The sequence below is a fragment of the Archocentrus centrarchus genome, chromosome 15, assembly GCF_007364275.1.
Source record: "Archocentrus centrarchus isolate MPI-CPG fArcCen1 chromosome 15, fArcCen1, whole genome shotgun sequence".
Lineage (NCBI taxonomy): Eukaryota > Metazoa > Chordata > Actinopteri > Cichliformes > Cichlidae > Archocentrus > Archocentrus centrarchus.
The window spans coordinates 612,432-681,908 of record NC_044360.1 but is presented as its reverse complement, the minus strand read 5'-3'; the positions used below and the strand labels follow the sequence as shown (position 1 = coordinate 681,908).

Here is a 69,477-nt window from a genome sequence, read left to right as displayed (position 1 = left end):
TATGGAGTTCCACAGGGTTCTGTGCTAGGACCAATTTTATTTACATTATACATGCTTTCCTTAGGCAGTATTATTAGAAAGCATTGCATCAATTTTCATTGTTATGCAGATGATACTCAGCTTTACCTATCAATGAAGCCAGATGACACACATCAATTAGTTAAACTGCAGGAATGTCTTAAAGACATTAAGGCCTGGATGACCTCTAATTTCCTGCTTCTAAATTCAGATAAAACTGAAATTCTTGTTTTCGGCCCCACAAATCTTAGAAACATGGTGTCTAACCAGATACTTACTCTGGATGGCATTACTTTGGCCTCCAGTAACACTGTGAGAAATCTTGGAGTCATTTTTGACCAGGATATGTCCTTCAATGCACATATTAAACAAATATGTAGGACCGCTTTTTGGCATTTGCGCAATATTTCTAAAATTAGAAACATCCTTTCTCAGAGTGATGCTGAAAAGCTCATTCATGCATTTATTACTTCTAGGGTGGACTATTGTAATTCATTATTATCAGGCTGTCCTAAAAGCTCCCTGAAAAAAACTTTTTACTCCACTGCATGCAACCTGAAAATAACTCGTATTGATGGGCGATCAATATGACAACACAGAGTTCCAGAACTGGCTGTCCCATAGATTCAAATCATATCTTGATCAGCTTTGTTGATTTTTTTCTTTAACATCGACAACATGAACATTTTAGGCTGATGATTAAATCTCTGCACACTGTTTCCTCTAAAACCTCTTATAACGTGTGTGTGTGTGTGTGTGTGTGTGTGTGTGTGTGTGTGTGTGTGTGTGTGTGTGTGTGTGTGTGTGTGTCTTCAGTCCCAGCAGCAGCAGAGCGGCAGTAAGCGTCCCAGTAACAGCACGCCTCCTCCTACTCAGCTCAACAAGATCAAATACTCTGGAGGTCCTCAGCTGGTGAAGAAGGAGCGCCGACAGAGCTCATCCCGCTTTAGCCTGACCAAAAACAGAGAGCTGCAGAAGCTGCCTGCCCTCAAAGGTGACACAAACACATCCTGAACCAGAATTGAACCCAATGCTAAACCTGGTCATGTGACTCAACCCTGCTGCCCCCCAACTGCTGCAGGAGGTTTAATTCAAGCATTTCTCAAAGATTCGAATAGACTGGTGATTGGCTGAGTCTGTCTTTTTTTCTACTTCAGTGGTCCAGTGAATTTGTAAAGCACCTACATGGTAACAGATACATATTGTCCATTGCTGGTTGTGGTTGGTTGGGCCTTCATCACTCTGAGATCACTGATGATGTCACTGCCGTTGTTCTCTTTTTGTTTGTGACCCCTCCCCACTCAGACTCACCCCCGATGGAGCGCGAGGAGCTGTTTGTCCAGAAGCTGCGTCAGTGCTGCGTGCTCTTCGACTTTGTCAGTGACCCGCTCAGCGACCTCAAATACAAGGAGGTGAAGAGGGCGGGGCTTAACGAGATGGTGGAGTACATCACGCACAACAGCGAAGTGGTGACTGAGTCCATTTACCCCGAGGCCGTCATCATGGTGAGGACCTCGCACTCAGATGTTTATCTCAAACCACAGAAGTAGTTCTGCTTGTCACACTCCCAATTAAAATGTTACATTTTTATTTTACTGCATTCAGTTTTCAGTCAACGTGTTCCGGACTCTACCTCCATCCTCCAACCCGACTGGAGCTGAGTTTGACCCCGAGGAGGACGAGCCAACATTGGAGGCGGCTTGGCCTCACCTGCAGGTACTTCCTGTCTGGTAAACATGAAACTGCATCACAGGATCCAGTGGTGTTTCTGAGCTAATGACAAAACAGTAAAACCATCAGCAGACAGAAATATAAGTAGAGCCAAGCATCACATGGGCCCCACAGAAAAAGAGAAAATAGCCAAACAGACAAAAGTCCACAGATGTCCATATAAGGGGTTATAATAGTTTTGGATTTTACATTATAGCTCAGTTTTAGTTAGTTTCAGTATTAGTTTTAGTATTTTTGTACTTAATCAGGTACAAGATTTTAGGTGCAAAAGTGAAACTTGGCAAAAGATACCCTTTAACCCTTTAACAGTCCTGGATTCTTTTGGCAAATTCTTTTGGGCCCGGATCCGGCCCTAGAATTGTTAAAGGTTTAAAGAAATATATTCAACAACCAACTGTTCACAGACAGCAGCACTACATGCTAAATGTGTGTAATATTAGGGACACACATGAACATCAACAGGGAGAAACAAAGAAAAATATGAACTCCAAAACTCAATAAACTCTACAATAAACTCCACAATAAAGTTCAGCATCAGTGCAGCAGATTAACAGCACCTACATGTGGTGTGTGACAAAAACTCTTTGAAGGAGTCAAAGGTCAAATCCAGCTGCATCCTGATGTTCTCACCACATGAAGCTGCTTCAGTTTTGGAGCCAGCTTGGTTAGATGCTCTAATTAGCCTTCAGGGTCTTTGTGGCCTCTGTACAACCTACGGAAACGTGTGACCTCATGTCCGCATGTATGCTTGTGTAGCTGGATTGTGTGTGTTAGTTACCTTGTAGTCGTGTGCTGGTGTTTTATATGCGGTGCTGGCTGGGACTTTTTTTTGGTCCTCGCAGGAGCTCACAGCTCTTCCTTTTGGTGCTCTTTTTTGTATCCTTTATATTTCTTATTTGTTAGTTTTTGTGCATTTGTTATGTTTTTTCTCCAATCTCATTGTACATCCTGTATAATGACAATAAAGGCGTTCTATTCTATTCCGATAGTTTCAGCAGTCTCCCTTCAGGAATTTGCTGACATTTGTGAGTCCTTATATTGATGCTTTGATTATTATTCCTGATTGTTATTATCTAACTGATAAAGTAGCCAGAAATGCACGAGGACTGAACAGGTTAATCACAACGTTAATCACACGTTTCTGCAGAGGTGACCATCAGGTGACCTTGTAGGATCAGAGCGGTTTCCTTCTCAGCTGGACGTTGATGTTGGTGTTTTTTCCTGAGAAGTGTTCCTCACATTTTTCATCATCCACAACAAAACACTCGCTTCTATCTGAGCTGTCGTAGTCAAAGAAACTCCATATGGGACTCTGCTGCTGTCTCTGCAGACCGCTGACACTAGATTATGGACCAGTGCGGCGAGCATGGCGTTCCCAGCTTAAACTCGGAGAGTGGAAAAAATGATTTCATATCAATCCACAAGGCTTTTTAAAAAAAAAAGACAAACAACAAAAATTAAAGTCAGTTTATCATAATTTCAGTTAGTCTCAGTTTTTCAATTTCAGTTTTCGTTATTTTTTTCGTTTTCATTAACCATAATAACCCTGGTCCGTATGAGCTCGGTGAAAGTCATCCCGCTTCCTTTCTGAACAGCACTCTGATTTCTAAAGGGGCATCCACACAGGAAGCAGCAACATGGCAGCCTGACCATAAAAAAAGAGCAGTGACATCAGCAGTGGCCGAAAAACCCACTTCAAAACTAAGGACCTGCATCTGAACCGAAGACCAATGAGAGTGCATGATATATACCAGTTTACATACGAGCAGGTGGAAGGTGCGGTAGCAGCCAGCCATCAGCAGTGAGTGAATTACTTCCTGTGAGGACGCCCCTTTAATGTTCAGGGTGGCTCTCGGGTCTGCTTCTGATTGGATGAGTTCTCGAGAGTTTTGGTAGAGTCAGAAAAAAATTACAGGCAGTTTGTTGCACTTAGAAAAGAAGCAAAAGATTTAATATGTTTTCTGTATTGATATAAAAGGTCTGAAAGGTAGATTATGATGTGTTCAGTCTAAATGTGACGTGAACTTTTGCCTCGTGTTACTGCGTGAATTTTCACCTCTACCAGCCAACAGGACACAGAGGAGTGCACCATGAGCTTTGATTGTTTCACTCATTTCTTCTTTTTTCCCGTCAGCCTTCTTGGATGGTCTGTTAGTCCAATGAAGCCACAGCAGCCATATTATTGGTCTGATAATTGCATTAAAAATGCTCCAACAGCACAAACACGGTCCAGAGGTCCAGTTCAGGGACTCCAGTTAGCTGAGGGGAAGCCTAGCAGACAGCTAGCAGCTACAGCCGCCTGTGTCACATCCACCTGTCAGTCAGACAGGCCACACCCCTAATAATGCAAAGTTTAAGCCAGTTTAAACAGCTGTAATGAAGGGGAAATTATCAAAGCAGCTTCTGTCCGGCTGTAAACATGTTTGTCTGCTGGATGTCCTGATTCTGCATCAGAGCTGCAGGTATAATTTGAGTTTCAGCTGTTAGAACCTGACCCTTTGTATCTCCAGAACCCAACGTGTGTGTGTGTGTGTGTGTGTGTGTGTGTGTGTGTGTGTGTGTGTGTGTGTGTGTGTGTGTGTGTGTGTGTGTGTGTGTGTGTGTGTGTGTTTTTGTGTGTTCACAGCTCGTGTATGAGTTCTTCCTTCGCTTCCTGGAGTCTCCAGACTTCCAGCCAAACATCGCTAAAAAATACATCGACCAAAAGTTTGTACTGTCGGTAAGAAGTCAGCTGTTAGTGTTGATGACAGAGTTCAGGTGTGACAGGTGTGACCTGTGGACCTCTGACTCTTTCATTTGTGCTGAAGCTGCTGGAGCTGTTTGACAGTGAGGATCCCCGAGAGAGAGACTTCCTGAAGACCATCCTCCATCGGATCTATGGCAAGTTCCTCGGCCTCCGTGCCTACATCCGCCGCCAGATCAACAACATCTTCTACAGGTTAGATCACCAAAAACCACAGACTCAAAGAACCACAGCCGTGTTTAGCAGCGAGTGTAGGACCAGACCACCAACCCTGATTATTAACATGGTTTGTGCTGCTTTTTTATGTTTTAACACAGTTTTGAGCCAAAGGAAAATCAATAACTGTATTCCTGGTTTGATAATTGGGGCATCGTTTAGTTTGTGTGTCTGAATGTCTGACACATACACAGTCGTGGCAGGAACATTTCTGTTGGCCAGCTGGAGGACCCAGCTCCCGATGGGATTCGCCACCAGCCTCACACCATCTGTGTGATGGGGCCTCAATCAGAAGGACTTGGGCTCCCGGTCATCACCGGGCAAAGTGATTTTCTGTACGCATCATTTCCCACGGCCACCTGTCGAACGGGGATTCAGCACTGGGCTCTCTGGGTTTGCTGCTACTAGAGGAATCCTTGTTACTTTCTTTTCCTCCACTTAGTAGTATGCTTAAATTCAATCAGCTGAAGGCTTTTCAGGGAGCTTTTAGGACAGCCTGATAATAATGAATTACAATAATCCAGCCTAGAAGTAATAAATGCATGAATGAGCTTTTCAGCATCACTGAGAAAGGATGTTTCTAATTTTCGAAATATTTTGCGCAAATGCAATAAAGCGGTCCTACATATTTGTTTAATATGTGCATTGAAGGACATATCCTGGTCAAAAATGACTCCAAGATTTCTCACAGTGTTACTGGAGGCCAAAGTAATGCCATCCAGAGTAAGTATCTGGTTAGACACCATGTTTCTAAGATTTGTGGGGCCGAGAACAAGAACTTCAGTTTTATCTGAATTTAGAAGCAGGAAATTAGAAGTCATCCAGGCCTTAATGTCTTTAAGACATTCCTGCAGTTTAATTAATTGATGTGTGTCATCTGGCTTCATTGATAGGTAAAGCTGAGTATCATCTGCATAACAATGAAAATTGATGCAGTGCTTTCTAATAATACTGCCTAAGGAAAGCATGTATAATGTAAATAAAATTGGTCCTAGCACAGAACCCTGTGGAACTCCATAATTAACCTTAGTGTGTGAAGAAGACTCCCCATTTACATGAACAAATTGGAGTCTATGAGATAAATATGATTCAAACCACTGCAGTGCAGTACCTTTAATACCTATAGCAAGCTCTAATCTCTGTAATAAAATGTTATGGTCAACAGTATCAAAAGCTGCACTGAGGTCCAACAGGACAAGAACAGAGATGAGTCCACTGTCAGAGGCTCTAAGAAGATCATTTGTAACCTTCACTAATGCTGTTTCTGTACTGTGATGAATTCTGAAACCTGACTGAAACTCTTCAAATAAACCGTTCCTCTGCAGATGATCAGTTAGCTGTTTTACAACTACTCTTTCAAGGATCTTTGAGAGAAAAGGAAGGTTGGAGATTGGCCTATAATTAGCTAGGACAGCTGGGTCAAGTAATGGCTTTTTAAGTAGAGGTTTAATTACAGCCACCTTGAAGGTCTGTGGTACATAGCCAACTAATAAAGACTGATTGATCATTTTTAAGATTGAAGCATCAATAATTGGAAAGACTTCTTTGAACAGTCTAGTAGGAATGGGATCTAACAAACATGTTGCTGGTTTGGAGGAAGTAACTATTGAAGTTAACTCTGAAAGATCAACTGGAGCCAAAGAGTCTAAACAAATACCAGCAGTGCTGAAAGCAGCCGAACATGAAGAATAATCTTTGAGATGGTTATGAATAATTTTTTCTCTGATTTCTAAAATGTTATTTGTAAAGAAATCCATGAAGTCACTACTAGTTAAAGTGAAAGGAATACTCGGCTCTACAGAGCTCTGACTCTTTGTCAGCCTGGCTACAGTGCTGAAAAGAAACCTGGGGTTGTTCTTATTTTCTTCAATTAATGATACCATACCATACCATCTTTATTTATAAAGCACTTTAAAACAACCACAGCTGACACAAAGTGCTGTACATTAAAACACAAATAAATAACAATTTAATAACTCTTTCAGGTTAAAAAAAAAAAAAAAAACAGTTTAAAACTAGATCCCGCTGGAGTTAAAAGCCAAGGAAAAAAGATGGGTTTTAAGACGAACTTTAAAAGTGGACAGTGAAGGGGCCGCTCTAACCTGCAAAGGCAAGTCATTCCATAACTTAGGACCAACAACAGAGAAAGCCCTGTCCCCTCTGAGCTTCCTTCTTGGTCTTGGTACCTCCAAGAGCAGCTGGTCTGCTGACCTGAGAGACCGGCAAGGTATGTAGGGGTGAAGAAGCTCAGAGAGGTAAGGCGGGGCAAGATTGTGCAAAGATTTAAAAACAAACATAAGAATCTTAAAATGAATCCTAAAATGTACAGGCAACCAGTGAAGTGAGGCCAGGACAGAGGTCATGTGCTCTCTCTTTTGAGTTCCCATCAAAAGTCGTGCAGCAGCATTTTGAACCAGCTGCAGACGTGAGAGTAGCGACTGACTGACTCCAAAATAAAGTGAATTACAGTAATCCAGTCGAGATAAAATAAAGCATGGATCACTGTTTCAAAATGCTGCCTAGATAGAAATGCTTTTACTGATACCAATTGCTTCAAATGATAAAAACTGGACTTAACCACAGCTCTGATTTGGCTGTCCAATTTAAAATCACTGTCCACCTTAAAACCAAGATCAGTAATAATGGGTTTAAAATATACCTCCAAGGGTCCCAGGTCAACAGAGGAGGACTCACAGGAGCCACTGGGTCCAAACACCATTACCTCTGTTTTCTTTTCATTAAAATTTAAAAAGTTCAAGGCCAACCAAGCTTTAATATCACCTAGACATGCCAGGAGATGTTTTATGGAATGGATATCCTTCTTCTTCAAGGGCAAATAAATTTGACAATCGTCAGCATAACAATGAAATGAGATTCCATGTTTTCTGAGGATAGAACCCAGAGGCAGTAAATACAGTGAGAAAAGCAGTGGGCCCAGAATTGAGCCCTGCGGTACACCACATGGCAGAGAAGCAGCAGATGATTCAGCATCAAGAATGCTCACAGAAAAAGTTCTCTCTGCCAGGTAAGAACTGAACCATTTAAGAACAGTGCCACCAATGCCTACTAAGTGGTGTAAACGAGATATTAAAATGCTGTGATCTACTGTATCAAAGGCAGCAGTTAGGTCAAGTAAAACCAGAACAACATGGTTCCCAGAATCACATGCAAGAAGGATGTCGTTAAAAACCCTTAATAAAGCAGATTCTGTGCTATGAAGGGTTTTAAAACCTGACTGAAAAACCTCCAGGGTGCTATTCTCATCTAAAAACTGTTTCAGCTGACAGTACACAATTTTTTCTAAAACCTTAGAAAGAAAAGGCAGCTTGGAAATAGGCCGATAATTAGCCAGCACAGCAGGATCAAGACCAGGTTTCTTAAGCAGTGGCTGGACTACTGCATGTTTAAAAATAGCAGGGACCACACCTGAGGACAGACTGCTATTTATAATGGTAAGAACAGGCTGCCCTATACTAGATAAAATTTCTTTAAAAAATCGTGGAGGGACAGGATCATGGGGGGAACCTGATGGCTTAATATGGCCGACCACATCCTCTAAAAGTGAGAGAGTCACAGACTCAAACTGAGTGAAAACAGCAGAGCAAGGGACTGAAACAGAGGGGTCAGAACCAGGAGCTGTGAATAGTAAGATGTCCTAGCTTTACGGAGGGCTTTTTTATAGATCAACAAACTCTTTTTCCAGGCTAAATGAGCATCTTCTAATTTAGTGAGACGCCATTCCCTCTCCAGCTTTCGGGTTATCTGCTTTAAGCTGTGCGTTTGTGAATTATACCACGGAGTCAGGCACTTCTGATTTGAAGCTTTCCTTTTCAGAGGAGCCACAGTATCCAAAGTTATACGCAGTGAGGATGTAAAACTATTGACGAGATAATCGACCTCACTGGGAGCAGAGTTTAGGTAGCTGCTCTGCACTGTGTTGGCACTGAAGAGCATAACAATGAAGGAATTAGATCCTTAAACTTAGTTACAGCACTTTCAGAAAGACTTCTACTGTAATAAAACTTATTCCCCACTGCTGTGTAATCCATTAAAGTAAATGTAAATGTTACTAAGAAATGATCAGACAGGAGGGGGCTTTCAGGGAATACTGTTAAGTCTTCAGTTTCTATGCCATATGTCAGGACAAGATCCAGAGTATGATTAAAGTGGTGGGTGGGCTCCTTTACATTTTGAGAGAAGCCAATTGAATCTAACAATAGATTAAATGCAGTGTTGAGGCTGTCATTCTCAGCATCTACATGGATGTTGAAATCACCCACTATAATGATTTTATCTGAACTGAGCACTAAATCAGATAAAAAGTCTGAGAAATCAGACAGAAACTCTGAGTAAGGACCAGGTGGACGATAGATAATAACAAATAAAACAGGTTTTTGATTTTCCCAATTAGGATGGACAAGACTAAGAGTCAGGCTTTCAAAAGAATGAAAACTTTGTCTGGGTCTGTGATTAATTAATAAGCTGGAATTGAAGATTGCAGCTAATCCTCCTCCTCGACCTGTGCTTCGAGCATTCTGACAGTTACTGTGACTCGGGGGTGTTGATTCATTTAAACTAACATATTCATCCTGCTGTAACCAGGTTTCTGTAAGGCAGAATAAATCAATACGTTGATCAATTATTAAATCATTTACTAATAGGGACTTGGAAGAGAGAGACCTAATGTTTAATAATCCACATTTAATTGTTTTATTTTTTGGTGCAGTTGATGAAGCTGTATTATTTATTGTTTTTGAATTTTTATGCTTAAATAGCTTTTTGCTGATTTTAGCTTTGGTTTTTGGTGGTCTGGGAGCAGCACCGACTCTATGGGGATGGGGTTTTGGGGGGATGGCAGGAGGAGAGAAGCTGCAGAGAGGCGTGTAAGACTGCAACTCTGCTTCCTGGTCTCAACCCTGGGTAGTCAGGTTTTAGGAGGGTTAATAAGTTTGGCCAGATTTCTAGAAATGAGAGCTGCTCCATCCAAAGTGGGATGGATGCCGTCTCTCCTAACAAGACCAAGTTTTCCCCAGAAAGTTTTCAGTGGGTTGTCTCGTCTGATCTGAGGTCATAAGGTTCCTGTGGTCCTGAAGGACCTGATGGAGTCTGATCACTCAGGACACTGTGCCCTGTCTGCAGGTTCATCTATGAGACAGAACATCACAACGGCATCGCTGAGCTGCTGGAGATCCTGGGCAGGTAACACCCTCTCTCACACACACACACACTGTAACCTCTGACCTCGGTGACCCCCTCCTTTCTGTGTGTCTCAGCATCATCAATGGCTTCGCACTGCCTCTCAAAGAAGAACACAAGATGTTCCTGATCCGGGTTCTGCTGCCACTGCATAAAGTCAAGTCTCTGAGCGTGTACCACCCACAGGTCAGAGGTCACCCTGTCCGTCAGTTTGTCTGTAGTGTCTGTGTGTCTGTGCTGACTGTGGGCCTGTCTGTCTGTCTGTCCTCAGCTGGCCTACTGTGTGGTCCAGTTCCTGGAGAAGGACAGCAGTCTGACCGAGCCTGTGAGTACCACGCTGCAGAGCCTGTTTCCATGACAACGCTGGGTTTCCGCAGTAACACGCACTCATTAACAGAAACACGTACCGGATCCTCCCCGAGCTCCGAGTCAGAGGTGAAGCAGGTGGAGCAGATTTATCCTAGCTGAGACACGGAAGAGTGAACTGATAAAACAGTCATTAAAAACAAAAAGTAACAACAGGAGAGCAAAATATGATTAAAAATGTGCATATAATAAAGAACGAGACATTCAGTAATCACAATGATGAGAAGCACAAGTTAAAACTAATAAATTAATTTTAGAGCAGCAACGTTGATGAAACCTATGAATGAAACAAGCACAACTTCACTGAAATATCATTTTGTGCAGAAAGCAGACGATTGAATCTTAGTTTTAACCTCAGATCTGATTTTGTTTGGAGAGGACAGAAGCAGCTCCAGCTGCGCTCTGATCCACGTGAGCTGAGGGCTCGAGCATCATCACAGAGGTTTTGATGTCACAGTTGCTTAACCCTCTAACACCGGGTGACCGCCGCTGAAGCACCCGTTACCCGCCCTTACTTGCTGTGAACAGCTGGTCAACACGGAGCGTATCACCGATGAGACGTCAGATCAAAGTACTTTGAATTACCGTAATTACGCGACCGTTTGTCCTATCGGCAGAGGTGGGAAGTAAAAGTACAAAGACTTCGTTACTGTACTTAAGTAGATTTTTAAGTATTAATGTTTCTGACTACTTTTTACTTTTACTCCCTACATTTTTACACAAATATCTGTACTTTCTACTTCTTACATTTTCAAACAGACTCGTTACTTTAGGTTTAACGTCTGAGGGAAGTTTTTATTTCCGGTCACTGCGCCTTCAAACATCCAACGATCTGAGCCTAAACAGAGGGTCAGGGTTAGGGTTAACCCTGACCCTAACCCCATAACACATACGAGACAATCATACTGGAGTATCCTCCTTTTCCTATCATAAAAATTCAAACGGTTTCTGACAGCTGAGAAATTGTGCTTCACACCCAGCATAGGGTTATTACAATAATTTTTGCTGACGTACGGGAACGGCAGCACTTTTGAAGCACGTTCTGTCGCTGGAGACAGGTTCAGTATTAAAGGGTTAAAAACCAGCGTTAAAGCCACCTTAATGACCGGAGCACGGCTGATAGAGGGTCTGATTTCTTCTTTATAATTCAAACTCAGGTTATTGCTCCTGTGAGCAGGTGGTCAGCGGCATCCAGCCGTCTCCTCACCTTTACAGCAGGTGTGTGGTTCTGGACAGTGGGGTTTCTGTCCTGAGATTAAAAATGTATTCATCAGTGAATAAATCAGAGCTCGTCATCTGAACCTGAATCATCTTGTTTGTTTGGAGGCCACAGTTTCGATTGTTGTAACCAAACATTTGCTATTTGGACCACAGGAGTAGTAACGCGATAACCTTTGACCCCTGCAGGTGATCATGGGTTTGCTGAAGTTCTGGCCAAAGACTCACAGTCCGAAGGAGGTGATGTTCCTGAACGAGCTGGAGGAGATTCTGGACGTCATTGAGCCATCCGAGTTCGTCAAAGTCCAGGAGCCGCTCTTCAGACAGCTCGCCAAGTGTGTCTCCAGCCCGCACTTCCAGGTACCAGAACCAGGACCGGGACAAGAACCAGAACTTCTGTTACCTGTTTTCCATGCGCTGGTTCCATGTCTGGGCCTTCTGACAGGGTTTCCTACTTAAAGTCAGCATAGTTTCTGTGGGAAGGAAATCATGATGGACAGAAGCTGTAGACACCATCAGCCAATCACTGGTGGACTTCTTTCTGTAGCCCCGCCCACAGACATTGAGAGTGATTTCAGCTTTAGGTCCAGTGATGCTGTGTTGGTTCCAGTCTTATTTTGGTCGGCGTGGTGGTTAGCGCTGTCACGTCACACCAGGAAGTCTGGCCTGAACACCAGCTGGTTCTTCCTGTGGATTCCTCCCACAGTCCACAGTCATGCATGTTTGGTTAGTCAGCGATGCTACACTGACGTGAGTGAGATAACATGTAGAGTAAAGCTCTGTGTATATGGTGCTTGCAGTTTAAAGCACTGTGAGTGGTCAGGAGGACTAGAAAAGCTTTCACTTCCTGCTGGGTCTGGATTGGGCCTCGGGGCACTCTGAGAACAGTCAGAGCCAATGAACGCTCAGAATGGTCTCAGTGCTGCTGCTGATTTCTCAGCTGACATTAAAGCTTCCTGTCCCACAGCCTGATGAAGGATCAGAGTGAGATTGATGTGACTGACTGAACAGGTGTGAACAGGTGTTCTCAGCAGCAGGTTAGAATCACGTTTATACATTTCCTGCATCGCCGCACATTCAGTGACCATGAGACACTTTGAGCTGCTGCTGTGCAGCTTCTCAGTCATTCAAGCCATGGTAGGCAGCTGGACTCTAGTCTCATCCAAGAGGCTTCTTCAGTGCTGGAATAACTGTGGGGGGGTCACAGGTAGTAACGCCTGCATGGAGAGTCTATCACTCTGAGAACATGCTGGAAGTAAACAAGGTGCTTCCAGCTGATTTAAACTGACTCTGAGCATCACCTGCTGCTGACCAGGTGAGGTGCTCAGCATCAGTTACCATGGTGGTTTAGCCAGGTTTTTCTTGTGTCCTATTAAAGTAAAAACATGACATCACAGCAGGACAGTTACTCTGATAGGTCAGATGATCCTGACCTGAGCTCAGAGATACTGCAGCTTAGTTTCACCCACAATCACGTGGTAATATGTATATGTGTGTTTCTGTGTGTGTGTGTGTGTGTGCGCGTGTGTGTAGGTGGCAGAGAGAGCGCTGTATTATTGGAACAATGAATACATCATGAGCCTGATCAGCGACAATGCTGCCAAGATCCTCCCCATCATGTTCCCCGCCCTCTACAAGAACTCCAAGAGCCACTGGAACAAGTAACACACACACACACACACACAGATCGACTCTGCCTACATCAGTGGTCTCAAACTCACGGCCCACAGTTTGGCCCTTTAAGTTACTTTTTTGACACTTCGCTTTCCCCTCCAATTAAGAGGAGTTAGCGAAATGTCAAACTTAAAGGGCCGGAAGCGGCCCGTGGGCCGGGAGTTTGAGACCGCTGACCTACATCCTCCCAAGCCAATCAGCTGTGTCCTCACAAAGACAGGGGCAGCGAGTGTGTGTGGTGTAACGGGTCTGCCAGTGGGTGCAGATCAGTGGGTGGAAAGTCCGATACTAATCAATACAGGAGCGAGCGAGAGAGAGAGCGAGCCAATGAAAGCTCAGATTTAGGGGTCAGTGTGAAGACGTGAGCGCAGGAAGCTGCTCTCAGCTCGTTTCCCTGATGAGATGATGGTTTCCTGTCCTGATGTCCCGCAGGGTCAAAGTGACACCGCACCATGTGTGTGTGTGTGAAGTATTCACCATCCTCATCGTTTTCTCACGCGGGCATAAAAATTCCACCATGAAATCTGTGAATGCAGAGTCTGTACATTAACGATGGAGGGAAAATAAAACCTGACCGACCATCTGTGGGTGGGTTTTATTTTCCTCTTTTTATTGGACTAGATTTCAGCGTATTCACTCTTTAAGTGCAATAAATGCAGCGTGTTTACAGAGTCGGTGGGTGTTCAATAATCCTGATTTCAGTATTGACCAAAATAATCGAGCAGGCCGAGATCCGATCCAGATTCTGGATTTGCAGGACACTTGAATTAAACATGGAAACTCCATTCAACGCATGTCTTTAGCCATATCTCAGCTGAGCAATCGGGATATGATCCGGATACGTCGGTATCAGTGGCGGATGCTGGTCTTTCAATGAGGGGAAGCTCAATTTCGGCCTACATCATAAAATGTGTCAGTTTATTTATACAGCAGCACCCGCTGGACAGAAACTGTGATAGAAGTCAGAAAGAGTGACAGAAGTCAGTCTCCAAACACAAGCAGCTACAAAAAACCACCAGAAATAGAAGCTCGATTTGTCGCTAGTCGTTTTTAACAAAGAAAATGACGCTAAGAGGATTAGGAAAGTCTCCGGTTCAACTCAGAACAGAATGAAAATTTAAAATGCTCCCACGGATGTTTACACCAAAAGATCGCTGATTCGCTCATTTCGCTGTCAATCAAAAAGGGATTCAGCCTCAGACAGATCATCCAATCATCATGCAGAAGCTGAGCGTCCGGGCCGGCCAAGGCCAGCCCACTGCCCCATAGACCCCCAGAGACGCTGAGCGTCCGATGGGCGGGACAAAGCCCAGCATTTATCCAATGACTCGTCTCGTTTCGCTGCACTCTTTGCTTCGCTATTGAACTCTGTAGACGCTCAGCGTCCACACTGTTTAAAGCACTGTGAAGCTGCGGGAACGAGTGAGAGGAAAGCCGCGTCGTTAGCAGTGATAAGAAGCTGATTCTGAACAAAAGCTGAGCGCGTTGTAGCGCATATTTAGTCAGTGACATGTACACACAACAGTATATGTTTGATCACTTATTTTTTGACATTTTAGGGGAAGCTGAGCTTCCCTTCCAGTCTTAGAGCAATCTGGTCGGTATATGACACAACTCTTGACTCTCCATCCATCGGATCACTCGGACCGTTATCAGTCTGTCACGTATGTTGACGTTATCAGAGAGGAAGCTTTTAGAGAACATGAATGTCACCGTAAAGTTATCGTACTTCAGCTTTTTAAACGTTGCAAAATGATGGAGAGTGGCACGTTTGTGACACCAACAGCGTTCAAATCAGCTAAAACTTCTGCCGGGGGCGGGGCTTGTTTTGTTCCTGGTTGTTCTCATGGTGAGTTTTTCGGGTCGTGGAGGCTGGGAGTCTCTGAGGTTTAAGGGGACAGTGTTTGCAGTCTTGACCTTACTGTGCTGAAGCTGTGCTGCAGTCTGATCCTCCTCCTCCTCCTCCTCCTCAGGACGATCCACGGTCTGATCTACAACGCCCTGAAGCTCTTCATGGAGATGAACCAGAAGCTGTTTGATGATTGCACGCAGCAGTACAAGGCTGAGAAACAGAAGTACGTCTTTGTGCTTCACCTTCACCCTGTAACACCCTCCCTGCTCCTCTTCCTCACTGTGTGTGTGTGTGTGTGTCCTGCAGGGAGAAGTACAAGCTGAAGGAGAGAGAGGAGATCTGGCACAAGATCGAGGAGCTGGCTCGACAGAATCCTCAGGTAGAGCACTCACTTCCTGCTTCAGTGAAACTGGAGTCCAGGGAATGACGGTTCGATCGATCGGCAGATTAATCAGCACTGCTTGACTCTGTGTCCGTGTCTCCAGGTCACCGGGGCTCCTCCCTCTTTCTTCATTAATGCTGTGTGTCTTTGTTTACTTTCAGAGCAGTAAGCTCCACCCCCTGCGCCCAGGACTCCACCCACAGGAAGAGGTCAGCTCCCAATCAGTGGCTAGTGTGTGTGTGTATGTGTGTGAGAATCCACAAGGCTCATGGCGCCCTGTAACATTTTTTGTGTGTGTGTGTGTGTGTGTAGTACATGGTGTACAGCAACAGCAGTGTCGCCGTGTACTCGATGGAAACAGAGACTCCGACAGCCGAAGACATCCAGCTGCTGAAGAAGACCGTGGAGAGCGAGGCCTCACAGGTAACACACACACACACACACACACACACACACACACACACACAGACACACACACACACACACACACACAGACACAGACTACCTTGACTGAGTTTCTGAAGGGTCCTCAGAGACTGAGCGAGTGCGTTCATGTCGGCACAGCAGAAATCTTTTAAATATCGTTCGTGAGATTTCGCTGCGTTCGAGGCGTTTGTCTGATTTCCTGTTTCAGACGGTTTGATGTGACGACGACACGGCGAACAGTTTGAGATTAAAGTCATAAATCTCTGAGAAACTGACATTAGATTGTTATTGATAATAATGATTACATTAAATATTTGATAATTAAAAATAAATTTGAAACTTTAACTTCAGAAAATTAAATCTTGTAATTTTCACTCATGAATCTGTAAAAACAAATAAATGTGAGATTTTTCCCTCAGACTGAATCTCTGAGTTTCTTACTTTTAAAAGAAAAACATTTAAATTCCTGAGAATATTTTTATTGGTAAAGACAGAAACACTTTCTTCCTTTCAGAGAAAATTAAAATGCACTTTAATTTCAGAGTTTTAACCTGTGGAAACTGTTTATACCTGTAACTAGTTTGATGTCATTTCGAAGACTTTTCTTAATTCTTTCGGATAAACTGATGCCGTTGTTTCTGTTCAGGGTCTGAAGGATCTGAAGAAGGATAAGGTCCTGATGAGGAGGAAGTCGGAGCTGCCGCAGGACGTCTACACCATCAAAGCTCTGGAGGCCCACAAGCGGGCTGAGGAGTACCTTACAGCCAATCAGGAGGCTCTCTGACCGGGAAGACGGCCCCTCCTGAGCCTGACTCCGCCCCCCTCGCATCCGTCTCCCTGGGGAGGAAGTTAACGCTGTCCTGGAGAACCTGGTCCCAGGTCAGACGAGGACGGAGCTGATGCTGTGTTCACCAAAAATTTTTTAAAAGAACCTCAGCTCTGCCCCCTGGTGGCCGATCACACGTAGGACACTGTAGAAGCTCCGTCTGTCCACGTGCTGTTTAAAGTGTGTCAGCGGTCCTCCGTGATTGGACATCAGCTTCATGTTGCACTAACACCCTCACACCTCCACCTGCGCTTTAACTCCTGCTGCTGCTTGTTCTGAACCCACCACGAACTCACGTCAGACACCTGAATGCATCTCCAGCAGCTTGTCCCTCTGCAGGAAGCGGCGCCACGTGACCTGCAGCTGCCTTCTCTGCGTCTGCTTCACGCGCCACACGGTTACGGAGACGGTTCGTCTCTCCGGCGGTCTCAGCATTTCATCCGTCTGAAACCTGCAACTCCCAAAATCTCTCCTCAGAAATAAAAACAAAACTTCAGTCAATAAACTCAGCATTTCAGAATAAAGGGATCAGCTGTATCGGCTTCACATTTCAAAATAAAAGCATTAACCCTGATAGAGGCAGAGCGTTTCTGTGGAAGCAGACGCAGAGTGGGCGGGGCTTGGTGGTCCCAGTGGAAGTGGCTGCAGCCTATCACCTCTGTCCTGTTGCAGCGCTGATGCGTTCACTGACTCACTTAGTTCTCCAACAGCAGCTTCACTCCGCAGCCCCACCCCCACAGGCTGGCAGCTGATTGGCTAGTCTGTACGTGCGGCGGACTCACGCAGACTGATGATGATGATGATGATGATAATGTGGAAGACGCAGTGAATGTAGACGTCCAATCAGAAAACCCCGCCCCCCACTTTATTTTTTATGGCTTCGTCTGCATGGAAGCCTTGACCGTTAACCAATGAGAGGAGCCGTGTGTACGAGGAAGCGTTTCGTCTGCTGGAAAACAGAACTGAATGTGTGAGGTGGCAGCAGCTCGCTGGGTCAAAGGTCAAAGGCTGAGAAGCTTCTGATGTCACCGGGTTGATTACTAATCAGTTACTGATTCAGAGAAACTTGTTGGTGCCGTTAAAGCACCACAGAAGAAGACAGAAGGTCACACAGAACAGTTAACATGAGGAAGGTCATGGCCTCATCCAAAAACTAGTTTTCATTTAGATTTTATTTTTTCTATTTTGCCTGTTCTTCTGTTTGAATTTCGCTTTTTGACTTCATTTTTTCATCCTTTGTTCTCCAAATGTTAAAAATTCCTCTGTTTTCATTTTGATGTTCAGAATAAAAACAGATTTCCTCATGTATGGCGAAGGATTTCAAAGGATGTGATTGGCTCGTACGCTTGGATGCCATGGAAACTGCAGTTTCCTGTTTGGCGTCGCTGGTGTGAAATCAGTTGTACTAATTTAGCTTCTCAGGTGATTTCTGAGTGTTTTTCAGTTTATCTGTATCAGGGGTCCTCACATCCAGGCCTCGAGGGCCGAAGTCCTGCAGGTTTTAGATGTGTCCCTGATCCAACACACCTGAATCAAATGGCTGAATTACCTCCTCAGTAGGGGCAGCACGGTGGCGCAGTGGTTAGCACTGCTGCCTCACAGATAGAATACCATCTGGAAGGCCTGGGTTCGATTCCACCTTGGTCCAGGCCTCTCCCTCTCTCTGTGTGGAGTTTGCATGTTCTCCCCGTGCTTGCGTGGGTTTCCTCTGGGTACTCTGGTTTCCTCCCACACCCCCCCCCCGACCCTGAACAGGATAAGCAGAAGCGAATGGATGGATGGACCTCCTCAGTATGCAGTCAAGTTCTCCAGAGTCCTGCTAATGACTTCTATATTTGACTCAGGTGTGTTGGAGCAGAGACATATCTAAAACCTGCAGGACACCGGCCCTCGAGGCTTGGATGCGAGGATCCCTGCTCTAAATCATCGAAGCTTCTCATTGGCCAGATATTTTCCACACTGTGGTGACCTTGCCACCCGTGTGTTTGTTTCTTTAATGGATTGACCTATCGGGAACAAAAGAAAAACGTGGGTGGGTGCTTCTGTCTGTGGTCACTGCCTTTCTAGACTATCCTGCATACTTGTGGCCACGCCCCTCCCGCGGCCTCCGCCCTTTTTATCCGTTTGTTCTCATTAGCTGGCTTCCGTATGTCGTCGCTTGTGCCCTTCTTGCTGCCATGTGGGTGTGTCCTTCACAGATTCAGCTGTCAATCGTAATCAGTGATCATTCCAGTGGCAGCATAGCCCCGCCCCCATCAATCATTCGCTGCTCGACTGAATGTTCACTGGAGCACCGGATCCTTCTGGAAATTTCTTGGAATTTTAGCAGAGAGTTTTTCCAGCGCCGAGTCTAACTGGGTTCTAACATCTCGATGTGGGACGTCTTCAGAAAACTAAAAATAGGTTTGTTTGTTTTGTTTTTTGTTAGTTCCAAGCAAACAAAAGAAAATCTGTTGTTTCCTGTTTGGTCCCTGCAGTTTGACCTCAGGGGCTTTGGAAAGAAAGAAATTTCCATAAAGTTTGGTCCAGTTTGTTAGCAGATGTTTAAAGAACTGGTTAACCGTTAACGCCGGCCGATGGCCCCTGAAGCACCCGTTACAGCTGCTTAACACTGAGCTTATCACTGCTGAGGCGGCTGATCGAGGGAACTTTTAAATACCGTAAATACGCAACCTTTGTCCGATCAGAAAAAATTCCGTTTCTGAAAGCTGAGAAACTGCGCTTCACACCTGACATAGGGTTATTGTGGTGATTGTTGCCAGAAGGCTGAACGGCAGCACTTCTGAAGTACGCTGTGTCACCAACGACACGCTCACCGTTACAGGGTTGCATTTTCTGGACTCAGTTTCACCTCTGAAATATCAGGATAATAATTGCTGCATATTTCATCATGAGGTTTTCGCCCCACATCGAGGATCTCCTGGTTTGCTTAAATTCCAGAAAATTTTCATTAACTTTGGTTCAGTTGGTTCTTCCGTATGGCTCCATAAACACTTGTGTGGGTTGTTAAACACTTCATGTTTACTGACTGCTTGAAACAAAGCTCAGACTCGAGCTTAAATTGTAAGAAATTTCCATGAGCTTTGGTTGAGAGGCTGCTCAAACCAAACCAAAGCTCAGAGAGAGTTCTTCTAATTTTGGCAGACATGGTTCAGTGCGGTTGGGGCCAAAGATGTTCGAGTGTGTCTACGTTCCGTCCTCAGATCAGTTTTTTACCTCCGGCAGTGACTGACAGGTGGAGGTGGGTCATGTGATGGCGCTCCGTAAACTTGAGCCGTGACAGTGAGATGCTGCTTCCTGTCATCGTGTACAGATGTTTAATGAGGTCGAGCATTACATGGTATGAAAGTCTGATTTTGTACAGATGTTCATGTATGTACAGCAGAAATAAACTGAAATACAGTCGTGCTGCGTGCTGTGTGCTTCTCTCACACACACACAGAGGTGGAAACCAACATTTTACACTGAAAGTGCCTTATGATGCTTCCTGTTTCAGCTTCAGGTATTTGCAGAGGCACCCTGATGAAATTTCCTTCGCTGATCGGGTCTGACCGCCTGTCCGTCCGCTCGGTGACGGTGAAGCCGGGACGCTCTTTTCTCATTGCAGGCACTTGTTTTACTGGTCATCCCTGAACTAAACTCAGTCTGACTCCCTATTTAAACATTTAAAAGAACTGAACTTAACCTGGACATCTCAGTGGGGCGGAGCCTGTTTGGGGTTTACCTCTGATTTGACCTGTAATCAATTGTAATAACTGCCCACAGGCATCCCCACTGAGAGTGTTTGATCGGCTCTGATCAAACAGAATAAAACCAGCTGAGGACCTCATGGCAGAAACATGGATGCTGCTTTCACAATACCACACGTGTGTGTGTGAAACTGAGCGTGTCTGGGCCTTTGTTGCACTGATACGTTAATTTTTAATCCTCTGCTTCATCAGCTCCACAGAAACAGGAATCATTTCATAAAGAAAAAACTTCTTAACCAGTAAAAGTCTGAAGTTATATTTACACCATGGTGCTTTTATTGTGAAAGGTCAAGACAGGAAGAAGGTGTTTTTGCACAGGATCAAGTAGGCGCGAGTTATTGATCGAGCAGGGATCAGCGACTGAGAAAGTGAGGATGTGATCGGGAATGTAATGATCAGCAGATCCAATCAATAACTGATGACATCATACATTCATATGATTTTAAAGTTTTATAAAATAATTTTATTGATTATTCACTGATTAACAGAAACACCAGAACAACCATTTACAAACACTGATAGTTAATTGATTACTGATTAATTACCATATTGATCCTCCGATCATCTGAAATTTTTACCTGCTTTAATAAATTAAATACTTCTGTCTTTATTTTTGGGCCCTGAAATGGTCATAATGCAGGTCAGCGTGGCTCAGGTGAGTCAGAAACGGGAAACCTGAAGATACTCGGGTGAGTCTAATGTCACCTGGCAGCCATGCTGCATTCAGGGTCCATTAATGCTGTAGGAATTGTCGCAGTGCCTACAAGGTCCCTTGGTGAGTCTATGTGTTGCGTTGAATGACAGTTATAATTTAGAGATGATCTGAGTTTTTGTGGTGCATTCAGGGCCCAGGCAGGTTGGTGCAGCGGGGCAGGCGCAGGGCAGCGGCACTCTGCCGGCTCTGCAGCGTGTCCCGCACCATGTCCTTCCATTGGTCGTCAGAAATCTCCCGTGCCCACGGCGGCACGCCTAGTGATGGCAATGCCACTGCCGCCATCGTCCTCTTCACCAGCTCTACGTGATCTGCAGGAGACAGGAAGTGATGTCAGTGTTTATTCTGAGTGAGTGAAGGTGAACAGGTGACGCAGGTGGGCCTCTCACCTGCATCCATGGGGATGGAGGCACGGCTCCTCTGAGCCGCTGCCCCTTCGGGATCCTCCTCCTCATCGCTGTCAGGAGGGGGAGCTTCAGGGAGGTGGAGCCCCATCACCTGCAGAGAGATGCGCAGGTGAGTCGAGTACCAAAAAAGGCCTGACTCCTCGATCGCCAGGCAGACCTCACCTCTATCCGCTGCTGCACCTGCTGCAGCTGCTCGGCGTGGGAGGCCGCCTCCCCCCGCTCTTCCTCGTCATCCTCTGGCTGCACGCCGTCCGGTTCCTGGTTAAGAGGTTGGTAATAGTACCCTCCTCCACCCCCATCTTCCTCCTCGCCGTCCATCTCCATCTCCCCGTCCCCCTCCTCCTCTTCGTCCTCCTCCCCCCCGCCCCACACTGTGCCTGGCGGCGGCATCAGTGTCCCATCAGCCGGGCGCTCGTCCTCTCCCAGCTCATCCTCGGAGCTCGGTAAGACGCGCTCTGGTCCCATCGCAGAGCTGCACACTTCCATCCACAGACACACCTGGAGGCCAGGTAACACCAGATCACATGACTGTCCACATCTCGCTGTGACATCATGAAGCTGCTTTCAGCGGCCATGCAAATGATTAATAATCATGTGACCTGAACAGGAAATGTTTACAACTCCTAACCAATGAGATGAGTTCTCAGCCAATCAAACGCCTCCTTCCGTGAGAAAGCTCAGAACCTACACACTGAAAACCACTGTCCTGACACCTGATGTCACTCAGTAATCTGAGTACTTCTGCTTCATGCTGTAGCAGCTAATGTATGTAATAAGTCATGGTGGTACTTCAGTCAGGTAATCAGAGTACCTGAAGTAATCTCATTACCCTGCTAGCAGCTGGAGGCTAACCGGAGCTGCGGGGTTTGTAACGGGCTATGAGGACAGACACCCCGCGACGGGTCGCCTCTGTCCAGCTCTCTGACGCACACGCGCACCTGATGAAGATGATGACAGAAACACCTGGAGCTAACAGCTAACTCAGCTAACTGAGGCTCTGACACAGTTTGTCGTTAAACGTCCGTTTGTTTGGCTGTTTGTTTGTGTTGTCAGAGTCATAAAGACACCGTCACCACGTAAAGCCCCCTCAACTCACCTGCCCGTCTTACCTGTCTGTCGTTCCGTCCGTCTGCTCGGAACCGCTGGAGCTAACTGTTAGCTGCTGCGCACGTACACTTCCGGGTACGTCAGAACGCAACAGCACTGACGTATTCTTTATCTTTCTTTTTTTTTTTGGTTAATAATCTTTGAGTTTAAGGTTAACGTCCTGTAAACAACAAACACCTGCAGACAGATTTCAGCACGCGTAGCGACCCTCAGAGCAGCGTCACACACACGCGCGCGCGCACAGTTTTGTGTGTGATCTCAGGGACGTGTTTACAGACGGATCATTTCTGTATGATTTTTAATTAACGTGGTTATCGTGGAAACTCAGAGATCCAGAGTCTTTAACAGTTTGTGTTTGGCTGCTGTTCCTGATCCAGGAAAACGTCACCACATACCGGGATTCACCATGGCAACGGGTAAATCCAGAGCACAGCCTCCATTTTAACCCGGAGGATCCGTGTGGCGCGTGACGGGAGGAAAGAGTCATTTTCATCAGCTCGTCCCTCCGTCATCATCACAGACTGAATAAAGGTTGATATCAAACGTATCATTTCTTTTCTAATGCCTGCTGTCATCATTTACCCAACTTTAATCTTCTCCAGATGAAGCTGAATCCTAATCTTAATCTAATGATGGGCTCTAAGCCGGCAGGACAGAAAGAAGATCAAATGTGGAGAAATCAGTTCTCTGACGGAGCTGTGTGTCAGTGACAGCCGCAGATCTGACCTCAGGTCAGTTTCCTATTTATTTCTTTGAAATGGAGAATTTCATTATTGCTGCTTTAATGCCTCTAATCTGATCTGAGATCAGCCTCACTGATAGATGACGGCTCTCTCACAGCAGAGACGTTGCACTGAGTCACTGTTAAAGGTCAGAGGTCAGGTTCATGTTCTCAGAAATGTCTCAGCTTTATTGGTTTGACATGTTTCAGGTCCTTTGAAATAATCACGGCGGGAAAATGAAGCCATTACGAACGGATCCGGATGGGATGAGCTGGGAAGTGAGCGGAGCCTGAACCGGATCTGATCCCGATCCGTCCGGCTCCTCCTGCTGTGCAGGCGGACTCGGATTTCTGATCCGTTACAGAGCCGGTGATCCCATCGGGCGGATCCGGCGATTTTCAGTGGAAAATAAGTCGAGATTCATACTCTGAATTTCTGACATCATAACTTTGAAAATGTTGATGCATTTAAGTCACTTTGAAACATTTAGTTCAGTTTGAGGGTCTTAGAATGATCCCAGCCTCATCTTCACTCAAACATTCATCAGCTCCAAGATCCCATCAGTGAACCGCTGATCCCTGATCAGTGTGTTCTTCATACACATCAGTGTGACGTAAGCAGTGATGCTGCAGTAAAGGTTCAGAGGAACTGACGGACAGTCTGCAGCTGGGCTCATTATAGATGTGTGATGTCATCTGTCAGAGGCTCCTGTTAAAATCACGGTGACGTCTGACTTCAGTGCTTATAAAAACGTCTGCAGATCAATTCACTGCTCCGACAGCCACTTTATGAAGGAGGAAATGAGTCGGAGTGTCAGACAGGTGGTTCAGGTGCAGCGGGAGGGGAGGGGTCACAGAGTCTGTTACCATGGTAACTGACTCAGAGTTGAAAGTAACTCTGAGTCTGGATCAGGACCCTGAGAGGGAGCGACTTTCTGATGAAGGCGGCGTTGAACCTTCTGTCCAGGACGGAGAAGAGTCCGTCAGCATCACCGAACCCCTCCTCAGGGACGACCAGATTATCCATCAGAGTATTGATAAGTGATCGGACAGATTCTCAGGCAGCTCCTGAATGTGTTTTTCTGGTTTCTGCACATTTTAAATCCTGAAGCAAACTTCCTGTTTGCGCACATCTGTCTGATTTGATCTGAAAACTGCAACACTGTGTGTCATCCAGCAGGTGGTGTGTTTTCCTCCAGTTCCTTCGTGTCCTATTAAACGGCTCGTGAGCTGCAGGGATGTTAGACGCAGTCACTGAGTCCTCCAGCTGTTTCCCCTCCCGTCTGTATTTAGAGGCTTGAAACCGAGATGCCGAGGTCAAAGGTCAGGATGGAATTCTCAGGAAGTGATGTCAAACTCAGAACAGCTGATCTAAAACTGCAGGAAAGCTGACACACACACACACACACACACACACACACAGACACACAGGTTGTTGAACAGCGGATATTATCTCTTATTTTTCATGAACAAAGCGTTCTTCGACTCAGCAGTCAAAGGTCACGTGAGGACTGCAGGCTGCGTCACTTCTCCTGTAATAAAGGAGGCGCAGGTTTTTGATGATGTCCTGGGACTAAATATGATTCTGGCACCCTGAGCCGAGGAAAATTTTTATTGAGTTTTCCTCGGCTGCAAAGTTTTATTCAGCCCCACGTTTTAGTCCTGGCTTCATGCTTTAGCCCTCAGTGGGTGACGGTGAATTTGGTTTTCCTCCACAGGGGGGCGTTCTTTTGTTTTGCTGTACTCTTCGTGCCAAAGCTGCAGGTCGTCCTCTTTAGACATGAATGCATCAAAACTAAGGAGACAGTCGTGGATTTGAGGACGAACACACGGCCATCTCTCCTGAGTTGCCGAGTCGGTGCAGCAGTACAGATGCCTCAGTACTGTAAGGGATATTAAGCTGACCTTTGACCTTCAGGTGGATGCTATCTGTAGAAAAGCTTGACTTTCGAGAACACTTACTTCCTGTTTGATTGAAGCTGGGACGGGTCACTGAACCTGAGAACAAAGGTGGTGGTTAGCACTACTGCCTCACAGCAAGAAGGTCCTGAGTTTGAATCTGCATGTTCTCCTCATGGGTTCTCCAGGTTCTCCAGTTTCCTCCCACAGGCCAAAGACATGGAGTTAGTGGGGTTAAGTCACCTGGTGATTATAAATTGCCCATAAGTGTGGATCTGAGTGAATGGTTGTCTGTTTCAGGCTGGTGACCTGTACAGGTGTGTACGTGTGTGCAGAGTGCCACAGGTATTGTTGTTGTTGTTGTTGTTACCTAGGAGTGAACGTGGAAGTTCAGCCTGAGAAAAAAGATGACGTAAAGTTTCCTCCGGCCACCGTAGGCTTTTATTCTGAAAATCAAGATCGGAAGTTGTAACAGGTAATATTTTCTTCCGTTTGGTGGGCCGATCGATCAGTGATAACTGATCAATAACTAGCATTAATGATCAGCAGAAGGTTTAATTTAATCCATGACGACGCCAATCAGAGAGGATTAAAACGAGGCTCGACGAGAAGTGACGTAACAGCCGCGAAGATCGTGTGTTTCTGTGAGGTCTCACTCTGAGCAGGCAGAGCTTAAATCAACGTTTCATATTAAAAATTGTTTTCTACAGTTTTCTACTGTTGAACTGAGCTCAGATCTTCAGAGCTTCATTTTATTGTTTTCATCTATAAATCAATCAGAGTCGCAATAAAATAAATTTCAATGAACTCAAATCACAGAATTAATTCACACTTTCAGGGTTTATGAATGTTTATTGTTTCAAATGCAGTTTTAGTGATGACCTCATTAAAGTTTTATCATTAGATCAAAGATTAAAATCCTGAATAATTACTATTCTGATATTTGCTGTTTGGTAAGAATCGGCTGAATTGTTGAATTTTATTTTATGGCATGATGATTGCGTCATACTTAATTATTTTATACTTATTTTTAGACTAACTGATCTGCATTAGTTAGTTTTGACCTCATTAAGATGTTTGCTAATTTTTAGCTGCTGACGTTAAATAATTTAGTGTTTTAGAATAAATCATCAGGAATAACTTCTGTAATTTGGAGAATACTTAAACTCCAGAAGGCGTTTGACCGGAGCTCAGTAAATTGTGACGTTAAAGTCTGAGGCACACTTATTATTATTGTTATTGTCGCTGTCGCGGACGCGGACGCGGATGAAGAGCGGTGTTTTCGGTTCCGGTGACGCGGGCGGAGTGAGCGTCTGTCTTCTCCGCGCTCTCTGGGTCTCATAGTAACGGTCACCTGCAGAAACACACCGGGACTCACGGAGCTCACAGAGCGACAAACGGACCTGCTGCACGGCCGCGGGACGCCGACACCCCCGCCGCTCCAGCTCCGCCGCTGCTGATCTCAGCCAATCAGTCGATCTCGGATCGATCGGCTCCGAATCGGAACCCGCGCGTGGCCTGCGGCGAGATCGGCGAATGATGACATCAGCGCGTGACAGACCGACCCTCCCCGAGTGAGCTGATCGATCATTTATCAGGTTAATTCGTCACCACCTCGCCAATCAATACCTGATAATCACCGATTATTGATCAGCTCTACTGTGTGAACATTTCCAGCATTGATCAGCTGAGAAGAAGCTTCAGGTGATTCGTGTAGAAATGTACAAAGTAGAAATCCCTCCGAATTCTACTTTACCCAAGTAAAAGTACTCAGTTACTTTACAGGCCCATGAGCTCCTCATTTGAAGGGAGTAAATGAGGAGCTGATCAGTTTGGACCTTCACCAAGTTTTTCTCATGAAACGTGGATCTGATGTGAGACCTGCAGGCTGTTCTGCTGAGGTGCTGAGAGCTCTTTAAGGTATGATGTTCAATTCTGTAACAGGGAGTCGGTGAGGACAGAAATATGATCTGTGCTGTCACCTGTAACCACATACAGGTGCTTCACACCTCATTTCTCCTCACAGCCTCACATTCATGGTTGTATCCCTAACCTCCTTTTGCATATCCAACCTTCCGTGTCTCTCAAACAGGGGCGGGGCCACAGGGGCATTGGCCCCATCTGAAATCTGATTGGCCCCCTGAAGTGCCCCTGTCCTGTCACTCATCTGCCCTTCGTCCGAGAGCAAGGATCACATTATAGGTGGATGCAATTCCATGCCGAAACACCAGTAGCGCTAATGAGCCAAAACGGAATTCTCAGCATGAATAAAGCTTACAGAAGAAAAAGAAGATTTGAACGAGAAAGCTTTTTAACTGACAACCAGTCTATATTTTGAGGAGTTTGTTGGTAATGATAAGTCAAAAATCCCTGTTTACTTACAGCTGTCACAGCGTAAGTCTGACAAACATTAATTTAAGAAGCAAAGTTAGTTAAGAATAACGTTAACCGGGGCCCTACTTGTGTTTGGACATGAACGTTAGCATTTCGCTAATTCATATACTTCTTTGTTATTTGCATTTGTGTGTTGACATGAACTATAATGTCTGGCAGTGATAGAGAAGAATATGAAAAGAAAGGGTCAGTCTCAGGTGGGAATTCAGCAGTTTTTGAAGAAAAGCTGAAAATGAGCAGGGTGAGAGGAGGGAGAGAGCAGCAGGACACAGTAGACCAGAGGCTGGTCAAGACCAGGGCACCTCCAGTCCCTTTTCATCAGGTCAGAAATCATTTAGGGAGAGCAACAACAGTTAATGCTGTAATGTATGAAATGTCTGATATTGTTATTTAGTGAAATGGTACATAAGTTCACTGAATTCTTACATCTCATGGTGATAAGATTTACCATAACTTTAATGTAATGGCTTTAATTTTTATTGGTCCGTATATCACCACATCTACCACAAATACTTGGCCCCTCTATGAATACTGAGGCCCCCTTGATAGCCCCTTACTCAGAAAAATCCTAGATCCGCCACTGCTCTCAAAGACTCTTGAAAGAGTAGTTGTAAAACAGCTAACTGATCATCTGCAGAGGAACGGTTTATTTGAAGAGTTTCAGTCAGGTTTCAGAATTCATCACAGTACAGAAACAGCATTAGTGAAGGTTACAAATGATCTTCTTACAGCCTCTGACAGTGGACTCATCTCTGTGCTTGTCCTGTTGGACCTCAGTGCAGCTTTGATACTGTTGACCATAACATTTTATTACAGAGATTAGAGCTTGCTATAGGTATTAAAGGTACTGCACTGCAGTGGTTTGAATCATATTTATCTCATAGACTCCAATTTGTTCATGTAAATGGGGAGTCTTCTTCACACACTAAGGTTAATTATGGAGTTCCACAGGGTTCTGTGCTAGGACCAATTTTATTTACATTATACATGCTTCCCTTAGGCAGTATTATTAGAAAGCACTGCATCAATTTTCATTGTTATGCAGATGATACTCAGCTTTACCTATCAATGAAGCCAGATGACACACATCAATTAATTAAACTGCAGGAATGTCTTAAAGATATTAAGGCCTGGATGACCTCTAATTTCCTGCTTCTAAATTCAGATCAAACTGAAGTTCTTGTACTCAGCCCCACAAATCTTAGAAACATGGTGTCTAACCAGATACTTACTCTGGATGGCATTACTTTGGCCTCCAGTAACACTGTGAGAAATCTTGGAGTCATTTTTGACCAGGATATGTCCTTCAATTCAATTCAATTCAATTTTATTTATATAGCGCCAAATCACAACAAACTGTCGCCTCGAGGCGCTTTGTATTGTGGGTAAAGACCCTACAATAATACAGAGAAAACCCAACAGTCAAAACGACCCCCTAATGAGCAGCACTTGGTGACAGTGGAAAGGAAAAACTCCCTTTTAACAGGAAGAAACCTCCAGCAGAACCAGGCTCAGGGAGGGGCAGTCATCTGCCGCGACCGGTTGGGCTGAGGGGAGAGAAAGACATGCTGTGAAAAAGAGCCAGAGATTAATAATTAATGATTAAATGCAGAGTGGAGTATAAACAAAGTAAATAAGGTGAATGAGAAGAAACAGTGCATTATGTGAACCCCCCAGCAGACTAGGCCTATAGCAGCATAACTAAGGGATGGTTCAGGGTCACCTGATCCAGCCCTAACTATAAGCTTGATCAAAAAGGAAAGTTTTAAGCCTAATCTTAAAAATAGAGAGGGTGTCTGTCTCCTGAATCCAAGCTGGGAGCTGGTTCCACAGAAGAGGGGCCTGAAAGCTGAAGGCTCTGCCTCCCATTCTACTCTTAAGTATCCTAGGAACCACAAGTAAGCCAGCAGTCTGAGAGAGAAGTGCTCTGTTGGGGTGATATGGTACTATGAGGTCTTTGAGATAAGATGGGGCCTGATTATTCAAGACCTTGTAGGTGAGGAGAAGGATTTTAAATTCTATTCTAGATTTAACAGGGAGCCAATGAAGAGAAGCCAATATGGGAGAAATCTGCTCTCTCTTTCTAGTCCCTGTCAGTACTCTAGCTGCAGCATTTTGGATCAGCTGAAGGCTTTTCAGGGAGCTTTTAGGACAGCCTGATAATAATGAATTACAATAGTCCAGCCTAGAAGTAATAAATGCATGAATGAGCTTTTCAGCATCACTCTGAGAAAGGATGTTTCTAATTTTAGAAATATTGCGCAAATGCAAAAAAGCGGTCCTACATATTTGTTTAATATGTGCATTGAAGGACATATCCTGGTCAAAAATGACTCCAAGATTTCTCACAGTGTTACTGGAGGCCAAAGTAATGCCATCCAGAGTAAGTATCTGGTTAGACACCATGTTTCTAAGATTTGTGGGGCCGAGAACAAGAATTTCAGTTTTATCTGAATTCAGAAGCAGGAAATTAGAGGTCATCCAGGCCTTAATATCTTTAAGACATTCCTGCAGTTTAACTAATTGATGTGTGTCATCTGGCTTCATTGATAGGTAAAGCTGAGTATCATCTGCATAACAATGAAAATTGATGCAGTGCTTTCTAATAATACTGCCTAAGGGAAGCATGTATAATGTAAATAGAATTGGTCCTAGCACAGAACCCTGTGGAACTCCATAATTAACCTTAGTGTGTGAAGAAGACTCCCCATTTACATGAACAAATTGGAGTCTATGAGATAAATAATGCACATATTAAACAAATATGTAGGACCGCTTTATTGCATTTGTGCAATATTTCTAAAATTAGAAACATCCTTTCTCAGAGTGATGCTGAAAAGCTCATTCGTGCATTTATTACTTCTAGGCTAATGGCTAATGTGCATCTATTGCAGGAAGATGGTAGTAATATAAAAAAAAGAGGAGCAGTTTAAAGTTGATCAGATGAAACTAGCCCCACCCCTCCAGCCTTCGTGAGTCTTCACTGAGTTAACTCTGATCCAAACACTAGCCAATAGCAGACCTCACTGCAGTACCTGTGTTTCACTAGCAGAGGTCACACTGTTCTTTCAGCGTCTTGTTTCAAGGGATCCCAGTGCTCCCAGTGGCATACACGATGCTGCCCGCCTCCATCCAGATAACGGGTGAGATGCTGTCGGCGGCCGAGGTTCAGGACATCTGCGAGAGTCTGAAGGAAGACAGCGTGCGCCTGCTGTCCATCCGTGGCTGCCAGCTCTCTGACCGCGACTTTGGGCGTATCTGCCGCAGCGTCGCCGAGTCACACTCGCTCGCTCAGCTCAACCTCAACCTGGGGGTCGTATCCAGTATTGGTCGGACGCGACACCTGGCCGACGCCCTGAAGACTAACCGCTCCCTGCAGACCCTGTTGTGAGTAGAACCTTAAGCTGATTGGCCACTGGTTCAATTCAATTCAGTTTTATTTACCAAATTACGACAACAGCACTTAAACTGTAAAGCTATAAGAATGCTGATGTCACTGTGATTAGTTTGTAAGCCTCTCACCTCCCCCACCCCACCACCCCAGCCTTCACGGCAGCCCGCTGTTGGACGCCGGCCTGGTGACCCTGAACCCTGCCCTGTCCACCCACCCTTCTCTGGTCTGTCTGGATCTGGGCGACTGCATGCTGGGAGATGAAGCGCTGGGTCTGATCTGTGGGATGTTGCCGCCTGATGGAGCAAAGTCAGGTAACATCTGTGTTACGAACCTGCTTTATGCCTACAACAGGTGAGCCGGGCTGCTCAGGTGTGACCCTGAATCTGCTTGCTCGCCTCAGACTGAAGCTCAATGAAAAAACTCCTGTTTTAAGGAAGCGTGTCCTCCAGTGAGGCTCAAGGGAGCCTCGTTATTTCAGGCTCACACGACCTGAATCAGCTTGGACCTCCATACAGCAAAGCATTCTGGGAGTTTAACCCTTCACTGTCACATAAGTGTGTGTGTGTGTGTGTGTGTGTGTGTGTGTGTGCGTGCGTGCGCGACGCGTGCAGGGCTGAGGGAGCTCACTCTCAGTGCTAACCCAGGAATCAGCTCCAAAGGCTGGGCTCGACTCTCCATCGCCGTGGCTCACAGCTCGCAGCTTCGCGTGCTCAACCTGGACTACAACCCGCTAGGTTTCACAACACAACAATAGCACAATGACACAACACAATAAGACAGGAATGACACCACAAAACAATGCAACAACAGCTTAATGACAGCTACACTACAAGAATTCAGGAACAAGAGCACAACCAAATCAACACAAGAGCAACAAAACCTCAAAAATCACAACAGCAGCACAAAGACATAACACTACACAACAGAACAGCAACCACTTGACATTATTGTTTGCATCACTGCGGCTGACGCTCTCCCTCTGTCTCCAGGTGATCAGATTGCAGGGATGCTGGCGGTTGCCGTGGCGTCCAGCAGAACTCTGGAGGTTCTGGACCTGGAGGGAACCGGACTGAGCAACCAGTCAGCACAGGTCGACCAATCACTGCGCTCCTTTCTCTTCTTCTGTGCTTTTCATGTTTCCAGAGCAGATCTTTGAACTGCAAATAAAACCAGGATGAATTTAAAGTTTGGATTTAATGCTCGTTTCCCTCAGAGCTTCATCAGCTCTTCTTCTAGAAACCAGCGGCTGTAACTCCTCTCAGTCTGGTTTTATTCACACACCCACGCTGTTTCACCCCCTGCCTGGAATCAGCTGAAGCTCAGTCTGAACTGCTGTCCCCGTTTACAAAGCGGACCTCCACAGGCTGAACCAGTCTCAGCTCCTGAGTTTGGAGGTCTAGACCAGGGGTGGGCAACTCCAGGCCTCGAAGGCCGGTGTCCTGCAGGTTTTAGATGTGTCTCTGCTTCAACACACCTGAATCACATACAGAAGTCATTAGCAGGACTCTGGAGAACTTGACTGCATACTGAGGAGGTAATTCAGCCATTTGATTCAGGTGTGTTGGATCAGGGACACATCTAAAACCTGCAGGACACCGGACCTCGAGGCCTGGAGTTGCCCACCCCTGGTCTAGACTCTGTGGACTAAGGCTGCAGTTCAGCTGTTTGTCCAGCAGGGGGAGATGATGCCGCATTGATGAGGAGCCTCTTTAGCTCTGTGTTTCCTGTTTCAGCTGCTTTCAAAATAAAAGCCTCAGAATGAGCTCTGTGGAGCTGTTGGAGAATCTGCGATATGACTGAAAGTCTCGTAGCTCCAAAGTGATCTGAGGTGAAGGCAGGTCTCGCCTGCTGATCACCTTCCCTTCTGCTGTCTTTTAAGATACAAAGTGAGGGAATCAAAATCAGGGAAACTAAAGTCATCCAGTCAAAATTCTGTCCTCGTTAAACACACAGGAGAGCCCGTAAAGACAAACTGATGTTCAGAGCTGATTTTCAGCCTTCACCGATTCACAGTGCCAGCTCCAGCTTTACGTAACATGGAAGAAATCATTCCACCTTAAAAGCTGCTGGTTGTTGGGGTCAGCGTTTGATAGTGTTCCTGCTGCCGTTGCGTCAGCCTCCGTGTTGCAACCAAGTCGTGATATGTGGGAGCCGGTCATAAAATTAGGAACACCATCACGCTCAAACACACACACACACAAGCTCAGCATCTCCACTATCAAACTAAAAGCATTCTTATGTTTTCTGGACAGAAACAATTAATGGCTTAACAGTGCTCTTATTGTGAAAGAACTGTAAGAAGTTGTAGGAAACTCAATGAAATCTTTAGCTTTTAAGAAAATTAGTGAACATGAACATTTGTGGCTGATTTTCTGATCTCTTTATAAGGTTGAACGCTGCGATCAGGTCCAACAGAATAATGCATGCACACCGGTCGCTATGGTTACAGAGACAAGCTCAGCCATGCATGTGCAAGGGGGTGTGCACGTGTGATCAGTGCATTCCAGGACTGTAAACACGAAGGAAAGATGCTTTTAAGCTGAAAAGCCGCAGCAATCCTGGTCCTGCCCATCATGTCACACATTCTGTACACACAGTTATATTTTGAAGGCATTATGAACTTCCTAGGAGTTTTGAAATGTGGTGGTCTCACATGTGTGCAGGTGTTCCTGGACATGGTGGAGAACTACCCAACGAGCCTGCGGGTCCTGGTCCTGGCCGAGAATGACATCAGTCCGGAGCTGCAGCAGCAGATCTGTGACCTGCTGTCTGAGGGCGAGGACGACGACGACAGGGAGGCCCCGCCTCTGGCACCAGATCCTGCTTCCATCACTGCTCTCCAGCCAATCAGAGACAAATACCACCCAATCAGAGACAAGTACCACCCAATCAGAGACAAGTACCAGCCCCCCGCCTGGCTCCCCCACAGCAGTAAGGGCTGAACTCTCTTGTCCTCACCTTCAGAGTGTCCCCGCTCTAAACTGTCCTCCCTCAAACCGCACAAATCCAGTATAGACCCAGTAAGATGGGTTTATTTGCCAGGTTACTGTACTGGCGTCACAGGTATAAGAGCAATACTGCCCCGTTTCACCTAGTATAGACTTCAATCTATTTTCTATCCTGTTCTGTCCCACTTACTTTACCCAGAACACACCTGGTTCTCTGCTGCTGTAATCTGTACAGAACCGGTTCTTCCACACAGTGCTCTGTAAACACAGTTCTGCCCAACTTTAACAAATGTGAACCTGTTTTTTACAGTTTTTCCTCTACACACCTGGTTCTGTGCTACCTTACCCAGGACAGAACCAGTTCTTCCCTCTTTTACCCAGTTTAGACCTGCTTTTGTCCCATATTACCCTTATTAGACCTGGTTCTGTCCAGCTTTACCCACTAGCAACTCCATTTTGTCCCACTTCACTGATTGTAGACCTGGTGCTGTCCTCTGTGTGGTGTTTAGGTGTCCTATAGTGTGAATCTGGTTTAACTGATACTTATCTAGTCCCAGCTAAAGAATACAATAATTGATATTTAATCAGTATTAATGAATATCCCTTTGAAGATTTGCTGATCTTTTGTGGTTCCTCTGTGATTGCAGCTTCATGGTTCCAGTTCTGGGGCAGAAGCAGAACCAGAACCGGGAGCAATAAGAAAGGTGCAGCAGCTCGTCACAGCGAATATAAGATGGAAGAAAAATGTGGGCTGAAACAGATGTGCGCAGTAAATAGTCTTTATTTTCTTTCATTGTTAAACAGCGTCATTAAATTAGAAACCTGAAGATCATTAAAACTTAAAGTGCGGCACAGATTTGGCAAATGGAGGGAAGCGTCTGATCTAACAGCTCGTTCTCGTTAAAAGCGGGAGCCATCTTTGTCTTTTTGTTGAGATGAGCTCTGTATTTTATCCCGATGCTGCTGCTGTGACCGACGTGTTTTCGTCTAACGGCTGATCGCAGAGGAAACACAGAAGCTTCGGTTTGACGCCTTGTATGCACTTAAAGCTTTTCCACATCAGCGTTTAGATCAGTTTTCTTAAAGGAACAGTTCACTGCTGTCGTCCATAGCTGATGGGCCTGCACCTCGAGTCTGTGAACTGTTTCTGAGTTTGATTGGTCCGATAGAAGGAAATCAGTCTAAATGGTTGATGTGGGAACAGGTGAGGAGGCTGTGGCACGAACTGCAGGTCCTGGATCCTGAATTGTGGCGTGAAGTTCTCAACGTGTCATTCTTTGACCCCACAGACTCCAGCCCCCAGGCGGTCTTGCTGACATCAGGTCTAGGTGAGAGCTTATTGGCTGAGACTGAGATGTGACCCTCCCCACAAACACGCCCACTTCCTGTCAGGCTGCCGTCACTTTTTCGGTTTGAATGTTTTTCTCTGCACTGCACTTCTCTGGTTGTCAGATCACCTGATGGCTTGCAGCCAATCGCACGCTCCGCATGGTTGTTGTAGCACCTGAACACAGATGAGCAGAGAACTCAAACACATCATGTGACCTTCACACAGGTGTTTGCTCCACAGGTGTTCTGCTTCTGATGAATGTATCTTTGTTGATTGGTTCTGCTGCTCTGATGTCACAATAATAAAACTGTTTACAGCTTCTTAAGAACAAAGACTCTGATTGGTCGTTTACTGTCAGCAAATACACAAAATTACACAAAGTCACACGAGTGTTAGCGATGACAACAAACTGACACATTTAAACACACTGAGCCAATAAGTTAATCTGAAATGTCCTCCTGTGTTTAAATCCCATCAGTTATGAATTTAAGCTCAACAGGCAGTTTGAGCCATCATCACAAAGTGAGCTGATTTGTGGGGTTGCTTCCCACCGACACTGTGGAGAAACTCACTGAACAAATCAGAAAACAGTTTCACTCCATGGTCCCGCCCACACACTCTGCACGTCCTTTTTCTTCAACCAAGCCGTTCACGCACACACGTCAGAGTTGTTGTCCCATTACTAATGTTCAGAAGAAGGCAGCATAAACTGAGCTACAGTTTCAGATAAATTAACTGCAACTTTTCAAACATCTCAACAAATATCAGCAAACTCACGAACTGGTTTTGTGTTATTTAAAGGTTGTGTGAGAAAATGAGTCAGTTCAGGTCATGCTGACTCTTATTTCCTCTTCATTCTCGGTAAGTGGGGTAAGATGAGCCACTTTTTACTTTTTTGGTTCTACAGACAAAATTAAATGACACAGGAGTACAATGAAAACATCAATTTATAACTTGGATTGTTGTCTAACAAATGAAATGATAAGAATGAGTCTATAACAAACATCCATCCATTCATCCATTTTCTTCCGCTTATCCGGGGCCGGGTCGCGGGGGCAGAAGCCTAAGCAGAGAAGCCCAGGCTTCCCTCTCCCCAGCCACCTCCTCCAGCTCATCCGGAGGGACCCCAAGGCGTTCCCAGGCCAGCCGAGATACGTAATCTCTCCAGCGTGTCCTGGGTCTACCACGGGGCCTCTTCCCGGTGGGACATGCCCGGAACACCTCACCCAGGAGGCGGCCAGGAGGCATCCTAATCAGATGCCCGAGCTACCTCAACTGGCTCCTTTCGATGTGGAGGAGCAGCGGCTCTACTCTGAGCCCCTCCTGGATGGCCGCACTCCTCACCTTATCTCTAAGGGAGAGGCCAGCCACCCTTCGAAGGAAACTCATTTCTGCCGCTTGTATTCGCGATCTTATTCTTTCGGTCACTACCCAAAGCTCGTGACCATAGGTGAGGGTAGGGACGTAGATCGACCGGTAAATCGAGAGCTTCGCTTTTACGCTAAGCTCCCTCTTCACCACGACGGACCGGTGCAGTGTCCGCATCACTGCAGAAGCAGCCCCGATCCGCCTGTCGATCTCCCGTTCCCTTCTCCCATCACTCGTGAACAAGACCCCGAGATACTTAAACTCCTCCACTTGAGGCAAGAACTCGTTCCTGAGCCGGAGATGGCACTCCACCCTTTTCCGGCTGAGGACCATGGCCTCAGACTTAGAGGTGCTGATTCTCATGCCAGCCGCTTCACACTCGGCTGCGAACCGTTCCACTGCGAGCTGGAGGCCCCCCCCTGATGAAGCCAACAGAACCGCATCATCTGCAAAAAGCAGAGATGAGACTCTGAGGCCACCAAGGAAAAAGCCTTCCGCCACCTGGCTATGCCTAGAAATTCTGTCCATAAAAATTATGAACAGAATCGGTGACAAAGGGCAGCCCTGACGGAGTCCAACACCCACAGGAAACAAATCCGACTTATTACCGGCTATACGGACCAAGCTCTCACTGTGGTTGTACAAGGACTGAATGGCCCGCAACAATGGGCCAGACACCCCATACTCCCGCAGAACCTCCCAAAGAACACCCCGAGGAACACGGTCGAATGCCTTCTCCAAGTCCACAAAGCACATGTAGACTGGTTGGGCAAACTCCCACGCACACTCGAATATCCTTGAGAGGATAAAGAGCTGGTCCAGCGTTCCGCGACCAGGACGAAAACCGCATTGTTCCTCCTGGATCTGAGGTTTGACTAACGGACGCACCCTCCTTTCCAGCACCCTGGCATAGACCTTACCGGGGAGGCTGAGTAGTGTGATCCCCCGAAAGTTGGAGCACACCCTCCGGTCTCCCTTCTTAAAGATGGGGACCACCACCCCGGTCTGCCAATCCAATGGCACTGCCCCAGATCTCCACGCGATGTTGCAAAGGCGTGTCAACCAAGACAGCCCTACAACATCCAGAGCCTTCAGGAACTCAGGGCGAATCTCGTCCACCCCAGGGGCTCTGCCACCAAGGAGTTGTTTAACTACCTCAGTGACCTCACCCCCAGTGATGGTCAAGTCATCCCCCTCATCCCCAGACTCTGCTTCCACTACAGAAGGCGTGTCAGTGGGATTCAGAAGGTCCTCGAAGTATTCCTTCCACCGTCCGACTATAGCCTCAGTTGAAGTCAGCAGCACCCCCCCCGCACTATAAACAGTGTGAGTGAAGCACTGCTTTCCCCTCCTGAGTCGCCTGACGGTTTGCCAGAATCGCTTCGATGCCGTCCGAAAGTCTTTTTCCATAGCCTCACCGAACTCCTCCCACACCCGAGTTTTTGCTTTGGCCACTACCCGAGCTGCATTCCGCTTGGCCTGTCGATACCTGTCAGCTGCCTCCTGAGTCCCACAGGCTAACCAAGCCCGATAAGACTCTTTCTTCAGCTTGATGGCTCCCTTCACCTCCGGTGACCACCATCTGGTTCGGGGGTTACCACCACGACAGGCACCAACCACCTTGCAGCCACAGCTCTGAGCAGCAGCCTCAACAATGGAGGTGCGGAACATGGTCCATTCGGACTCAATGTCCTCAGCCTCCCTCGGAATGCTGTCGAAGTTCTGCCGGAGGTGGGACTTGAAGATCTCCCGGACTGGGGCTTCTGCCAGGCATTCCCAGCCCACCCTCACAATACGTTTAGGTGTGCCAGGTCTGTCCAGCATCTTCCCCCGCCACCTGATCCAACTCACCACCAGGTGGTGATCAGTTGACAGCTCAGCTCCTCTCTTCACCCGAGTGTCCAGAACATACGGCCGCAGATCTGATGATACGATTACAAAATCGATCATCGACCTGCGACCTAGGGTGTCCTGGTGCCATGTGCACTTATGGACATCCTTGTGTTCGAACACAGTGTTTGTTATGGACAAACTGTGGTTTGCACAGAAGTCCAATAACAAAACACCATTCGGGTTCAGATCGGGCAGGCCGTTCCTCCCAATCACGCCCCTCCAGGTCTCACTGTCATTGCCCACGTGAGCGTTGAAGTCTCCCAGCAAGACTATGGAGTCACCAGATGGAGCACTCTCCAGCACCCCACCCAGCAACTCCAAAAAGGGTGGGTACCCTGAACTGTCATTCGGCGCATAAGCGCAAACAACAGTCAGGACCCGTTCCCCAGCCCGAAGGCGCAGGGAAACTACCCTCTCGTCCACCGGTGAAAACTCCGACGTACAGGCAGCAAGCCGGGGGGATACAAGAATACCCACCCCAGCTCGCCGCCTCTCACCGAGGGCAACTCCAGACTGAAACAGAGTCCAGCCCTTCACCAGGACACTGGTTCCAGAGCCCAGGCCATGCGTTGAGGTGAGCCCAACTATATCTAGCTGGTATCTCTCAACCTCACGCACTAGCTCAGGCTCCTTCCCCACCAGAGAGGTGACATTCCATGTCCCAATAGCCAGTTTCGATAGCCGGGGATCAGTCCGCCAGGGCCTCCGCCCTCGGCCACCGCCCGACACACACTGCACCCGACCCCTACGACACCTCCTGCGGGTGGTAGGCCTGCAGGAGGGCGGGCCCATGTAACCTCTTCGGGCTGCGCCTGGCCAAGCACCACGGGCTAATGCCTGGCCACCAGACACTCTCCCTCGAGCTCCCTCCCCAGGCCTGGCTCCAGGGTGGGGCCCCGGTAACCCTATCCCGGGCAGGGTAAACTGTTCCCTTGTTTTTTCACTCATAAGGGTCTTCTGAACCTCTCTTTGTCTGGACCCTCACCCAGGACCAGTTTGCCAGGGTAGACCCTACCAGGGGGACAAGCCCCCTAGACAACATAGCTCCTGGGATCACTGGGACACACAAACCCCTCCACCACGATAAGGTGGCGATTCACGGAGGAGCTATAACAAACAGCTTTGGAAATATGACATCACAAAAAAAAAAAGTTTTCCAGTGGCTCAGTTTGACCCAAGCACAGGGTAAGTTTAACCAGTTCACAGGGTAAAGTGACCCATCTATTTTTTCCAGTATAAAAACATTTAAATTTAGGTTACCCGAAACAACACAAAACCAGCTGGGTATGGTTTGATTTTCTTTTATTTACCACAGATAAACAATAACTTTAAGGTGAGGGTGTAAATGACCCGTGTACTTTGCGGCCCATGGATTTTCATTTAGGAATCAGAAAACAAAAATTGGAAAATGACTTGTTTCCTGATTACCATTTCAAAATTGGTAAACCACAAATGAAAAATGAGCCATTTCCTGTTTTTTTAATTTGTCAAAAACAAATGGAAAACAAATAAAAGAACTGTTTTCTGATTTCATTTAAGTGCTTAAAAAATTTAATTCTGGACTTTAAAAATCCAGTGTGGAAATTTTATGTCTCGTTTTGTGGTGAAATTTATACATTCTTAGCATAATAGCTCTTCTGCAATGTAAAAAAATGTGGCTGACAGTTATTGGCTTTTGGCAGGGCCGCAAAGTACTACCAAATGGCTTGGTCTGGAATTTTTTTTTGGCCTTTGGCTCACTTTGCCCCATAGCAGACATTTTGGAAAAATGGTCCAGTTTAGCTAATAAGTCTAATCTTTAACAAAATGATTGACATGGTTACATATTTGTTGGGAATCCACCAATATATACCATGGATAATAATACATTAAAATAAATATCTCAAAGACCTCATAGTACCATATCACCCCAATAGAGCACTTCGCTCTCAGACTGCTGGCTTACTTGTGGTTCCTAGGATACTTAAGAGTAGAATGGGAGGCAGAGCCTTCAGCTTTCAGGCGCCTCTTCTGTGGAACCAGCTCCCAGCTTGGATTCAGGAGACAGACACCCTCTCTATTTTTAAGATTAGGCTTAAAACTTTCCTTTATGATCAAGCTTATAGTTAGGGCTGGATCAGGTGACCCTGAACCATCCCTTAGTTACGCTGCTAGAATAGAACAGAATGCCTTTATTGTCATTATACAGGATGTACAATGAGATTGGAGGCCTAGGCTGCTGGGGGTAGTTATTAATCTCTGCTTTCCCCCCCCCCCCCCCCCCTCAGCAGATGACTGCCCCTCCCTGATGGAGGTTTCTTCCTGTTTAAAGGGTGTTTTTCCTTCCCACTGTGACCAAGTGCTGCTCATAGGGGGTCGTTTGGACTGTTGGGTTTTCTCTGTATTATTGTAGGGTCTTTACCCACAATACAAAGCGCCTTGAGGCAACTGTTTGTGATTTGGCGCTATATAAATAAAATTGAATTGAATTGAACATCCGGGTCACCTCAATAAGCACAAATCCTGTCCAGGACCGACTCCTACCTGCAGGCCAGATCAGGACTCGCGCTTCCCCTGGCTGGAAGTTTGTCCTGCAGGATCCGACGCCCCCTGATGGAGAGTCAAACTATTCAGACACGAATGAGGAAGTGATCAGAACAGGTCTGTGGGTGATGCTCAGAAACACGTTTAATGTCTGTGTGAAGAACATCAGCACCTTCGGTCTGTTTCCTCTAACATGGTGAGGTTTGACAGCTGTGCTGAGCACACATACATATACACAATACAATAAATAAACACTTTTATATACATATAAAGTCATAACATATTCATACTTCACTTTAATGTGAGTAGACTTCATTTAAAAGATCAAACTGTGGTCATTTCCCATCAGTCTTCACTCAGTAACCCACGGCTATGTGCAAACACCGAGGAGGACCAAATTTTTATTTATTCTGTCATTTATGTTTGGCGGGTAATTTGGCAGTTTTGGTCCTCCGTAGAAAACACATTAAATATTTTACACTGCTGCCCCTTGGCAGGCTTCTAGAAGCTGACAAATCAGGAGACAGCTGTCTTAAAGGGGGAGGAGCTAAAACAGCTTGTTTCAGACTGAGGATGTGCTGCGGGGCTGCAGTGAGTCTCAGGATCAGACAGAGGAGGCTCATGCTGAACTGGGAATCATAGAGAGCTGCTCTGGGAAGAAAGAGGCAGAGCTGAGCAGCACAGTTTGAAACATTTTTAAATGTTTTATTTTGTGTTGCTGAGTGTGGACCGATGTCAGTTTCAATCATTTCAAATTCAATCTACACACAGATAATATGATTTTATTTTCCAGGTGATTATAAGAAATTTATTGTTAAATTATTGATTTATAAAATAAAGCTTCAGTTTATAATGACCTTTTCAAAATAACAGCTTCCACCCCCTCAGAGCTGACTGCACTCTGGTGAATGCAGGCGGGGTTTAAATTAGCCATTCAGTCTGGTCACGTGACACCACTGATGATGTCATGGTTCAGATGCATGCTGGGAGTTTAGGCCTGACCCTGAGGCACGTGGAGCGTGACCTCTGTGTTGAGTTTCTTCTTCTCTGGTTCTGCTGCGCTCAGAAAGCTAATCTGTCCTTCCTCCTCGACCCGCTGTGCTCGCTGGTGGCTTTTCTGTCCTCTCTGTGATGATGATGATGATGATAATAAACTCACAGAGGACCAGCAGGGAGTGTGGCCACAGTTCCTGTGGTGACCCTGCAGAACAAGGGTGGTGGTCAGGACCACCACGGTAAGCGTCACCCCTGCCAGCACCAGTATGATGATGAGCTGCACCTCGGACAGGCCGGCACCACTGCGCTCGCTCACCGTCACCTTCAGCAGGTTGTCACTGTGACTGGTGTTCCTGCCACCGCTGCTGGTGGTTATCCTCTGACTCTGTCCTCCACCTCCTCCCTCCCACCCTACCGTCGTCCAGCCGGGTTTGCGGGTGTTGCTGCTCGGCGGCGGTGCCTCGCAGGTGGCTCCTGTGAAACCAGGCCGGCAGATGCAGCGGAAGCCGCCAGCTCGGTCGAGGCAGCGTCCCCCATTCAGACAGGGCTGGCTGTCGCAATCGTCCAGATTGACAGTGCAGAAGCGTCCGCTAAACCCTGCGGGGCAGACGCACGAGAAACGGTTGATGCCATCTATGCATGTGGCGCTGTTGGCACACGGCTTCATGAGACAGTCATCGATGTTGGTCTCACAGCGCAGTCCTGTGAAGCCTGCCAGGCAGCGACACGTCACCTCTACCGCGAAACCATCGGCGTCCTCGCAGAGACCGCCATTTTTACATGGAGACCTGCAGACAGAGAAGAAGAAAGATGAGAAAACCAGCAGGTCTGCAGCAAACATCAATGTCCAGGTCTGAAATAGGAAGCACCAAAACCTGCAGTTCCTCTGCCGTCCAGCAGGGGCGCCACAGTGAGTCAGTCCCCATAGACTCCCATGTTAAAACCTTCCAGCAGAAATAAACATGTTTACATCCTGATACAGAAACTGCTTTGATCTCTGGGGCTATTTCCCCCTTCGTAACAGCTGTACGGGGAGGATGTTTCTATAACTCACCTGTTTAAGTTTGCATTATTAGGGGCGTGGCCTCTTTGACTGACAGGTGGATGGTCATAGCAGTAAAATGGGTGTCTCCTTCTAACACGAGCTGATTGTTGCTGCTGATTATTCTGTTTCAGCTCTCCATGCATTCAGTAATCTGTGACTATAAATATACGTTATAAGATTAATCTGACCAAACTAACCTAAAAAATAAAAAATCATTTTTAGCTGGTTAATGCATCGAGACCATCTCTGTTGGATGGTCCAGCCCAGCAGCTGGAGCTGATCTGAATGAGTAATCTGCAGTGTGTGTACTCTATGGGATCATTGATGGCTTCACAACAATTAAAGAAGCTCAAACCTCCTCTGGTGACACGGTCCGGTTCTCTGCTGGCAGCTGGGGCCGTGGAAACCTTTGGGACACAGACAGGTGAAGTCGCCGCTGTCCTGCATCACACAGGTAGCTCCGTTCTGACACGGCTGCTGCTGCAAGCACACGTTCAGGTCTGAGAGACGACAGGAGACAGATGAGCTGCAGCACTGCTCAGAAACATGGAAGACTTCAAACATCTGCTTCATTTGATTTCATTTCTGCTCTCAAATATTTGTTAGTAACAGAGAAAAACCTTTGTTCAGTTTCAGTACCAACTTTTATCTACTGACAGCTGGCTCAGGAAGTATTAACAGGCTACATGCCACAGGCCTTTAAAGTGGAAGTAATTAAACCATTACTGAAAAAGCCATCACTGACCCAGCTGTTTATCTGAAGAGTTTCAGTCAGGTTTCAGAATTCATCACAGTACAGAAACAGCATTAGTGAAGGTTACCAATGATCTTCTTACAGCCTCTGACAGTGGACTCATCTCTGTGCTTGTCCTGTTGGACCTCAGTGCAGCTTTTGATACTGTTGACCATAACATTTTATTACAGAGATTAGAGCATACTATAGGTATTAAAGGTACTGCACTGCAGTGGTTTGAACCATATTTTTCTCATAGACTCCAATTTGTTCATGTAAATGGGGAGACTTCTTCACACACTAAGGTTAATTATGGAGTTCCACAGGGTTCTGTGCTAGGACCAATTTTATTTACATTATACATGCTTCCCTTAGGCAGTATTATTAGAAAGCACTGCATCAATTTTCATTGTTATGCAGATGATACTCAGCTTTATCTATCAATCTATCAATTTCTCTTCCTGCTCTTGTCGGAGATGGTCGCACTATCTCTCTCTCCCTGCCCTCCCCATCGCTCCGCTTGCTGCTTGCTGTGAGAGCGTCTTTTACACACTGTCCGAATAAGAACAAGATTGAACCATGGATCTGGCAAACTGGGCATTCTCCATCATTGATCGAATTTTTTCCACTATGAGATCCGGGACAGGGGAGCCTGCGTGTCCGAGTGGAACAGACCCGGTTGGATACGTCATCGACTCTTGGAGCTCGTGGAGACCGGTGTGCTTCTCGGCCCTTGGAGTGGAAGACGTGGAAGACGCATATATATTCGGCCTTTTGGTAGCGGTATCTTCTCTGTTTGGGCTCGGTGGATACCTGCTTTACTGGCAAATTAAGAAAATCTGGACGGCGGTTCGACATCTGCAGAGGCTGCCGACCCAGGTGGAAGGGCTGAGCAGAGCCGTACAAACTCAGACTCAAAGCCTGGTGGACCTGAGCCGCAAGATTAGCGGGCTCGCAGGCGAGAGGGGTTAGATCAGGAGATATAGTTCGGTTCTGCACAGTGAGGACGGCAATCAACGAATTTGGAATATTGGATTTTTGAATGGTTTCCCAGTAAGACTGAAGGCTGTTGGAAAAACAAGCAGCCTGTTCCAAAACAACATTTGTTATCAGGAATTCGGCTCCCCTGCCGGCCTTGGGTTGGCAACCATATCTCTCTCCAGGGCTCTGTGTGCGGCTGCTCTTCCCCCCACTCCGCGTTGTGATTTGTGAAGCTGGGTCTGGTGTACCACGGCCGCTGATGAAATTCCACCACTATCAGCGAACTGTTTTGGCTGGAACCTGGCATCTGGCTCCACAATGCCCCCACCTCTCGTCTCCGTCTGCATTCCCTCCTGACCTGACCTCACCTACCGCCGCTGTCCTAGCTTTACATGTGCAAATGCTTTGCTAAGGTGGTTTTTTTGGACCCTGGTATAGTGCTCTTTTTGAGCACTGTACCAGATGACTTTTTTTTAACCTAACTTCCCCATGATGTGTTGTTTTCTCCTCCTGCCAAAGGTAGCGCTGCAAGTCGGCTGCATGACCCCAGGACACATATCTCCCCATGTGTGTTGTGTTTTGTGTATTCTTGGATGGTGTTCTGTAACTGCAATTTCCAATGTGTGAACTTGTTCACCCACATGGCAATAAACTCATTCATTTATTCATTCATTCATTCAATGAAGCCAGATGACACACATCAATTAGTTAAACTGCAGGAATGTCTTAAAGACATAAAGGCCTAGATGACCTCTAAGTTCCTGCTTCTAAATTCAGATCAAACTAAAGTTCTTGTACTCTGCCCCACAAATCTTAGAAACATGGTGCCTAATGGGGAGCCTTCCTCACCCCAACAGAGCACTTCGCTCTCAGACTGCTGGCTTACTTGTGGTTCCTAGGATACTTTTTTTTTTTTTTTTTGCATTTTTGGCCACAGCAGCTTTTATCATCAGTGGAGAGAGACAGGAAATGGGGGAAAGATACAGGGGAAGACACGTAGGCAAATTGGCAACGGGCCGGGATGTGTACTCGCGCCGCCCACACTGCAACGCGGCATATGTATGCGGTCGCCGGCTTCACCACTAAGCCACCCAGGCGCACGGTCCTAGGATACTTAAGAGTAGAATGGGAGGCAGAGCCTTCAGCTTTCAGGCCCCTCCTCTGTGGAACCAGCTCCCAGCTTGGATTCAGGAGACAGACACCCTCTTACACTATAAAGCTCCTTGAGATGACTGTGATTTGCTGCTATATAAATAAAACTGAATTGAATTGAATACAGCCACACAACGCTACACAACACTGTTCTGCCTGCTGTGAGATAACCCAACTGAATGTGAAATGTGAGGTTATGGAGACATTAATGCACTGGTGACCTCTGACCTTTATCACAGAAGCGCCCTCCCCACCCTGGATCACAGGTGCACTGCCATGGCTGCTCACAGGAACCGTGCACGCAGCCAGGCATCGGCACGCAGTGGTCGCATAGGTCGCCGTCCCAGCCAGGGTCACACCTACAAACAGGAAGGAAGCAAAGAGACATTAGGGCCAGAGAGCATTAGAGTCACGTGGAAGGTCAATAAAATAAAACACAAATACACCGATCAGGCATAACATGATGAGCACTGACAGGTGAAGTGGATCACACTGACTATCTCTCCATCATGGCTCCAGGTAGTGGGTGGGATCTATCAGGGAGCAAGTGAGCATTTTGTCCTCAAAGTTGATGTTAGAAGCAGGACAAACTGATGGTTAGATGACTGGGTCTCCAAACTGCTCCTCCTGTGGGCTATTCCTGGTCTGCAGGGGTCAGTATTTACCAAAGTGCTCCAAGGGGTCAGGGGGACCAACATAATATCAACATAGTGGTCATCATGTTATGGCTGATCAGTGTATAATCTATGATAAGAGAAACAACACGACCTGTTTCTCTAAAGCAGGTGAATCAGATCCATCCTGCCTCCAAAGGTCAAGAGAGAAATAAAATACTCCTGTAGACAACCAGGGGCTACCAGGGAGCTGTGACATTGATCAGTTAGTGATTGATTAATCGACTGATTGAAGTATTTGATGTGTCACCTGCAAACTCCAAACTCGTCACAGCGGCTGTTGGTGATGTTACAGCTGCAGTCGCTCTCTGCAGGAAGAGAATCAGGTTATAGACACACACCAATCAGAAGGCTTTCAGTCTGTTTGAAAAACCTGCAGGGACAGTTTGTGCAGAACGAGCTTTTCATTTCCAGAAGATTCACTGATGCAATATTAGCAGAAAAGACCCAAAGAACTGTGTTAGAAAGCTGTATTATTCTGCTAATATCCTCATATAAAGGATGTTCTTCAGCATGTGTAATAAAGAGGCAGCAGCTCGCTCTCAGCAGCGCCTCCTTTAAGGGGAGTTGGTAGATTTTTACTTTTCTTTGTTTTTTTTAAAAACTTTAACACGTTTGTAATGCAGCAAAAACAAACTGCAGCCTTTTGTTATCCAACCTGTTGAACCCTTTTTAATATACCTGACATCACTTTAAGTATAATTACTTTTTATTATTGCTGCAGATTCATTATTTGTCCTGACACCTTCTTTAAAGACAAAGGCAGATGTGAACGTGAGGTCAGAGGTCAAATGTGACTGTCATGGTGTCATGGATGGACCCAGTTGCAGGACTCAAGAGACAGACATAACTAAAAAGTGTTTATTGATGAAAACAAAATCCTCCTGAGAGCCGAACGTAATCCAAAAACAAAGCAAGGCTTGACAAGAGCACACGGGTACACCAACAACGACACGACAACAAGCAGAGGAAACACAGGACTTAAATACACCACGGGATAATGAGGGAAGCGGAAACGGCAGGGAGCACAGGTGAACCAAAATACCTTGACGAGACAAGGGGAAGAAAAACTGAACACAACACACAGGGACCAGATGACTGTCAAAATAAAACAGGAAGTGTGACAAGGGAACAAAGACGCAGCCTTGACACAGAACACAAGGAACTAGAAAAATCAAAACATGATCAAACCCCACAACAAAAGAAACCCAGAACAGACAAACAAAGCAAAAACAAAACACCCAGGGTCAAAAGGACCCTGGACCATGACAGTGATTTTTTAAACCTTTATACTGTATTTTCTGTTTGCACACTAAGAATCACGGTTTCTAAATTAAAGGACTTTTTGTCTGTTTTGGATCAATAAATCATGGAGCTGACCTTAGAGACCTCGATGAATGGGAGCCAAATTTTAATGGATCATTAACATGACCTCTGACCTCTGCACCCCTACAAGGTTTGATCAGAATTCATTTAAAACTTTTTGAGTTATTGTGTGTACAGACAGACACTTCGAGAAACACGAGCTGCTGCAGAGGTAACAGTGTGATCAGCCGTCAATCATATAAACATACCAAGATCAATAAGGAGGACCGGAGCTGTCTCCATTCAGCCAACCACACATCTGACCATCAGACTCAGGCTCCTCCCCTAAGCTAATTGAACCTATGAAACGGAGACTGAAAACAGAACCGCTGATGATGATGAGGATGCCTGTGCTGAGACAATGTGCTGTATCTGCACGCAGGTAAGTGTTCACAGCCAATCAGCAGAGAGCAGGAAGAAGGAAAACAGCAGCCAGAGAGCGGCTGCATTCAGTTGACGCTACGCTGTTGAGGTGTGGCAGGTAAATTAATGACTTCAGCACCTTCAGCTGATCTCAGAGCTCGACCTGTCTCCAGGATTAATTATTATTATTAATTATTCAGTCATTTCCACCAACACTGAACAGATTGTGTGTCTGGTTTTTAACTCTTCTTCCAAACGTGAACCTGTTCTGAACCTCCAACGTAACCTTAACCTCCAACCTCCAACCCTGCAGCTGGAACCCAGGGCAGCTTTTCTCTCTAACATCCTCTCCTCTTCCAGGAGGGTCTCCGTCATCCGTTACAGGGCTCTCAACTCGATGCTGGTCCAGACTCACCTGGACATGTCAGGAGGTTAAACACCTGAGACTGCCCACCAGCTGTCGGAGCTGAAGTGAGGTGAAAATTCTTCTTCAGCTCAAACACTTCAGACTTCCAGTTGTGTATTTCCAAAAGTCTTCCTGCCCTACATCGGAGCCCACAGAGGCAGACCTGCGATATCTGCAGGGAGCTGCAGGGACCATCTGATCATCTACAGTTATTTTTTTGACTTGTCTTTGAAAGTCTTTCAGTTATACACCCACAACAACCTGTAAGATCTACAACAAACTCATTTTTCTGCTGGGCCTTCTCTGCCCGGCCCGGGAGCCACCACCCTCAGTGAGGTCCTCCCCAAACCTCAGGCCTAGATCACTGCTCCTCATCGACCCATCATTTTCACTATCAGTGAATGATGTGGTTGGGCTTCTTAGCAGTGAAAGTCACTTTGACCTTCAGGGTTAGATAAAGACAACAAAGCACCAAAAGCTGCAGTTCCTCTGCCGTCCAGCAGAGGCACCACAGTGATAGACTCCCATGTTAAAACTTTCATGTTTACAGTTTTAGTCTCTATGGCTACGTTCTCTGCAGAGGTTTCACTTCATCCATTTTATATTTGAGCTTCATCCCTCCAGAGGACCTGAGCTATTAGCTTCATGTTTAGACTGCACACTGTGACCTATGACCTCCGTGTGACCCCGATGAGGTGACTTGAGTGTCCGCTGGAATCCTGGAGACAGAGAGGATAATAACGAGCTCCACGTGCCCCAGCGGCTGCCACAGGTCAAACTGCTGGCTGTTAACGTCCCACCAGAGACCTGAAACTCTGAAATCCATCCTGACAGCTGAGACAGAGAAGGTCACGGTGTGCATCTGACCCTGGATCAGCAGTCCTAAAGATTTCAAACCTAAACCTTCATCCTGAAGATGAAGACATTAACTCATCCAGAGCAAAGATATTTCAGTATGTGGATTCCCATATTCCTACAGTTTTCCAGATCTCCCTCTGAGATATTATCTGTCCAACATGTCCTGGTCTGGCCTGGGTCTCTTGCCAGAGGGGGGTGAAACACCTCCTCTGAGGCCTGCAGAGGCATCTGAGAGCTCGTGGCCACAGGTGAGGACAGGTAAACCCACCCAGCTTCCCTCTGTTTGAATATGTATGAAAATATCATTACATCATCATTCCTAATCATTACATCATACACTCATTTCTGTTGATTTCTATTTTTTATTGTAATTCATTTGAACCTGCAGAGCTCCTGCTGGTGTTTGATAACATTAAATATTTATAGTTACATTTTAAAAAGTTTTACAGCTGAGTTTGTTATGATGTATTTTTACTGCATTGTGACTCTGGGATCATATAAGAACCTGTTTAATATAAATGTGGTGACAGGATGTGTTTTTTTTTTAACCCTAAAACAAAAATCCAAAAGCTGTTCTAGGAATGCTGCCGGGAACGCCAGGCGAGCCTCACATAACTGCAGCAACAGCTGGGAGATGCAGAGAGTCATCTGAGACGAGTCAGACAACAGCGAGGGAGGCTCGACCTGACAGCTGGGAGAGCCCGGATTAACGGGAACAATAAGCTGCCGAGCACCTCGGAGCGCGCTCAGTGAGAATCCGTCCGTCCGGCCATGACAGAGGAGGAAGATTTATGGCCCTGTTCTTTAGAGACGCTGGAAATAACCCAGGAAGTGTTTGTCTGAGTTGAGAATGACGGATATGAATAATAATTCATATCTGATCAGTTTTAAGTAGAAGAAGAAGAAACAGCCTTTATTGTCCCGCAAAGGGGAAATTTAGGTGTAACCGCAGCAAAAATGTCAAAACACAACAGGACAAGATTAACAACACTACTATTAATAATAAAATAATATATACTGTACAGGATTATAACTACAGGAAATGACATTAAACTATGTATTACTATACAATATATACATACTATTGGTTCCATTTTTGTTGGGAGCAGGGTTAGGGTTAGGTTTTTCACTCTTTTCCTGCCCGTCAGCTCCAGCATAGCTGAACTGCATTACGCCAGTGATCAATAATCAATAATGGCAGGAAAGAGGAATCTTGGCAAAGCAAACATGCCGGGCTCAGCATGCAGACCATAATTCTGGTTGCTTGAGCTGTTGGATATGAATAAAACAGCTGTTTCCTGTGAAGAACTGCAGCTTAAAGCAGAATCCGAGCAGAACAAACACCAAAGTCCAGCCTGCTCCCAACACACGGTCTGACTGAAGAACCTCAGCTGCCGGGAACACTCAGACTTCCAGTTTAGGGAATGATTCCTCACAATGCCTGCACCAACCTTAACCTTCCATTCAGAAGGGGGGGCAAACAGAGGTCAGTGTGACTCCACCCAGGCTGGAAATGTCCTGGATCCAGGAGGAGGCTTGGACCTGGATCAGTGTGAGATATTTCCTTCTGGTTCTGTCACTTTAATGTGGATTTGTAATGAGGTTACCTCAAAAGCCTCGTTACATTCTATCTCACCGCATTAAGGAATGCCTCCAAAATTCCTGGATCCTCCTAAAATAAATCTGGGAACTTTTAAATCTTGACAAAATGAACCAATTACAAACCTCCTTGGCAGAGGTAATAAGAAGAAAGGAGGACCCAGACCTGATCCCTGAGAAACTCCAAACATCATTTTAGTCAAGACAGAAAAATCGGCGTATTCTGACCGTCATCTTCACAATTGGACCGAAAACATCGGCCTTCAGCTCAGCTCTAAAATGACTTCATCAAGAATAAAAACTATCTCAGCTGAAATAAACATGCCTCATCTGTCTGAATGTGAAAGCTAAAATTCCAGTTTGAATTCATGGGTAAATGTTTCCAGTTTCTCCTGTTGGATTTCCTGCTGTTGTTAAATGTCTTTCATTTCCACACATTTCAGTAATGGCAGTTTGTCATCACTGCACCTCCTTGCTGAGGGTTTGGGGTTCGTTTGGCCTCGCTCTTTATTCAGTTTGAAACCTTTGATAAAAAGCGTCTATGGCAGTGCTTCTCAATTATTTTCTGTTGTGCCCCCCCAGGAAGAAGAAAACCTTTTGTGCCGCCCCCTCTCTCTGCCACGTCTATAAATAGTCAGGGCGGAGCCTGCTCTATGCTCTGAGTGGGCAAAAAAACCGTACACCAGGGGTCTCCAAACTTGCGCTTAACCCTCTTAATTGGAGGGGAAGGCGAAATGTCAAAAAAGTAACTTAAAGGGCCAAACTGTATGTTATTTTTGACATCAATTCGCGGACCGGACGTGGGCGTGGCCGGATGCGGTCCACGAGCCGCAAGTTTGGAGACCCCTGCCGTACACCATAGACCTATTACTTACTGCGCACACTCTGTCAATGAGAGCGCCACTGCCACCTACTGTAGTGGATGTGCAATTACACTTAATTCTAGTACGGCAAAAAAAAGCATGTTCCCTGGGGTCAGACGTGCCCCCCCTGGTAGCGCACTGTGCCCCCCAAAGGGGGCGAGCCCCACTATTTGAGAAGTACTGGTCTATGGGAAGCTTCAGGTGAAGGTCAGATCAATCAGAGCCTTCTTATTCGGATCTCCTCCAGAGGAGGAAACATTAGAGGCTGTTTCACCATCACAGTAATTAGCTCGTTAATTCCTTCATTTTATCTCCAGGTGTTTCCTGGTGTGGAGCTTCCTTCATGAGTCGTCCACAGAAGAATATTTGTGTCATTTTCAGAAATGAAAAACTGTCAGATCCCCCTCGGTGGTCGTATCTCAGACTAACAGGCACATTAAAGTAATCGTGCTGTTGTAATATCAGTGATGCAACTTCATTAACCTTTTAACTGGCAGCACCAAAATCACCTGAAAAAAACTACATAACGCCCTCTGGTTATTATTGGCTCTGAACAACCCATTTCATAGCCTATTAACTGGCCACGTCTCCCCTGCAGGCCGTATGAAGAGCATTTTATATGGCAGGCTGGACGCTCCCATTTTGAGTGACTCCTCATTTGGCCAATCATGTTAAGAAATGGGTTTCCCAGAGTCAATAATACTCAGAGGGCGTCACATAGGTTTGTCAGGTGATTTGGTGCAGCCAGTTAGATGACTGGCCGAAAGAGGTGTCAATCAAAATGGGAGGGTCTAGCCTGCCATATAAAAGGAACTAAGAGGCTATGATTAGACTTAATTTGAAATCTTATCAGACCTCATCAGCTGAACAAGTTTAAAACAGTGATGAAAGGAAGCGCTCAGAGCCGAGCCTCACGCTCGGTGTCTGATGATGACGTTTAGGTCACGCTGACCCGACTGAGCTCGTGGACACAGCAGTGTTTATGGTCATTTTAACTTGAAGATTGAACTGATGGAAGTTTGAAGTCTAAACTTTAAACATTGAGTTTCAAGCTGGTGGGAATCGTGCAGACTATCGCTGGTTTCATTACATCGCTGCACCTGTGTGCCATTTTCCTGCAACATAAAAAGAAATGGGGGGGCGCTCAAGACTTTTGCACAGTGTTGTACATGAAGAAATGGTTTGAGATAATGTAAAGTAAAAGTATTTCATAGCAAAGTGGCGGAATGAGCCTTTAAATGGGGCTGGAGGGGTTCAGGTGATGCTTTCACAGCCTCTGCTCCTCTGAGGAGGTCAGAGGTCAGCAGAGTCACTTACCCCATACACCCCCATTCTCACCCTCTCACCCCACTCCTGACCCTCCAGGTGAGGTCTGGCTGACACACACTAAGCTCCTGCAACAGGTTAACAGGGAGTACGTTTATAAACTGCCTGCATGAGTCGGAGGTTTGTTTTGGGAGGTTTGTGTGGAGCGTCTCTGCGAGCATCACAGACCTGACCTCTCTGATCACCTTCTGAGCATATGCAGTGAAGCTGCAGGCTGAAACCTGCTTCCTGTGTTGGAGCTCTGAGAAGGTCTGCAGCTGCCACAATGATCCAGACGAGTGAAGATGAATGTTTTAAAGTTGGCATTTATTGATTCTGCTGTTATAATATTCTATAAACAGATCTCAAAGTTATATTTTAGTTTTATCCTCCAGAACGTGAATATGAGCTCAGTAACTCCATTCTGAACTTTAAAGCAGCGGTTTGCAGAATCAGGTCTGATTAGTGCAGAGCAGGTGAGGGTGCGATCACATGACCTACCTTGACATGCGCAGGGCGGGCCGATGAGAACGAGGAGGATGCAGCAGCTCAGGAGCAGCAGGGCGGCCGCGGTTCTGGATGCCGCCATGTTGTCGTCAGATGAGGGCCTGAAACAGAAGACAGAGCAGAGCACGTGACCTGCAGCCTCTGAAAGCTCAGACTGAAACGCTGCCGAGCCAGTCGGTGTCTTAACCTGGAAGACGCCGACTCACTTGAGCGGTCATCATCCCATCAAAGCCTGAACCAGGTGGAAAACCAGGTCCGGGACCCAGGTAGGAACCACATCAGCTTTTATTTTCTGGTGGCCTGCTCACAGCTGTTTCCTGTTTATATGCCACACAGTCAGCATACATCCAGGAAGCAGACAGGCAAGTCCTTTCAGAATAAAAGGTCTAACAGTTTTATGACCCACCTCCAGTATCTGAATCAGCTGTTTCTGAAACGTCTGTGCAGCACAAACACCTGAAACCTCCCGAGCACCACTGCTGTGCAAAGAAAAGGCTCAACAAGATCCACAGGGCAGGTAAAGGTGAGAGCGTTCAGGTGCCCCAAATTCACAAGCACAGAGAGACTAAAGATTCACACAATCCACAGTAGCTAAAAAGAGTCACATTTTGACTACACAGAGACAAAGAAACAAATGTTTTATTTTGGTTGATGCAAAATACAGAAAGAAAGTGAATCCACAGACAGGAAGTACGACGGGATGGTCTTAAGACAGGAAGTCATCGGGGACGCAGAAGCAGCTGGGAGACCGAGACACGGGCAAGAAGGACAATCATGGAGGATGTAAGAGATGGACATCAGAGACGCCGATAAAGTAAAACAGGAAATGACAAGAGAACCGAACTGAAGTCAGAGAACCCGAAAACAAAACACACGGAAGTGCTTAAACTCCAAAAACTCTGAATTGGACTGTGCGTAGAAGCCGGAGCAGAGGAAGCAGGCCTGAAGGCTTTACCAGAGTGATGAGGCTCAGGCTCCACATGCAGCACAAAACCCCCAAACTGCAGAACACTGAAATACCCAAACAGGAAGCTGAAGCGGAAAAACAGCCAAACACAGAGCCTAACGTCCCGTTCGCACCCCGAGAACCGCGTGACTCGGGATCAGCTGCTCGTCCCTGGCTGACCTCGGTTTGACTCCTGGAAGCTTTTTAAAGACGTGTCTGCAGGTTTGTGGCGCTGCTGAAATGTGTTGAAGTTGAGACGCTGCTCATCAAACACGCATGAAACCCGAGCAGCCGGCGCTCACCGGCTCTCTATCTTTGATGTGGGCGTCCATGAGGCGGCTGCAGCGCCGTGTCAGCCTCTCAGAGCTCACTCACAGCTCCGCTCTCCTCCACTTGGAGGTATGATTAAAAAGGGCAGAGCAATGCTTCTTATTTCATCTGAGTTTTTCTCTAAACTCTAGTTTCCATGCTGATTTCAGTGCACAGCTGCAGGTTTGATCTGAGCTTCGGTGAAGACCTGAAAGCTCCTCGCAGCTGGAACTGCTGTCTGCATTCACAGTGAAATGCTGCAGTCTGACCCGTCACACGCTGCTGCAGTAAATGTCAGCGTGTCGGCCCGCAGAGCTCCGTCCTCACGTTTCAATGAATCTGCAGCTCCGGCCGTCACCGTCTTCCAGGAACTGACACAGGAGGAGGACGAGGACGACTACATATCCCAGTATCCCCGGTGTTTGCCCTCATGAAAATCTGTTTGTCTGAAAGAAGAGCTCTGGATCTCTGCATGGGAGAGATCCAGACAATGAAAAGAAGGTGAGGAGAAGGTGGAGCTCAGACTGCAGGTTAAAGATGCACAGGAACTTTACAGGAAGTGGTGCTTTCTGTTGGTGCCGTAGATGTGCTTCTACATCCCGCTGCCTAATATTAATGCTTTCATTTCTGTCTTTAATGGTTCATACAGGAAACGTGGAGGGTCAGACCATCAGCACCATCTTTGAGAGAAGGTGACATGCCTCCAGGAAGTGAGGCTTCCTGCAGCCCGATGGCCTTAAATGTTTAAGGTGGAGCAGATTCCTGCTGGACGTCCTTCCTGTGTCCGCTGCAGTGTCTTCACTCTCTGCTCATGTGCTGATGTCATTGTTGTGTAACAGCTTCAGCTGTGACATCATTGTTGCATGTGCGAGAACATCAAACATGTTGCTACTGAGGTTCCTGTGAATGAAATGTTTCATCGTTGTTTGGGACCTGATGAGAATGTGAGGAATGTCAAAGCTCATCCTGCTGTTTGTGCCACTCAGAGGAATTTCTCCACGAGTATCTGGGAGTGGGCGCTTCCTCTGATCAGTTCGCGCACTGACAGCGGGCAAGCTGTGGTAATGAAATGGTCTTCTCCTGAAGACACGCTCATGAAGAAGCTAACAGAGACCGTCAGCTGCCTCCACCTGCTGCTTGTCAGGATGAATTTCCTGCTTTGGAAATGATTCAGCAAATGTTTGTCATCATTTGGAAATAGTCGAAAACCAAATAATTCACCTTTTATTAAAAACGTACGTTCACGAATCAATCTATGTTCTCGCCATGAGCTCTACGAGGTCTATGACTAACCTTGAGTCATGAGCTCAGACATCCGGAGGGAGCTCGTTCCTTCACATCCTCATCAGACGAGACCATGAAGCTCATGTAGCACCTTGAGAAAAGGACGTCTCGAATACCTGCTTAGGCTGCTCCCACCAGGACTCAGACTAGAGGAAGAAAATGAATGGATGGACTTGATTAAAGAAAAGAGGACCCAGTGTTGATCCCTGAGGAGCTCCAAACAAACATCAGCTGATAAAGAAATGAAGTCTTCAAATAAACACAGAACTGCCTTTTTCTCTCCATCCATGTTTCCCTGTTAAACTGAAGAGCTTCAACATTTAAGAGCTGATGGAAGCTCTAACAGTGTTTGCTGTTCCTCGGAAATGCTGCAGACGCCTCCTTCTGCCTGGATGCAGTCAGCAGTTTCTGTGGGTTTGGTGGGTGTCGTTCTGAGAGACGTTACAGCAGTTGATGGAAAATAAGACACGAGAAACAACCTGACTGACGTTGGAAACCTGTGATTTTCACTCCATCAGTCAGAGCCTCATCTCACCGAGGCACCTCTGTGACTTCCTGTTGCCCTCTGAGGACTCGCTGCCTGCAGCGCCACATTTTACTGCACTTTAACCCCTTCGTCCTCACGGCTGAGCCTCAGCAGGACACATCTGCAGCCGTCCATGGAGCGAGGATGACTGAGCACGTGTCTGCACATCCTGGTGTTTGTTCTGTTGGGCTCGTGGGTCACTCGGCTCCTCTCGTTGATCTTAGAGGAGTCTTTGTATTTTGAGTTCTCACTGAAAGCAGACAGTGGCTCGTAGGACGCCTGCTGCTTTCTCTTCTCTTTTTTCATGACAGCAGCTCATCTTCTGCTGTCAAAGTCTCTTCCTGTTTTCTGGTGAAAATGTGTGGTACATGCACACAGACACACAAACTCACTTTCATTTAAAAACAGAAATGATGTCCAGCAGATGTTCAGATATACATACATCTGTACCAGGAAAACACCAGCGTGCTGATGAAGCGTCACTAAATCCTGCAGTCCCTCTGCCGTCCAGCAGAGGCGCCACAGTGAGTCAGGCCCGTGTTAAACGTTCACAGCAGAAAGAAACATGCTTCCAGCCTGACACAGAAACTGCACCACTTCTCTGCGGGGACCAACGATGTGATGCGCTGCTCCTTTGCTTTAACCCCACAGCTGGAGCAGCTGGATCCGCGGTCACATGACTCCCTACCTGCTGCTTCCTCCCCCTCCTTCTTCAGGTGCTCGTGGCTCTGAGCTGGCCTCTCTCCTGCCCGTTGCTGTAGTGACGGCGCCTCAGGCCGCTCTGCCCACACGCTCGACTGGCAGGCGGCGGGAAAGAGGAGCGGGATCATTTTTCCCGAGTTGCACCGACAAGCTCGGCCTCCGCGCAGACAGGAACCGACACGCCCGGATTAGTGTGTGGCTGACATACCACAGCACACACACGGCTTTTATTCCGCCTGTTTGCTCGAGAAAGAGAAGAATGAGGGGAGTGTGTGTCGGAGAGATGGCAACAGGTGGCAGATTTTATGCTTCAGCACACACACACACACACACACACACACACACACACACACACACACACACACACACACACAGCACGAGCTCTGCAGGCTGACTCACTGCGCACGCTCACTGCGCTCACAATGTTTCTGTGGAAATAAGCCAGCAGTTCATTTGAGCGCAAGCGGCACTGACAGGGGGCGGAGACGTGGACGTGAAGTCCCACCTCTCGCCACACCTGAGTCTAACCACGCACACCTCACCAGCGTGTGTTTGTTTTGGTGTGTTGTGGAAACTCAGCGTGTGCTGCTGTTCTACGAGGGTATTTTATGAGTCGCATTGACTAAAAACACAAATGCTGCTGCCTCCTCGCGGGGGCGGAGCCTTCCCCCACAACAGTCACCTGTGTCTGACATCATTGCTCATTATTGTTTATTTAGTTTATTCAGTTTGTCTGTAGCATTTCTATTAATTCTTCAATTTAATTATCTTTAATTTTTTATGTCTTTATTATTTTCAGTTTTATCAGTTTTTTCAATATTTTAATTGTATAAAAATATTTTTTCTATTATTTTGATTTAAAAACAAATTAATTTCCAGCTGTTAGGTATTTTAGATTCCTTGAAGCATTCCGTATTTTCACCTTTCAGCCTGCAGTTGGTTCGTTTCAGGAAAGGATTTGAGGTTCCAGCGGATCCTCTTACGACATGTCATCAAGGTGAACTTCTTCCACCTGCCGGTCCTGATGTAACCTTAGCAGCAGCAGCAGCACACAGATATCTGATAAACCAATCAGGTGTAATCATTCATGGCCACGCTCAGCGGGGGGGCGGCTCTTCTTGGCTCAGTACTGAGGCCAGCTTTATGACCGCTGACTGATTCTGGATTCTTCCTTCGAACTGAACACTCGACTTCACGATGAGCGACGCTTCAGTGCCCGTCATGTTTGAAAGAAGTGACAGACACACTTCCTGTTCTTAGCACAGCAAGCTCACACCTGTTGTGATCAGCACAGGCTGTTCTGGTACAATGGAACATTCTGAACAGCGAGGAAGCTTTAACACCCTCCCCTCTGCAGCACGCCAGCTCCTCAGCTTTCTCTTGTTTCTTCATTATCTGCAGCAGAGAACCTGTGTGTGTGTGCATGTGTGTTATTCTGCACACACAGTCTGAGATGACCCGCTGTGCTGCAGCACTGAGAAAACAGCGAGGAGATACGAAGGATGCAGCACCGCAGCTCTGAAATCCAGTCACTGCCTGACTTACTGCCATTTACATGTTGTGAGTTCGCACGGCGCAGCAGCACAAACACACACAGCATAAATCATCTCTGCAGGCATCTCTGCGTTTATGTAGCCTCTCGCTGGCTTCATGCTGCTGATGCTGCTGTTCAGGTCTGAGCCCTCCAGCCTCCACCGCGAGGCCTCAAAGGAGATCCACACCTCCGACTTTGACTGTTTTCATCAGAGTTACTTCGTTCTTCAGGGGCTGCGAAGGAGAACCAGCTGTAAATAATGCCTGCAAGTGTTTTTGTCACCAACTAACTCTCGATGTTTAGGTTCATTTGGTGGCGATGTCCATCTTTGATATACAGTCTGCTGCTTTCACCAGCACGGACACTAACTACATCAGGTTTCTTTGTGAGAAATGGATGTCGACCTGCAGAGATGATGCTCCCGTGTGTCTAACGTGGGAATCAAACAGGACTCCACCCATCATGAAGCCTTAAACACATCTGGGGGGTATTTATGTGGGTGCTGGAAGGTAAACGTGTCGGGAAACGAGATGATGGAGCGGACAGAGGTCGAGTACATCAGAGCCAAGGGCTGCTTTTTTCCTCTGCTCTCAATATTTGTTGCTGGCAGGCAGGAAGATGAAGAGGAAGGAGCTCTGAAAGCGTCTTTGATGTTGGTGTCTCGCGGCTCTCGGCTCTGACAGGTTGGACTTTAAACCCCTGGGGGCAGAATGATCCACTAACTGGAACACTGAGAAAACCGACTCCCCCTGCAGGGGGCAGCTGCTGCCATGGCAACAGAGTCAAAGGATGGGGAAGGGAGGGGTGATTGGTTGCTGTGGACACACGCAGGACGTGGATTCTGTCCCGGGTGTGTGATATTTCTGAGAGTTTCATCAGTCTGACATGGCACCAGCATTTCATCGCACATCATTAAACGGGAGCCTGCGGCTGAGGTCAGAGGTCAAACAGCCTTTCTGCCATTCAGAGTTACATGGAGTTTCCGCATTTCAGCCCACAGAGTCAGCTTGCCGTTGTGACAGCTCACAGGTTTAATCGCATTTACTGGACGAGAGCTGAACAACCACATGCAGAACAAGGAGGAAGACATGTAAACAATTACTGAGTGGCGTAAAGTGACTGTGTGGGGCAGGCGGGGGCGGACCCAAACACAGGAAGAGGACAATGCGATTAAATTCTGATTCAGCGTTAATGCCAAAGTTTCTCCAAAACAACAACACAAACAAGGTAGGTCCAGATTCAGGGGTGCAAAACCCATAGGCAAACGAGAACACGGAAGCACAGCTGCGAGGGAATAAGGGACGGGGGGGGGGTATAAATCCCAGAAACATCAGAGAGGCAGGAATGCACCAAGAGAACAAGAAAAGCTGACACCCTGAACAGAACCGAGAACCTCAGAACATTAATATAAAGGAACAACCCTACCCTAAACCCAACCCCCCTCAACGCCCACAGGACTGTGATATGGTGTTGCAGAATGAGTGTGTGAGTGTGTGTGAGTCCATTGGTTACTGAGATTTAAAATATTGTTTCCATAAATAATTATTGATTGCTTAAAGGTGCCCTACAGAGACACTTTTACTTTGGTTTATCTGAAACTGTGAGGGCACTGAAAATATTCATTTCTGTTAACTAAAGACCATATTTTTGTGTTTTACAAACCCAACACAAACAACACCAAACCCAGGGATCATGACGCTGATAAATCGGCTTTTTTCTATTAAAATTTTTACATTAATGCAAAATGAGCTACAAACCCTACAAAAACCCCACTCCAAGATTTCTCACAGTGTTACTGGAGGCCAAAGTAATGCCATCCAGAGTAAGTATCTGGTTAGACACCATGTTTCTAAGATTTGTGGGGCCGAGTACAAGAACTTCAGTTTGATCTGAATTTAGAAGCAGGAAATTAGAGGTCATCCAGGCCTTAATGTCTTTAAGACATTCCTGCAGTTTAACTCATTGATGTGCGTCATCTGGCTTCATTGATAGGTAAAGCTGAGTATCATCTGCATAACTGTAGTCCCATCTATAAATGACTGCGGCCCAGAGTAATTAATTTTAAAATGTTTGAATAACTGATAGTTCATTTACAGTTTTTAAATAAAGTAGATACATGAGTCATGTTAAATCAGGAGCTGACAGAAATTTTTGATGTTAGTACACAATTTAGGCAAAGCTGTCGATTTACCAGTCAATCTACATCCCTACCGTCACCTATGGTCACGAGATTTTGGGAGTGACCGAAAGAATGAGATCGTGAATACAAGTGGCAGAAATGAGCTTCCTCTGAAGGATTGGCTGGCCTCTCCCTTAGAGATACGGTGAGGAGAGATGCTGCTCCTCCACACCGAAAGGAGACAGTTGAGGTGGTTCAGGCATCTGACTAGGACACACAACCACTCACAGTTGTGGCCAATTTAAACTGTGAGTAATTTAAACTGAAGTGCTTATAAAGTAAGCGGACTGAGAGATATTTTATATGCTCGCTAACGTAAAAGGCCAGGAGGCTATCCTCTGACTTTCTGTTTCTTGGCAGAGCGTAGAGGAACCCAGTGGTCAGCCATCTTTCGTGGAATTGGTTCTGGAGGCAGCAATTGTTGCAGTACCTGCTCATCATTCCCTTCAATGGTCCCCTGATTGTTGCCAACAATTAAATACTACCCAGCTTTGATGCCTGACTGCTCGAGGGGTTGTGAGTAACTCATTGCACATGCTTATTTTTTTGTTTTCTACTTGATTGTTAATTATATTGATATTTCTTCTTTTTTAATATACTTGAAAAACTGTCATAACTACTACATGGGCAACACTGGGACCTGAGGACAGAACTTTGTTCCACTGCATGTAAATATAATGGGAATGGCACTAAAGAATCCTTGAATCCTTGCTTTGCAAGTGAAAGGGTCAGTATGTTTCAGACCACAACGCCCACAGGCATGTGTGTGAGTCCTTTGGTTACTGAGATTTAAAATATTGTTTCCATAAGTAATTTTGGATTGTTTAAAGGTGCCCTGAAGAGACACTTTTATTTTGGTTTATCTGAAACTTTAAGAGCATTGAAAATATACATTTCTGTTAACTAAAGACCATATTTTTGGGTTATAATTGTTGCCTGTGTGTTATTTATCTTGTAAGGTTTTTCCATAGCTAACAAGTTTGACTCAGAGAAAGCTGTTTCATTGATGCATAACAAAACAGTTCATAGTGGGGTTTGATGCCAGAGGGTTGTACTCCACTAAGTGGAAGCTCCATTTTTAATTTCCATAATCTTACAGACATTTTTGTCACCTCCAAAGTGTTGTATGGTAGGAACTGTCATTTCCTTACAATCCAGATTAGTACAGCAAGCCAATAAATTAAAGAACCCAGGCCCCGCCCCTAGTACTACAATACCCTCTTTTTATCTTGTTTACATATTAGCTACATGGGTCGAGTACTGCGTAGCTGCTGGGGGGTTCCCATGATGCACTGAGTGTTTCTTTTCATTCACCTCTTTTTACTCTGTTTATACCCCACTCTGCATTTAATCATTAGTTATTATTAATCTCTGTCTCTCTTCTGTCAGGACACCGTTGTGTGACCGGCAGAAATTGGATCCTGATGCAGGACTCGGTGGCAGGATGAAACTCAAAAAAAAAATCTTTTATTGCTGGAGTTTTCCACAACTAAACAAACACAATAAAAATGGCTGGCAGGGCATCAGCCAAAAATAACAAACACTTTCTGCAAGTACTTCACACAACATGCGGGAGAACACTACAAAGAACAGGAGGAGGACACAGACAATAAATACACAAGAGGTAATGAGGAAAGTAGAAACAGCTGGGGAGAACAGGTGAACAGAACACACTAACTAGACAAGGGGAAGCAAAACTGAATACAAACTTCACAATGCAAAGGGTTACCAAAGTAAAACAGGAAGTGACGTAACAGACCTACACATGTGAACCTGACAGTGACAAAACTGAGGAAACAAGGGGGAAAAGACAATCTAAATCACACAAAGTGGGAGAACCCCCCCCAAACATCTTGAAACTGAACAATCCTGGGTCCATGGCCCAGGCACCCTGACATCTTCCACAGCATGTCTTTTGTCCTGTCTCTCCCCCCCCTCAGCAGATGACCCCCCCTCCCTGAGCCTGGTTCTGCTGGAGGTTTCTTCCTGTTAAAGGGAGTTTTTCCTTCCCACTGTCACCAAGTGCTGCTCATAGGGGCTCGTTTTGACTGTTGGGTTTTCTCTGTATTATTGTAGGGTCTTTACCCACAATACAAAGCGCCTTGAGGCGACTGTTTGTTGTGATTTGGCGCTATATAAATAAAATTGAATTGAACTGAATTATGCCCACACTGCCAACCTGTGGTTGGGGACCTGTGGCGTGGGAACTACAGCATTTTCAACATCTTGTTGTTCCGTGTGAACATGTTACTTTTCTGTGAAGGGTGGCTGGCCTCTCCCTTTGAGATAGGGTGAGGAGTGCAGCCATTCAGGAGGGGCTCAGAGTAGAGCCGCTGCTCCTCCACATCAAAAGGAGGCAGCTAAGGTGGTTCAGGCATCTGATTAGGATGCCTCCTCCTGGGTGAGGTGTTCTGGTCATGCCCTACTGGCGAGGAAGCCCCGGGGCAGAGTTTAATGGCCTCAGGTGCTGAATGAAGCATGATGTGCATTTTGGAAATGATGGTCCCATTAGAGTCTCAGAGGAGCATCTGTTACTGGTCGAGGATTGCTGGTCCTGAGTATGTTTTTATAATGTGTTTTTTACTTCTTGGGAAATAAAGTCTGCAGCGTGAACTGTAAACAGAGTTCATCTTTGCTGGATATCAAGATAAGCATCCCTGGACTTGCAGCACACTGAGGGAGGATTCTTAGGCAGGAGCCGTGGAGGCAGTCTTAAAGCTCACTTCCTGTCAGATGTCTCCTGTTCCACTGGTGGACGTTCATATCAAACTTTTTCCTAATAATGAGTTCAGTGTATGTGCAGTAATCCCCGTGAGCCACAGGCTCTAAACACTGTGTTTCAATTCTTTTAGTAGCCCAACGCACCTGATGGCAGCCAGTCAGAAGAAAGTTGGCTTAAAGAGGGAGGAGCTAAATGGTATAAGACAAAGAAGACTTATTATGAACTGTGAATCATGCAAAGCTGATCCAGGAAAGTCTGAATCGAACAGGTCAGCTTTATGATCGATTCAATTTTAGGAAAATCCACAAAAACAAAACCAATATTATTCACCATTTTCCTGTAGAGGTCAGAGGTCAGAGGCTGATTATCCAATCAGTCCATTAAACCACCACAGAAGAAGAAAGGATGGTGGTGAAAAAGAAAGTAGATGAGTATTAAAATCTTTGAGTTTATTGATTTTTACATTTATTCTTCCGTTTGTTGTTCATATTGATTTTGATGTTTTTGGTAATGTCTCGTCTCTGGACTCGAGCCAAAGCCTCAGTGGGCATTAAAGTCACATGATCTTTCCATCATGTTTGGTCCTGTTTGAGTTTGTCAGTATGAATCAAAGTTACTACACTTCAGTGTTTCTGGGTTTCTCGTTCTAACTTAAAAACAGGTGATGGAAACTCACCTTCTGACATGCAGCAGAGCAGATGTCTCAAAAATAACTGCGAGCCAACGAAAACATCCAGCAGCCCCCACAAATCAGAGATGTCAGGAAGTCTGTACCTGCTGCACGCGAGCGTGTGAGAGAACAGCAGCAGAGTGGAAACTCGCTCTGAGACTGAGAGGAACAATAATCAGAACAAAGTTTGTCCAGAAGCTCCAGCAGCAGCTTTCACACTGACAGTTCTGAGCTGAGAGGGCTTACCTCGAGCTGGCAGCTTCCTCCTCGCTGATCCTCCGTCACACAACAACTTAATATTCAGCTGCCGTCCACTTTGTATCTCCAACACACTTTGACACACACACTCCAGTACACTGTGGGGGACACACTGCAGCTTCTTTCAGAGTGTGTGCATTTGGAGCTGCAGACAAACGACGAGGAGCCGTCCTCCAGCCGTCCTCCCCTCTTCAGTTAGCACTCCCCCTCTGCAGGGTACGACCCCGACACACACACAGAAGGGACTGACTCTGTGTGTGTGTGTGTGTGTGTGTGGAGGTGTGGAGGAGGAGTCAGATATGTGTGTGGCGTTACATGTGATCAGAGGAGGTGTACCTTGCTGATTCCACCTGCAGCTCTCAGGTGTTAATGAGTGTTGATTGGACCCATAAACGGTCAGCGGCTGTTTTCACGGTTCAAGTCTGAGCTGTGAACGAGCTGCAGACAACATCAGGGTCTGAATCACAGCGCACTGCTCACTGACACCTGATTGGTCGCTGCTGTCCATCCGATTCATGTGGCGGCCATGTTGCTTGGACGAGTCATTTGGCCCGTGCTCTGTCAGTGTCTTCTAACTTTATTTAAACAGGTCTGTGTGAACAATGCTGTGGCTTTCTGGAAGGTTTCTATAATTAAAGTCAGAGTGATGATTACAGTGAGCAGCTCCTCACCTGTGGAGTCTTTCTTCCTGTTTCAGGTTCACAGTCAGACCTCCTGCAGGGAGCGTCTGCAGCTAACCCTAACCCTCTAAGGCTTAATACTTTCTCTAAGGTAGCTAGCTTCTGTGCTATAGCAGCTTCCTTTGCACTGTTTGAGCTTCCTGTTGCGAGCCACGCTACCAAACAGGAACAGGAATGAGGCTTCACGGTCGTACCGGTCAACTCACTAAAGTTACTGCTATAGCTGTGCAGGTGGATGCTGCTGCTGTCGGTAACTCTGTAAAGGTGTGGGTATTTAATGAAATCAGTGAAGAGACTCCCTCAAACAGCTAGATGCAACAACTGAAATGAGCCTGTAACTCGCAGTGCTGCCTGTAGGGGGCAGGATGTCCCTGTGATTTCCTGTCGTGGTGGTTTATTTGTGTTTACTCAGCAGATTAATGCAGTGCATTTATGTAACAGCTCACTTCACAGCTCAGAGTTTCTGTATCTGTTGAATAAAAGTCAGAAACACTCTGAAATATGTTGCCTGCAGGAAGTTTTCTTCCTCCAGGAGACCCCCCCCCCCCCCCCCCCGTGCGCTCTCTGCCTCCTTTTGTTGACAGCCTCGCTCCCCCTCCCCCTCCCCACAGTGCTGTTTGTTCAGGCCTCCCTCCTCTATCTGATCCTCCTCTCATCTGTTATGTCTCTGCATCTCAGCTCCTAGCAGGCCGAGCGGCGTCTGCGTTTGTTACTGAATCAGATCCGCCTTCAGATCGAGAGCTGCCTCACGTCCCGGCAGGCTCAGACTCGCCTGGAACGAGGTGGTGCTTTTAGAATGTTTTAAAGAGACTCTGAGGCAGCGATCGGCTCTCGGAGGACAAACCTTCACTTCAGGCTTGCTTTGACAAAACTTCCTGTCTGAAATTCAAGGCCTGAAACAGCTCAACACACTTTTCCATATCAAATCTTTATTTTCTTTAACAGATGTGTGCGGGCATCTCTGGAGGCTTTTGTGGGCCTGTTTTCCAGTTTGAAATCTGACCTTTTATTGGTGTGAATAAGCAAAATCTGGTGAGTTCCTGTCGAGGGCCGGGTCAGACAACATACTGGAGAGATCCACATGAAACAGATTATTTTACACGCCTGTCACAATCATAAAATCAGACACAGCTTCAAGGAGCTGCAGCAGCTTCATGCTGAATTTCTGAGTGTTAAAGAAGGTGAAGATGATCCCGAATCAGGTGCAGGTAAAAGCTGCTCTCACCAGTTGTGAACAGCCACATATCCCACACGCTTTTCCCAGAATGCACTTTGTGAAGTTTCCTGCAGTGAAGCAGCTCAAACATCCAGCAGCTGGTTCCTGCTGCTGTGCGCCATTCAGACTGATGGACCATCACACTGATGCTCACAGAGCTGAAGCACGCTGTGTATTGAGTTTATGTGTAAATGTGAGTACCTGCTGGGCTTAGGAAGTTGCGAGGGCTCAAAAATGCTGGAAAAGCAATTAAAAAACACCAAATTTGGAGCGGCTCTGTGTGCTTGGAGGTGAAATATTCACAGTATGAAGGTGTTTTTATGTGGAATGAGCTTCAGGTTTTGCACCGTTCGGGTTACGCTGCTCTAAAAGCTCAGTGGTCGAAGGTCAGGAAAAACTGCCGACCTGGATGATCTGTCATAGCTGCGTCACCTCTGAGGGTGGTGGAAGGTGTCCACGTTTATGACACCCCCTGTCTCCATGCTCATCAGTGTGTACAATCAATAACCAATAACTGCTGTTTGCTGCCTGGAGGAGTGCTTTGCTTCAGCTCAGCTGTAATCGGATCCTGCTGTGATGGTGTCTGGGGGCTAAATGTGAGCGTGTGCCGGCGGTGGGTGGTGGGTGGTGGATTATGGGTAGCGGGGGTGTTGAGGGGTTGATGAGGGTCTAACCTGCTGAATGAAATGCAGCCGGAGCAGCTGAGAGATTCCTCTCTGCTCTAAACAGTGTCGGACCACCTGGCTCACAATGAGGCTGTTTATCCAGGCAGAAGTGTATGTATGTGTGTGTGTGGTGTGGGGGGGGTCAGCCTTGACCCCTCCCTCAACGCACCAGCTGAGGACCTCCCTTTACTGAGTTTACTTCCGCTGTCCTTTTATCCCCTTTTTTGCCTCCTTGTTTCCTTCTTTAACTTCATAATTTCCTATCCTCTCACCTCCTTCCTTAGCTCCTTGGTTCCTGTCCTCACTCTCATTTCCTTTGTCCTAATGGACAGTCTCTGGGTTTATACTGAAAACCTCTGCCTTGCACACACATACCCACTCTCAGGGTGATTGATAACAATATATGTGACCTTTAACCCCAATATACAGCCATTTCAGTCCGAGAACAAACACGGACATGCTCAGGAGGTGTAAGGTTTCACTAAGAACCTCGGTTTGTTTTTAACCCTGTGAGGCTGCAGTTATTATCAGTGACGACCCCTGACCCTGAAGTACAGCTGTAAATACTGTTTGATGTCTATCAGTATGATTTTTGTCCCCTCAGACTTGGGAGAACAATTAAAAAAACTAACAAATGAAATATGGTGAGAGCAAAGTCACAGTCCTCAGTGAGGTGCTCCCACTGAACAGTCTGCCCTGGGATCTGCTCCTCTGAGTGGATCTGCTCCTCTGGGTGGATCTGCTCCTCTGGGTGGATCTGCTCCTCTGGATGGATCTGCTCCTCTGGGTGGATCTGCTCCTCTGAGTGGATCTGCTCCTCTGGGTGGATCTGCTCCTCTGGATGGATCTGTTCTGGAGGGTTAATTCTGGTTTTGGAGAACTGGTCGGGGCCTCAGCGTGTTTCCAGCTCCTTCCTGTCCTGCTGTGATGGTCTCTGAGTGTAAATAATGCAGGCCTCCTCTTCCTCTATCTGAGCCTCGTCTTCTCCTTGTAGCTCGGTCAGCCGCCGCCCGTCTCCGTCCTGCCGGTTATCGAAGCTTTTCAGGACGATTCAAGTTCCTGTTGAGCTGGTTCTTGTGTTGGGTTCAGAAAGACACAAACAGCTGCTGGGACTCAAACCACTGACGTGTTCTGCATTGCTCCCATTGTTCCCATTTCTCCCATTGCCATCATGTCACAGGGGGGTGAGGGGGTGGAGGCATTGCTTGGAGCAGCTGGAAATTGTCCTAATCTTTCTGTCCAGCAAGGATTCGATTATCTGCTGGGCAGCTGCAGCACGTGCATCATGTGATCTGATCTGATGCTTGCTCAGTTTACACCATCTGATGGACACACGCGCGCGCGCACACGTCTCCTCCTGAAAGACATCAGGCGGATGAAAGTTTAATGATCCTGCAGGAGAAAGTGGGACGCTGCAGCGCCGACACAAAGAGAGCAGGATGCCGGTGAAGTGACACATCGAGTCGTCGCGCTCGCGTCGCTTCAGCTGCTGCAGGCAGGCGTGTGCCCTCAGTTCTGTCTGCAGGTGATGCTGCTGCATCCGCACAATGTTTCAGAATCTGTTGACACCAAAAACACTGAGAGATGCAGCCCAGTTTGAACTGTCAACACCCTGAAAGACTGACAGGAAAAACATCCAAACGATAATAAAATCTTTCTCTTTGTTCAGGTCGTCTCTCTGCAGACAGTCTGAGGAGGCATTAATAAATATCACAGAGCTGAACCAACAACGAAAAACGATGAATCTGTAAAGAATAAACAGCTGACTGACAGCTGACACGGGTTGCCTAGCGACAGCATCAGGCCCTTCCCTCCTGACTGATGAGCTCGTTGAGCTCTGTCAACG

The 69,477-nt window shown here is 46.4% G+C and overlaps 5 protein-coding genes across 11 annotated transcripts in view; 3 read left to right on the top strand and 2 right to left on the bottom strand.

Annotated features, from left to right (window-relative positions):
- The window catches only part of ppp2r5d (protein phosphatase 2, regulatory subunit B', delta), a 26,302-nt gene extending 8,085 nt beyond the window's left edge, over positions 1–18,217 (top strand). Inside the window, exons 3-17 of the mRNA XM_030747886.1 lie at positions 835–1,012; positions 1,324–1,523; positions 1,624–1,734; positions 4,376–4,468; positions 4,557–4,687; positions 9,848–9,907; positions 9,982–10,090; positions 10,176–10,229; positions 11,678–11,848; positions 13,022–13,149; positions 15,136–15,237; positions 15,321–15,393; positions 15,558–15,605; positions 15,709–15,819; positions 16,469–18,217. Coding sequence (XP_030603746.1) covers positions 835–1,012; positions 1,324–1,523; positions 1,624–1,734; positions 4,376–4,468; positions 4,557–4,687; positions 9,848–9,907; positions 9,982–10,090; positions 10,176–10,229; positions 11,678–11,848; positions 13,022–13,149; positions 15,136–15,237; positions 15,321–15,393; positions 15,558–15,605; positions 15,709–15,819; positions 16,469–16,606 — 1,707 coding nt within the window. The 3' untranslated portion in view covers positions 16,607–18,217. The remainder of the gene's footprint in view (positions 1–834; positions 1,013–1,323; positions 1,524–1,623; positions 1,735–4,375; positions 4,469–4,556; positions 4,688–9,847; positions 9,908–9,981; positions 10,091–10,175; positions 10,230–11,677; positions 11,849–13,021; positions 13,150–15,135; positions 15,238–15,320; positions 15,394–15,557; positions 15,606–15,708; positions 15,820–16,468) is intronic.
- A 2,617-nt stretch (positions 18,218–20,834) lies between these two features.
- On the bottom strand, positions 20,835–22,848 carry mea1 (male-enhanced antigen 1). Of its 2 annotated transcripts, none has more exons than XM_030747826.1 (4): positions 22,613–22,848; positions 21,679–22,014; positions 21,499–21,607; positions 20,835–21,420 (listed from the first exon to the last, which is right to left on the bottom strand). In XM_030747826.1, the coding sequence occupies exons 2-4, from the start codon at positions 22,000–22,002 to the stop codon at positions 21,239–21,241; spliced, it is 615 nt and encodes a 204-aa protein (XP_030603686.1). In that variant the 5' UTR covers positions 22,003–22,014; positions 22,613–22,848; the 3' UTR covers positions 20,835–21,238. The 2 variants fall into 2 exon arrangements, with proteins under 2 accessions (XP_030603686.1, XP_030603685.1); XM_030747825.1 differs by having other exon boundaries at positions 22,626–22,843.
- Positions 22,849–22,985: 137 nt separating this feature from the next.
- Positions 22,986–35,637, top strand: lrrc73 (leucine rich repeat containing 73). Of its 4 annotated transcripts, none has more exons than XM_030747824.1 (8): positions 22,986–23,154; positions 23,226–23,354; positions 30,710–31,024; positions 31,182–31,342; positions 31,643–31,765; positions 32,021–32,121; positions 33,695–33,962; positions 35,269–35,637. In XM_030747824.1, exons 3-8 carry the CDS (start codon positions 30,753–30,755, stop codon positions 35,337–35,339), a joined length of 996 nt encoding a protein of 331 aa, XP_030603684.1. In that variant the 5' UTR covers positions 22,986–23,154; positions 23,226–23,354; positions 30,710–30,752; the 3' UTR covers positions 35,340–35,637. The 4 variants fall into 4 exon arrangements, with proteins under 4 accessions (XP_030603684.1, XP_030603682.1, XP_030603681.1 ...); XM_030747822.1 differs by lacking the exons at positions 22,986–23,154; positions 23,226–23,354 and adding exons at positions 24,522–27,163; positions 27,336–27,445; XM_030747821.1 differs by lacking the exons at positions 22,986–23,154; positions 23,226–23,354 and adding exons at positions 24,522–27,163; positions 27,336–27,637.
- Positions 35,638–41,231: 5,594 nt separating this feature from the next.
- On the bottom strand, positions 41,232–65,235 carry dlk2 (delta-like 2 homolog (Drosophila)). 3 transcript variants are annotated; one of them, XM_030747906.1, is made up of 7 exons: positions 65,059–65,235; positions 64,819–64,971; positions 53,935–54,041; positions 46,925–46,982; positions 46,229–46,359; positions 43,490–43,634; positions 41,232–42,877 (listed from the first exon to the last, which is right to left on the bottom strand). In XM_030747906.1, the coding sequence occupies exons 3-7, from the start codon at positions 54,020–54,022 to the stop codon at positions 42,085–42,087; spliced, it is 1,215 nt and encodes a 404-aa protein (XP_030603766.1). In that variant the 5' UTR covers positions 54,023–54,041; positions 64,819–64,971; positions 65,059–65,235; the 3' UTR covers positions 41,232–42,084. The 3 variants fall into 3 exon arrangements, with proteins under 3 accessions (XP_030603766.1, XP_030603767.1, XP_030603764.1); XM_030747907.1 differs by lacking the exon at positions 64,819–64,971; XM_030747904.1 differs by lacking the exons at positions 64,819–64,971; positions 65,059–65,235 and adding an exon at positions 57,448–57,748.
- A 4,135-nt stretch (positions 65,236–69,370) lies between these two features.
- tjap1 (tight junction associated protein 1 (peripheral)) overlaps positions 69,371–69,477 on the top strand; it is a 13,190-nt gene continuing 13,083 nt past the window's right edge. Inside the window, exon 1 of the mRNA XM_030748603.1 lies at positions 69,371–69,378. Coding sequence (XP_030604463.1) covers positions 69,371–69,378 — 8 coding nt within the window. The remainder of the gene's footprint in view (positions 69,379–69,477) is intronic.

Coding starts and splice junctions, on each gene's coding strand:
- mea1 (XM_030747826.1), bottom strand. CDS start 22,002: ATGGAAGTGTGCAGCTCTGCGATGGGACCAGAGCGCGTCTTACCGAGC. Junction 21,608..21,678: donor AGGTGCAGCAGCGGATAGAG/GTGAGGTCTGCC, acceptor ATCTCTCTGCAG/GTGATGGGGCTCCACCTCCC. Junction 21,421..21,498: donor CTCCATCCCCATGGATGCAG/GTGAGAGGCCCA, acceptor TGTCTCCTGCAG/ATCACGTAGAGCTGGTGAAG.
- lrrc73 (XM_030747824.1), top strand. CDS start 30,753: ATGCTGCCCGCCTCCATCCAGATAACGGGTGAGATGCTGTCGGCGGCC. Junction 31,025..31,181: donor CGCTCCCTGCAGACCCTGTT/GTGAGTAGAACC, acceptor CCACCACCCCAG/CCTTCACGGCAGCCCGCTGT. Junction 33,963..35,268: donor CGCCTGGCTCCCCCACAGCA/GTAAGGGCTGAA, acceptor TTGACCCCACAG/ACTCCAGCCCCCAGGCGGTC.
- dlk2 (XM_030747904.1), bottom strand. Junction 46,360..46,924: donor GACGAGTTTGGAGTTTGCAG/GTGACACATCAA, acceptor TCCTGTTTGTAG/GTGTGACCCTGGCTGGGACG. Junction 43,635..46,228: donor AGGGCGCTTCTGTGATAAAG/GTCAGAGGTCAC, acceptor GTCGTCTCTCAG/ACCTGAACGTGTGCTTGCAG.